We start from the raw sequence: 72,089 nt of genomic DNA on the forward strand, positions 1-72,089 counted from the left end.
TGCATGCTGGTACTTGCGGTTCTCTGCCCCTTGCTTTTTCAACCCTCCAGTGGGTGATGTCAAACAATTTTTAAAAGTTGCTGTTGCGGTTTCACTCGTTGTGCCTCAGTATTCCTTTTCTCGAGGGTACCGAGGACCATACCAAAGTTCGTCTTTGGTGGCTACCAATTGCCCTTAATCGCCTTCACGCACAACACAACTGGTTCCTTTCGGGCAATCACGGCGCTCTTGCTGGCAGTGCGTCGCATTGCGGCAGAACCAAGCCGCTATATATTCACCAACTCTCCCCCTCAGAAGAGACATAGCCGCACACCACAAGGTAGGTAATCTTTGATTTTAATCACGCACAGCATCGGCAGTCCTGACATGTTTCGGTCGCACTACGACCTTTCTCAAAGGGGCGCCTTGACATCATTTGTGCTGAGCAGAGAAATTAAACAAGTCGATTGCACATTATTTATAATTTTCGCCCCCTGGTGGGCGCCCGGTTGGGTCACTTAGATGCATGCTGGTACTTGCGGTTCTCTGCCCCTTGCTTTTTCAACCCTCCAGTGGGTGATGTCAAACAATTTTTAAAAGTTGCTGTTGCGGTTTCACTCGTTGTGCCTCAGTATTCCTTTTCTCGAGGGTACCGAGGACCATACCAAAGTTCGTCTTTGGTGGCTACCAATTGCCCTTAATCGCCTTCACGTACAACACAACTGGTTCCTTTCGGGCAATCACGGCGCTCTTGCTGGCGGTGCGTCGCATTGCTGCAGAACCAAGCCGCTATATATTCACCAACTCTCCCCCTCAGAAGAGACACACCACAAGGTAGGTAATCTTTGATTTTAATCACGCACAGCATCGGCAGTCCTGACATGTTTCGGTCGCACTACGACCTTTCTCAAAGGGGCGCCTTGACATCATTTGTGCTGAGCAGAGAAACTAAACAAGTCGATTGCACATTATTTATAATTTTCGCCCCCTGGTGGGCGCCCGGTTGGGTCACTTTAGATGCATGCTGGTAGGAGGGGGTGATGGATCGAATTTACAGCACGGATTCCAGTACCGTGCAAAGGGGCCCCCGTCTCACTAAGTTGGCTCTGACCTACTGGCTGCCGCTTCGGTGGCGTTTTTGGATTTACCTGGGGTACCGGGATGTGTCAGAACCCACCTCCTGATCTAGGAGAAATCGTAGCGGTGTAAGGAGACATTGTGGCTTCGCGCTGGGCAGGATAGCATTTCATCCTGTCCCCGCTTAGAAGGACACCAGACACGTGGAGGTTGAGACGGTTGGAGACAGGAGGGAACGGTTTGTTCTACGGCGGCAGAGTGTGGAGTCTGTACCTTACCATCACAGCATTTTCCCATCCCCACGCAACCATTACCAGAAATGAACATATGAACTGTATTCTGGGACTGGTAGTCGCGGTACATGATGCGACATACCAGGGACAATTGCGATTGGTATTTGGGCCAGAAGGGGCGGAACAAGGCTGGACTAATAAGGTGGGGCGTGATATTTGTATCAGTGAAAAGTGCCACCACCTGAGGCAGTTACACCCGTGGCGCTGACGAAGGCTAATCCTAAGCCGAAATGCATTCGCATTACAGCGGCTGATACAGGAATCTACTACCTGCTTGAATGGAATAAACGCTGTTTCCACTTGTTCTCCTGTGTTGGCCTCTTCACTCTCGCCGTTGGAGGGGGTGATGGATCGAATTTACAGCACGGATTCCAGTACCGTGCAAAGGGGCCCCCGTCTCACTAAGTTGGCTCTGACCTACTGGCTGCCGCTTCGGTGGCATTTTTGGATTTACCTGGGGTACCGGGATGTGTCAGAACCCACCTCCTGATCTGGGAGAAATCGTAGCGGTGTAAGGAGACATTGTGGCTTCGCGCTGGGCAGGATAGCATTTCATCCTGTCCCCGCTTAGAAGGACACCAGACACGTGGAGGTTGAGACGGTTGGAGACAGGAGGGAACGGTTTGTTCTACGGCGGCAGAGTGTGGAGTCTGTACCTTACCATCACAGCATTTTCCCATCCCCACGCAACCATTACCAGAAATTAACATATGAACTGCATTCTGGGACTGGTAGTCGCGGTACATGATGCGACATACCAGGGACAATTGCGATTGGTATTTGGGCCAGAAGTGGCGGAACAAGGCTGGACTAATAAGGTGGGGCGTGATATTTGTATCAGTGAAAAGTGCCACCACCTGAGGCAGTTACACCCGTGGTGCTGACGAAGGCTAATCCTAAGCCGAAATGCATTTGCATTACAGCGGGTGATACAGGAATCTACTACCTGCTTGAATGGAATAAACGCTGTTTCCACTTGTTCTCCTGTGTTGGCCCCTTCACTCTCGCCGTTGGAGGGGGTGAAGGATCGAATTTACAGCACGGATTCCAGTACCGTGCAAAGGGACCCCCGTCTCACCAAGTTGGCTCTGACCTACTGGCTGCCGCTTCGGTGGCGTTTTTGGATTTACCTGGGGTACCGGGATGTGTCAGAACCCACCTCCTGGTCTGGGAGAAATCGTAGCGGTGTAAGGAGACATTGTGGCTTCGCGCTGGGCAGGATAGCATTTCATCCTGTCCCCGCTTAGAAGGACACCAGACATGTGGAGGTTGAGACGGTTGGAGACAGGAGGGAACGGTTTGTTCTACGGCGGCAGAGTGTGGAGTCTGTACCTTACCATCACAGCATTTTCCCATCCCCACGCAACCATTACCAGAAATGAACATATGAACTGTATTCTGGGACTGGTAGTCGCGGTACATGATGCGACATACCAGGGACAATTGCGATTGGTATTTGGGCCAGAAGGGGCGGAACAAGGCTGGACTAATAAGGTGGGGCGTGATATTTGTATCAGTGAAAAGTGCCACCACCTGAGGCAGTTACACCCGTGGCGCTGACGAAGGCTAATCCTAAGCCGAAATGCATTCGCATTACAGCGGCAGATACAGGAATCTACTACCTGCTTGACTGGAATAAACGCTGTTTCCACTTGTTCTCCTGTGTTGGCCCCTTCACTCTCGCCGTTGGAGGGGGTGATGGATCGAATTTACAGCACGGATTCCAGTACCGTGCAAAGGGGCCCCCGTCTCACCAAGTTGGCTCTGGCCTACTGCCTGCCGCTTCGGTGGCGTTTTTGGATTTACCTGGGGTACCGGGATGTGTCAGAACCCACCTCCTGATCTGGGAGAAATCGTAGCGGTGTAAGGAGACATTGTGGCTTCGCGCTGGGCAGGATAGCATTTCATCCTGTCCCAGCTTAGAAGGACACCAGACACGTGGAGGTTGAGACGGTTGGAGACAGGAGGGAACGGTTTGTTCTACGGCGGCAGAGTGTAGAGTCTGTACCTTACCATCACAGCATTTTCCCATCCCCACGCAACCATTACCAGAAATGAACATATGAACTGCATTCTGGGACTGGTAGTCGCGGTACATGATGCGACATACCAGGGACAATTGCGATTGGTATTTGGGCCAGAAGGGGCGGAACAAGGCTGGACTAATAAGGTGGGGCGTGATATTTGTATCAGTGAAAAGTGCCACCACCTGAGGCAGTTACACCCGTGGCGCTGACGAAGGCTAATCCTAAGCCGAAATGCATTCGCATTACAGCGGCTGATACAGGAATCTACTACCTGCTTGAATGGAATAAACGCTGTTTCCACTTGTTCTCCTGTGTTGGCCTCTTCACTCTCGCCGTTGGAGGGGGTGATGGATCGAATTTACAGCACGGATTCCAGTACCGTGCAAAGGGGCCCCCGTCTCACTAAGTTGGCTCTGACCTACTGGCTGCCGCTTCGGTGGCATTTTTGGATTTACCTGGGGTACCGGGATGTGTCAGAACCCACCTCCTGATCTGGGAGAAATCGTAGCGGTGTAAGGAGACATTGTGGCTTCGCGCTGGGCAGGATAGCATTTCATCCTGTCCCCGCTTAGAAGGACACCAGACACGTGGAGGTTGAGACGGTTGGAGACAGGAGGGAACGGTTTGTTCTACGGCGGCAGAGTGTGGAGTCTGTACCTTACCATCACAGCATTTTCCCATCCCCACGCAACCATTACCAGAAATTAACATATGAACTGCATTCTGGGACTGGTAGTCGCGGTACATGATGCGACATACCAGGGACAATTGCGATTGGTATTTGGGCCAGAAGTGGCGGAACAAGGCTGGACTAATAAGGTGGGCCGTGATATTTGTATCAGTGAAAAGTGCCACCACCTGAGGCAGTTACACCCGTGGTGCTGACGAAGGCTAATCCTAAGCCGAAATGCATTTGCATTACAGCGGGTGATACAGGAATCTACTACCTGCTTGAATGGAATAAACGCTGTTTCCACTTGTTCTCCTGTGTTGGCCCCTTCACTCTCGCCGTTGGAGGGGGTGATGGATCGAATTTACAGCACGGATTCCAGTACCGTGCAAAGGGGCCCCCGTCTCACCAAGTTGGCTCTGACCTACTGGCTGCCGCTTCGGTGGCGTTTTTGGATTTACCTGGGGTACCGGGATGTGTCAGAACCCACCTCCTGGTCTGGGAGAAATCGTAGCGGTGTAAGGAGACATTGTGGCTTCGCGCTGGGCAGGATAGCATTTCATCCTATCCCCGCTTAGAAGGACACCAGACACGTGGAGGTTGAGACGGTTGGAGACAGGAGGGAACGGTTTGTTCTACGGCTGCAGAGTGTGGAGTCTGTACCTTACCATCACAGCATTTTCCCATCCCCACGCAACCATTACCAGAAATGAACATATGAACTGCATTCTGGGACTGGTAGTCGCGGTACATGATGCGACATACCAGGGACAATTGCGATTGGTATTTGGGCCAGAAGGGGCGGAACAAGGCTGGACTAATAAGGTGGGGCGTGATATTTGTATCAGTGAAAAGTGCCACCACCTGAGGCAGTTACACCCGTGGTGCTGACGAAGGCTAATCCTAAGCCGAAATGCATTCGCAATACAGCGGGTGATACAGGAATCTACTACCTGCTTGAATGGAATAAACGCTGTTTCCACTTGTTCTCCTGTGTTGGCCTCTTCACTCTCGCCGTTGGAGGGGGTGATGGATCGAATTTACAGCACGGATTCCAGTACCGTGCAAAGGGGCCCCCGTCTCACTAAGTTGGCTCTGACCTACTGGCTGCCGCTTCGGTGGCGTTTTTGGATTTACCTGGGGTACCGGGATGTGTCAGAACCCACCTCCTGATCTGGGAGAAATCGTAGCGGTGTAAGGAGACATTGTGGCTTCGCGCTGGGCAGGATAACATTTCATCCTGTCCCCGCTTAGAAGGACACCAGACACGTGGAGGTTGAGACGGTTGGAGACAGGAGGGAACGGTTTGTTCTACGGCGGCAGAGTGTGGAGTCTGTACCTTACCATCACAGCATTTTCCCATCCCCACGCAACCATTACCAGAAATGAACATATGAACTGCATTCTGGGACTGGTAGTCGCGGTACATGATGCGACATACCAGGGACAATTGCGATTGGTATTTGGGCCAGAAGGGGCGGAACAAGGCTGGACTAATAAGGTGGGGCGTGATATTTGTATCAGTGAAAAGTGCCACCACCTGAGGCAGTTACACCCGTGGTGCTGACGAAGGCTAATCCTAAGCCGAAATGCATTCGCATTACAGCGGGTGATACAGGAATCTACTACCTGCTTGAATGGAATAAACGCTGTTTCCACTTGTTATCCTGTGTTGGCCTCTTCACTCTCGCCGTTGGAGGGGGTGATGGATCGAATTTACAGCACGGATTCCAGTACCGTGCAAAGGGGCCCCCGTCTCACTAAGTTGGCTCTGACCTACTGGCTGCCGCTTCGGTGGCGTTTTTGGATTTACCTGGGGTACCGGGATGTGTCAGAACCCACCTCCTGATCTGGGAGAAATCGTAGCGGTGTAAGGAGACATTGTGGCTTCGCGCTGGGCAGGATAGCATTTCATCCTGTCCCCGCTTAGAAGGACACCAGACACGTGGAGGTTGAGACGGTTGGAGACAGGAGGGAACGGTTTGTTCTACGGCGGCAGAGTGTGGAGTCTGTACCTTACCATCACAGCATTTTCCCATCCCCACGCAACCATTACCAGAAATGAACATATGAACTGCATTCTGGGACTGGTAGTCGCGGTACATGATGCGACATACCAGGGACAATTGCGATTGGTATTTGGGCCAGAAGGGGCGGAGCAAGGCTGGACTAATAAGGTGGGGCGTGATATTTGTATCAGTGAAAAGTGCCACCACCTGAGGCAGTTACACCCGTGGCGCTGACGAAGGCTAATCCTAAGCCGAAATGCATTCGCATTACAGCGGGTGATACAGGAATCTACTACCTGCTTGAATGGAATAAACGCTGTTTCCACTTGTTCTCCTGTGTTGGCCTCTTCACTCTCGCCGTTGGAGGGGGTGATGGATCGAATATATATATATATATATATATATATATATATATATATATATATATATATATATATATATATATATATATATATAGTTATATTTATATATAGTACCTACTGGCGGTCGCCAGTAGGTAGTTATAGTTAGGATTGATATCCATAGGGAAATCGCAACATTCTATTGGGAATAACTTTGGCGCCGGTTGCGGAATCTGCCTGAAATTTTCCTCAACTTTGCCTCGCGGCGCTCCGCTCCTTCCCTAAAAGTTTGGGGGGGATCCGTCAAGCGGGGGCCGAGATAAAAGGGGGGTCCCAAAACGTGTTTCCCCCATGTTAATTTCCATAGGGCGGTCGAACTCACTTTTAACGGCTGAATGGATTTTCACCAAACTTGGCAAAATTGTAGGGACTGATAGCCCGATGTGCCTTTGCTATGTCTAAAGATATGTGCTCCAGAGGATTTTGAGGAATTTGAGTTTAAAAAAATGTATATATCTATAGCCGCGCCCCGGTACGCGCACCGGGGAGCGCTCCGGGCGCGCCACCCGACTTGCGCACGGAAAGCTGATTGGCTCTCGGTTGTCTGTAAACATTCGAAACAGTCCGGAGCGGCTGCCATCTTGTGTCTCGGTAGGATCGAGACACAAGAGGTGGCAAAAACAAAGGGGGAAATAACCAAAAGGGGGCAGGGTAGACCCGCCCTGACCCCCTAGGTTTGATGTGGGGGTCATAAAAGGGCCCCGCCGCATTAAAAAAAAATCGATTTTCACGGGGGGAACGCCCGGTACGCGCCCCGGTATGCGTACCGGGGAGCGTATCTTGGAGAAAAAACAATGACAGACTTCTTTACAAATGTAGCATTTTTTAATACATTGGAGGGAGGGTTTTTTTGAAGAACACAGCTCTTTGATGAGAATTGGAGGTAGCTCTGAAAAGAACTTTTGTTTTTCTTCTTTTTTTTTAACAAAAACAAAAACAGGGAACTGGAAACAGCTCAACAGGAGCCAAAAAAAAAAAAATTAGGCCTGGGGATGGCAGCGGTGGTTCTCGAGAGCTCGAACCATGAGTGTGACACTTTGCTCCCCATAGCAAAGAAGATGGTCACATTTTCGGCATTTTAATATAGCCTGATTAAAAGCAGGCTGAATATTTGGTATCATCTCCTGCTCACGCCAACGCACAGAAGGTGTTGCTCCACCGGTAGAAGTAGAGCCACCATCCCTGGGAGCCTCTCGTGCCAGAGCCCTGACACTCTCCCGTGCATAGTTCTGGGGATGTTTCCTTGACACGTGGCGTATCATCGTCCAGTTCCCGAAGCTGTATTTTTTTCTGGGATTTCCTCTCGATAAGATGGTGTGGCATATTTGACACTCCACCTTTGGAGCATTTACCTTCTTCTCCCCCTCTGGAATTTTGAAAAATTTCCAAATGAAATGTTCCTTCACAGTTCGTTTAGGAACCTCCTCATCAATGAAATCCTCAGTCTCATCACTGCTGCTGGATGCTCTTGCAGCCATGATAATAGAAGTAAATATGACACAGGTGCCAAAAGCAGGTCTTGCACTCACAAAAGTGAAACAAGAAGTGAAGGAAATGGGTGGGGATTTCAGTATTTGTAAAAAAAAAAAGTTAGGAACCAATGAAAAGTGTTATTTTCAAGTCACATGATCTGGGCTTTCATCATTTGGAAACCAAAACTGATCTGCACCAATGAAAAATGTTATTTTCAGATCACATGACCCGACGTGCTTACGCTACGCGCCCCAGGGCGTGCCGCGTAAGCGCGTCAGAACGTTGTGCGATCGTATGCGCTCGCGTGCTTCCGGGTGCGCTTACACAGTGCGTCATATGACGCATCACGCGGCTACGTGAAACGTCACGATGTTGTTTCCGTTCGCGGGAATAGTGCTAACGGGACGCTCCCCGGTACGCGCCCCGGGGCGCGCCGTAACATTGCGCTTACCCGTGCGTTCACCGGTACGCGCCCCGGGAGCGTCCCAAGGTTAAAAATAAAAAAAATTTGACATAATTATACAATATAAAAATCGTTTTAAAATTTATTATTTTTTATACCTGTAGAGATTTGCTGTTAAAAAATCATTGAAATTCACTGAAAAAACCAAAGGTTTAACACCAGTTATAGTTAGGAATTAGCATTAAAAAAACATATTAAATTCACTGAAAAAACCATAGGTTTTACACCAGTTATAGTTAGCTGGAAGTTTTACTCGCATAAAACCATTGAAATTCCCACGTAATAGTTAGTTGGACTCACTATAACTTGCGCGTGCAATGCACTGCTGATGATGTCACATATTACATCACTCATGACATGGTTAGTGACATCACTCATGACATCACTGATGACACCATCCTTGTGACAGAGTGACAGACCACTTTTCAGTGTAATGTTACCCTTGAAACACATATTCAAAAATAGAAACTAAAATTTACAAAAAAATGGAGACACCCATACCAGTTACACCAACAAATTCAGTAATTCTACCACCTATATACACATCCACTCATTCACCAACAGTTCTATATAGTCACTCATACATATACTCACTCATCATATGTAGTGATACACCTATACATCCTGTAAAACACCGACAGTTATCCAAAAGTTACTCACACACATACTCACACATGCAAATAAACTATTGAACATCCATTTATTTGTATATACAGCTATACACACACTACCACTTTACTTCTAAGGAAAGTTATACATACTTACTCTCTTAAACAATCACTTATAAAAACACATACTAATTTAAACAGGAACTCTTACAATCCCTCACTCTCACATATAATCACTTATATACATCAATATTCACATATACTACATTAAAACATATGTAGTTACTGATAAAGACACTAGTGAGACAGTCATTCACTCACTAACACACACATATACACACTCATCCACCCATACAGTCCTGCACATATGCTGTCTTAAAGACACATACAAAGAGAGAGTCAGTCATTCATGCATGTATGTGCTAAGTAATACCCCCACCAAACCATACAAACACTCATACTGATACTAAGAAAAACATCTAATAACCCATATACATACACATGTAGCTACTCACCAACCCATGCAGCCACTTATAAACAAAGTAAAACACTAATACATATATTTAAATATTTAAACATTACTCTCTAATATATGTATTCACTAAGATACACTTAATAAACCAGTTAAACAATCAATTTTTTTTTTAAAAACCATCCATGTAAACACTCATTTAAACATTTATTCTTCCATCAACTTTTACATATACATATATAACAAATATTTATTTTTCAGAAAGACACACATTCACTGGATGGTGTCATCAGTGATGTCATGAGTGATGTCACTGACCATGTCATGAGTGATGTAATATGTGACGTCATCAGCAGTGCATTGCACGCGCAAGTTATAGTGAGTCCAACTAACTATAACGTGGGAATTTCAATGGTTTTATGCGAGTAAAACTTCCAGCTAACTATAACTGGTGTAAAACCTATGGTTTTTTCAGTGAATTTAATAGGTTTTTTTAATGCTAATTCCTAACTATAACTGGTGTTAAACCTTTGGTTTTTTCAGTGAATATATATATATATGTATATAACCTACTGGCGGTCGCCAGTAGGTAGGTATAGTTAGGACCTAGTTTCCATAGGAAATCCACAACATTCTATTTGGAATAACTTTGGCGCCGGTGGACAAATCTTCGTGAATTCCTCCAAGAAAATGGCCTGCTCGGTTCCGCTCCTTCCCTGAAAGTTTGGGGGTGATTCGTCAAGGGGGGGCCGAGAAAAAAGGGGGTCCCAAAACATGTTTACCCCATGCAATTTTCCATAGGGACCTTTAGCCAGGGCTACAGCCCAAACGGCTGAACGGAATTACACGAAATTTGGCAGAGGGGTAGAGTTCTGTTCGCAGTTTGTGCTTTTTGTTAAATGGTGTAAATCCGTTCAGTAGTGTCTGAGAAAATTGGAAGTAAAATCATAGCAATATCTAGAGTCGGAGTTTAGTACGCGAACTGAAATATGTTCAATTACGAGCAGGAGCTGTATGCTGATTGGCTGTCAATACTCCAAACCAGGATGTGTTGCAGCCATGTTGTTTGTCGGGAGAGCAGAGTAACAAGAAAACAGTAACACAAATTTGAGAAATAAGGAAAGGGGGCAGGGTAGAAACATTCTGAGCCTATAGTCTTGGTCAGGGGGTGATACATGGATCTTTAGGCTCAATTTTTATTTTTTTTAAAATAAAAAATGGTGGGGTACTAGTGCAGTACTTGTACGCGGTGGAAAAGGTGAAAACAAACTAGAAGTTTGTTTTATTCATTAGGTCCCGGGGGGGCAAATTATGGGGGCAATTTTTCTGCATAATGGGGGCTTGTAAGGTGCCCCGAGCACTGGGGAACGGCACTCCTCTGTTTTTTTTTTAAGTATGGGGGGGGGTTACGGTGCTATTCCCCGCAGTCTCGGTGAGCAGCACCTCTGGAGTCTATTTTTAAAAAAATATATGTTTTGAGCTCTCTCTCCCTCCCTCCCCGTCCACGTCGCGGGGAACGCCACCTTTCTGGGCCAATGATATGTAAAATGACCTTCCAGCTCCGGGTACCTGCATTGTCTGGAGTTTTTTATTAATGTTGGGAGGGTGGGCTTGATAATATGTCCTTGTAAATTCCCATAGAAGCCTATGTTCTGGTGTTAACATGGGCTTCTATGGAAAATAACAAGGCCGTATTATCAAGCTCATTATCGCTGTTTTATCTGCAGTTTCTTGCCAATAAAACGGCGATAATTTTAACAGCAGTGGTTGATGATATGTAGCTAAGTCTACTGGTAAAAACAAAGAGGAATGGGCCGTATTATCAAGAAAAGGCGATACATTATCGCTGTTTTTATCGGCAGGAAACTGTCGATAAAGCGGCGATAATGGGCTTGATAATATATCCTTGTGAATTGCCATAGAAGCTCATGTTGACACTAGAACCTGGGCTGCTATGGGAATTTATAAGGGCCTATTATCAACCCCATTATCGGCGCTTTAGCTGCAGTTTTCTGCTGATAAAAGCGGCGATAATGTATCGCCCTTTAGTGATGATATGATACTGACGGGCGTATTATCAAGGATCGGTGTTAAAAGTATCGTTGTTTTATGGGCATGAAAGTGGCGATGAAACGACGAAAATGGTCTTTGTTAATTCTCATAGAAGCCCATGTTCTGGTGTTAACATGGGCTTCTATGGGAATTAACAAGGGCCTATTATGAAGCCCATTATCGCCGGTTTATCGGCAGTTACTGGCGATAAAAGGGGTGGTAATGTATCGCCTTTTGTTGATAATATTGCGCTTCATTTCTATGATAGTATGTAAAACTTTCCTTTTTTTGTGTAGCAGTTGTACTCTCTACGCATGCGCAGCCTCATTTCGAACCCCACGTTTTTTTCTTTTTCTTCAAGTTCAACAAACAAAGCTTTCTTTATTTCAGGTATTACATTTGGCGCTTTGTTTTCTTGGGTCGTGTGTGTCATCCGCTGCCGTACTTTTGTAATATATTAATAATCGTATTTTATCTACATTTATTTGGAACGTAGTGCCGAGGCGCCAAACGTTGATCACGTACTCCGTCCACCGCCATTGTAGTAGTTTTTCACCGTCGTTTTTATTATTACATCTGTTACTTTCATTTTATCATCCTTCTATTTTCTTTGTGATGGACGAGATTTCGAGTCACAGACACCATGGTGTTTGTCCTTAAACTCTGATGTTATCCGACTTGGTCACACGTATACCTAAATACTAATTTGAAGGACGTAAGTCACAGGCATTGCAACGCGTGTGCGTCAACAGAAAGATATTATTAAGATTATCACCGCTTTTATCGGCAGAAAAACTGCCGATAAAGCGGCGATAAAGGGCTTGATAATAGGCACTTGTGAATTCCCATAACAGCCCAAATTAACACCAGAACCTGGGCTGCTATGGGAATTTCCAAGGCCCTATTATCAAGCTCATTATCGCCGTTTTATCGGAATGTTTGCTGCCGATAAAAGCGGCGATAATGTATCGCCTTTTGTTGATAATATGCTACTTCGTTCCTTGTCCTGCATCGCATTTTGCGATGCAGGGCGCAGGATACGAAATTCATTTTATTAATTTAATTGTTTACTTACCTGCAGTCATCCAGATTCCGCTGTTTATAACCCCTCCCCCGCCCCATTTGCCAACCTCACCACAACTCCCTCCACGGGCCGCGGCTGAGTCAGTTACTTGTACTTACGTTAAGCATAATAAATAATTTAAAAAAAGTATATATTGTAAAATTGTCACCTGTGGAAGATACAAAAAACACAGTTACTAGATATATTTTACAACACAAAATAATTTGTAAAACAGTTCATTTGCCTTTTTTGCTGTTCTCAGAATATATTGAATTTCACTACAAACAGCGAGTTCAATAGTACTCATCACATAACAGCGGGCAAAAAAAAGACAATCCATAAGGATATCTTAAAAAAAACAGTCAACATTGTCAATAACAATATAAAAAATACAAATAAAACATAACTTAAATGTTTTTTTCTAAGAGCAATTTCTTACGTAAATATAAGATTTGTCAAGCAATCATAAAATAACAATATATTCTGATGAATTTTCTTACACTGTAAATAATGTTACTTGCATGTAGATGCTGAGAAAATACACAGCAAAAAGTTCTTAATGGTTTCGCACACTTTTCCTTACGGCCAAATAGTATGCATCAAGTCCTTTCTTTGGAAGTTGTTCAATAGTAATCCTGAACGTTTGCCTCCCAGCCTTCTGTTCCAAAACCACCAACATCATCTACGGGTCTCCCAGGACTCATCCATCAATCCGACGCTGTTCATCATCTACATGGCATCCCTAACACAAGTAGACCACCATCACAACTTCAACAACATCTATTATACAAAGAACACCCAGGTCATCCTCTTCGTCACCAAGAAGGCATATACCACCAAAAGGAACCTCCACGACACAATGAAGGACGTCACCAACTACATAAAGAGCAGCACAGTAAACACGAACTGGCAGAAGATGAAGGTACTCATCCTCAGACCCACTCAATCAGCCTCAGACAACTCCTGCTACCTGACTACAGTGTGAAGAGTACCAACACCTACTAACCATGTGCACAACATAGGATTCAACCTCAACTGCTCCCTCTCCATGTGTAAGCAAGTCTACACCGTGTCCTCGTACTGCTATAACACCCTCCACATGCTCTGCAACATTTACAAGTGGATCCTAACCAAAAGAAGAACAGTGACACAGGCCCTCATCAGCAGCAGACTACACTGTGGCAAAACACTCTACACATGAGTTCTAGCCAAACACCTACAACAACGACAACAAATCCAAAAGACCACCACCTGACTGATCATCAATGTCCCCCGCTGCACCCACATCACCCACCACCTGATACACCTACACTGTCTCAATATCAAGAAAAGGATCACATTTAAGCTCCTCACCCTCACTTACAAAATACTCTACAACACCAGACTAATCTACCTTAACAGCACAAACCCTAAAGGGCAAATTTTGATCTTAAAATGTTATCTTTAAAAATATTAGGTAAGAATTTGGTAACTCTTTGGGTAAACGTTGCTTAAAAACTAGTTGAGTGTCATTACACTGTATCAAACCTTTCAGACATTTTAAATAATCAATGTAATGTCAGGATGTGGTAGAAGGCCCATCATGAAAATTAATAGCAACAGCTATAAAAGTTCTTCCTGATATTGAACATTGACCAGCTACAAAATTTTTAATTAAAGTTTTCAATTTTGTTCCATCAGTTCTACAACGTTGCAGCATTAAAATAACATACTGTCCATATCTTTGTATAAATAATGTTTATGACATTTCTGATTTACATTGGCTACACTCCATGTTTTGACTTGCTCCTCTAATTAGATTGTTAAAAGATACTTATTCACAGTCAGGTAAAGTCAAATATATGAATCTCTCAGTGTCTATGTCAGTGCTACATGCAAACAAACAATTTGGACAGTCATGATGCCATGTATAAGAAAGGCCAAAAAGGTTTTCAACATCTATACCTTCATCTTACAGTACACCAAGCATAAACATTAGAAATTCCTGACAATCTTGCTGAATATTCTGCGTAAATTGAGTAGAACCAGAAAATATGTCCAAAACATTTCGAATATCAGAAACACTTTGTATTTTACTTTTATCACTAGTACATTTCTCATAAACAGAATTCTACAATGCACAGAATCTTTTGTCCCGATTTTCTACAATTTTCTGTTGGTAACTTTGAAGAAAAAAAACAACATTAACAACAACATTAGCATAGCAGTTGACACCAGAACTATTTTCAAATCGATAACCCACATTCTCTTCAACTCTGTCCTTTGTCTTTTTGCTTGGAGGCGCAACTTCATCTTGTTTTTTTTCTTTCTCTACAGTTTCAGAACCGATATTCTCAAATCTTCTTTTTCTACCTACCACACACTTTTCAATCACTGGATATTGACCTAAATTGGGTGCATATTCTCTTCTTAACCTATTATACTCAATCACACAGTTTGTATCTGCAGAAACCTTTGTCTCATCAAAATCAATCAAGTATAATCCAGATAAAGTTCTGACTCGAGACAAAGCCACATATGCCATACATTCTTTAAACACGGTACTTCCAATATTCACTAAAGCACAATCTACACTTAAACCTTGAGATTTATGAATGTTCACCGCATATGCCAAACAAACAGGAAACTGTTTTCTGCAGACATACAAATCTTCTACAAGCAAAAAAGAGCTGCACAATCACTAACTTGTTGTACTTCAGCAATATCATCAAATTTGATTTTCAAAAATTCATTGCCAGGTCTGTTTACATAATTAACAAAATCAACAATTTTACCCATTGCTCCATTTACTAAAACTTTTTGCATATCCAAATTACGTCGCAAAATTACTCTACAATTTACACATGCATACAATTTTTTTTCTAAACCAGCAGTTTTACTTATCGATTTCTCTAAACAATCCAATTTCCTCTTCAAGTTTTCACTCAAAATAATACTGATTCTCTCATGTTCTATTTTATCAATTGCTTCCAATGTTATAATTTCTTCATTTTCCAACTTTAACATTTCTTCATTGAATATAGAACATTTACGCAGTGTTGGCATTAAGCAGATTACAGATTTGTTTTCTGCAATTCTCATGTATATTTTTTCTGGGACAATATTTGCATTTGGAAACAAATTGGAAAGTAATAGTGTCTGTAAAGCTTGTTTTCCATGTTCGGTCAATTTTCCAAATCTTATATCTTGAAGAATAGTTCCATAATCAACATCATTTGCTTGTCGCATATTTGTAGTAAGTTCCTTATACTGAAAATATGACCAAATGTTTACATTGCCAATACTCCCCAAAGACTTTCTAGTATCTTCATGCACAAGTGTTTTAAACACTGGCTGTCCTTTTACAGGAGTAAGTTGTAGAAGATCTCCAAAAACTATGACGTGTTTTCCTCCAAATAATATGTCATACTCTGTTTTAAGAATTTGCTGCATTCTTTAAATGCACAAAGGTAAGCATTAAGTTTGAGACCATGCTTACCTCATCAATAATGAGAAGCTTCATTTTCTTCAACACTCTTGAAACTTCATAAGAAGCTTCTCCAGATAGCTTGTGGTATTGTAATTTGTTGTCATGCTCTACTGGTAGCATTAATAAACGATGTAAAGTAATTCCTTTAATATTGTGTGCCGCCAACCCAGTTGGAGCAGTGACAACACAAGACAAATGCGACTCAGTTCTTTTCTGTAGAAAACTTGTGATTACTTTAATTAAAAAACTTTTTCCTGTTCCAGCTTGTCCACTCACATACATACGGATAGGTTCAAATGATTAGCAAGAGCACTCTTTCTTCTAATGAAGAAATCCATGGTCAATCTGTTCTCTCACTTGCTTATATATTTCTTTCTGCTCATGATTTAGTTGTTCTTCTAAGATTCCTAAGTTTGTTAGATGTTCTTGACCTTGATACATTACTGTTTCCACCTCTTCCATAGCAGTTGCTGCTTAATTTAGAACAATTGGTTCTCCTAGTGGGTCCTGACTCAACGGAGGAGAAGTTTGACTGTCTTGAGAACTATCTCTAGCAATCTCAGCTGCAATTGTAGCTTCTTGCTCAATTTCGTCATTCAATATTTTGACATAATTAGCAAAAACAGGACATTCTATAGTATCTTTAGTTGCATTGAAGGAATCTTCATAGCTCTCAAAATCTCCAAGTAATTCCAATTCTGAACGCCATGGCTTGAAAAGTTGAAAAGAGCTAAATAGTAAAATTCCCTTGTGTCAGGTGTTTCACAACTCGGTTTACGGTGATTAATCAAATGTCCTTTTCTTTGTTTCACCAGACATCCTTCAGAACCAATAACGGCATATATACCATTATTAATGTTTTCAGTAATATTCCGTTTAAAAATATAGTTTTGCAGCACTTCATAGAGACAAATGTTCTCAAGATGATGACTTCTATTTGGATAATATGTATCCAACATATTTGTTTTCAGAATATCAGTACTTTCTGGCTCTTTTTCAGCTAAATATTCAATTTCTTGTACAGATTTAAGAACTCGGTTTCGTGTTGCAGCAAGACCTAGACTCACCCAAATGAGTCTTCTGGATTTAGAGTAGAGACTTGCAGATGATAAGCGATCCGAGCATTCATACGCTCCAATTTCTCGATGAGATAACATCTTTGAACTGTAACTGTATAATTTCTTACTTAGACTCTTCTCATGGGAAATCTCTTCCCACATTTCCTTCAATTCCGTCTTTTCTGACTTTGTTATGTACGATGTCACATATCGAGCAACAGCAATGGAATTGTCTGCAACATATTGAATATCCATATTAGCATTCCACATGGACAAAATGACTGGGTTATAGTCATTTATGTATTTTGACTCTTCATTTCTTCTTAAGTTGTAGGTATTTTTTGGAGACTTTCTGGTGATATTATGTCGCAAAGATGACATAAAACTGTTCACTCTTCCTTTCGATATTACAGGTCGAGGAAATGCAAAATGGCATTTGCTGTAGAATTTGTCCTTAGATTTGTACTTTCGACGACAGTATTTGCTCCAACGATGGCTTTGGAATCGTAAGACTTGTTGTCTTAAGTCCTTATCTTGTGTACTTTTGGGTACTTCACATGTAGCATATTCTTCAATAAAAGACAACACAGTATCATCTGAGTCTGTTCCAAATTTGGGAGCATCTTTGATCCATAATAGCATATGTATGTGAGGAGCACCTCTCGCTTGATACTCCTTTCTCCAAAAGAAATCCAGAACCTCTCCAAGAGGAGGATTTTTTTGTTGGTGATAAAAGACATCATAGCTTCGAATTTATTATTGAAATACCTGCATACATTAACAGGATCCAAAGAGCACAATTCTCCAGGTGTCTTGTGTTCGATATTTGGTATATTTGGATTTGCCTCTCGAAGAAATTGAAGTAAATCATCCCAAGCATATTCAGCACAGCTTAGAGTAAGGAACCATGTAGGAGTTCCTAAGTTCCTTAGAATACATTTGAGTTCTCCGTGACGACGGTACCAGTACTCATTAGTGCCACGCTGACATGCCATCAGATTAATCAGCAGAGTTTCCAACACATTATCTTTCTGCTGTACTTTATCCATAAATTCCTTTGCTGAAACATTTTGCAGATGTACACCTGTTTTCAATATGTGGTTTACTGCATAAGAAAGTCCAGACAAATCACTCTCAAACAAAAGATGAAACAAATATGGAATACATTGTCGAAATCTTGCATCTTCTGCATATAATCTTGATGTCCGGTATTCAGATGCACGAATCTGCACAGGTCGTTCATCATATCGTCCTCCTTTTCCTGTAGGAAACAACTGAGGGAAACAACGAGCTTCCAAGCTTTTTTCCCATACAATTATGGGACTTCCTTTTGCTTCTTTCATTTGAAATAACTCTATAGCATTCCCCATCATTTCTTTGGAATGCAATGGATGAACACTGTAATGTTCGTAGATTTCTTCAGTTCTGGACACATCCACTTTTTCAATTTGACCAGATGGCAAGTCAGTTTCTTCTTGTACAGATATTTCTTCTTCTCCCACATACACATTTTTGTAATATTGATTATTTTTTACCAGATACAACGTTGCCTTTTTCACTTTCCTAACATCCACTAATTCTTGCCAGATTTTCTTACTCTTAGTAGGAACGCCATTAACAAGAATAACTAAAGGTTCGTCCTCTACATTTTCTACACCAATAGTTTCAATATTTTTCTTTAAATCTAGAGGCAAATATACAACTCTTCCCTTTCATCCTCTCTGTAAATCAGAAGGAGGCAATTTTCCTGTCTTAGGCTCCATTCGAACAATAGCCTGAAATGGATGCACACATTGAATAAGAATAGACTCATAGGTATTTAAATCCATCAGTTCAGAAGGAATATTTACCAACTCAAGATTATTATGCACAGCTCTAGCAGGCATTTTGTTCTCTTCTAATTTGTTATAACAATATTTACAAATACGCTGATCAGAAGCCAAATCAAAACAATTATCTACCAACAAATAAGTTGAAAAATCCTTCCACGCATTATTATTTTCCTTTTCACTTTTTAAATACAGATCAACAGTCCTGGTCTGATTTTTATAATGAATTCGTCGACAACAGATACAAGAATAATTTGGCCTTTCACCTGAAATCACCTTAAACTGTATAATTTCTTGTTCAAAATTTTCTACACTGCACTGTCCTACATTCTCTTCCACATTTTGTTTTATTAATATCTCACTTTCTGCACTGTCTTCCGGAGGCCCAAAGTAACTAATCTCAATTTCATCACAAACATTTGTTATGTCTGATACAGATACATGCAAAAGAGCACTGTTCAACTTTTTTAACATTAGTGCTGGACTTTTCGCGTAATACAATGTTCTGCCTAATTTCCTCATCTGAGTATGATGAACTGCTAACATCCTGAAATGGTGGAAAACACTTCGACATACTTTTTTAGAAACACAAGGTAGAGAATGACCTTGTAAACCAGTATTTTCTCTCACTCTGCAAGGGTCTAGTCCTTGTAACATCATAATCTTTTGTTTAACACTTTCCCTGGTATAATTACGTAAGAAATTGCGTAAAAAAATCAATAGATTCTTGCTGGACACTGCAAATACTACTAAAATTCCAAGTGTACACTGGAGCTTTAGGACGTCTCCCTAAAACTTCAGCAGCTAACACCTCTTCTGCATTTGTAGGAACAATGTTCTCTTTCTCAATAGGACAACCATTTCTAACCTCATAAGCACGACCAGTAGTGTCAACTGCATGCAACAAATCATTACTCTGAAGATAACTTTCTTCATTAAAAAATGCTCAGAAGTTGAAGTATGTTTCCATTCACCCAAAAAAACTCACAAAAATTACTTCTGTTAATTAGTCTTCTCCACCTACTTTTGCTCTTCATTAAATGGATTGGTTTATCTAGTGATCTAATCCTATTGATTACTAACATAAACAGTTTTCTTTTCAATTCCAAAGCTTTCATAACTACATTTTCTATAGCTTTTTTCTTCTTATAAAATACTGTTTTTTTCTTATATACCTTAATTTCTTTTATTAAATTTGATACCAATCTATTATAAAACATTTTTTTCCTAATTTCTATGAATTGATTTTTTCTCCTTGTACTATACACAGTTTTGTCTGCACTTGATTTTCCATTATTCTTTTGTTTTTTAGTAGTTTTTTTCCGTTGCTGATATACTAAGGACATTTTTTTGTTTCAGAACACTATTCTTAGTCTTTAGTATTTTCCTCAAAAAAGTGCTTCTGCTCTTACCAGGAGTTTCTTTCTGTTTGTTCAGACATCTCCCTTCATGTAAATCTTCTTGGTGAGTTCTCTTTAAATACACACTTTTCTTTTGTTGCTTCGTTTGTTGGTACTTCGTTGGCATGATGCAGTACTTTTAGTATCGATAAACACAACCTATAATAAAAAAAATATATGTAACATTACAAAACAAAATTAATGAAATATTCTATTATATTACTACAAGAAGAGAGGGAGGAGTATGAGGACAAAGCTCGGAGTATAAAAAGAAGAGGACTTACAACAAAAGAACAAGGAGTATGAAGCAAGGAAAATTTAATAAAAAATTAGAGTATAAATAGACAGCACAATATAACGCAATATAGAAACAGCCGCGGCCCATGGAGGGAGTTGCAAGGGGGCAGGTAAGTGGGGCGGAGGAGGGACAGGGTGAGGAGTGATAAACAAAGGAATCTGGGGGCATATTACCAACAAGTAGCAATATTTATCTCTAAATAGGGTTAGCGACGATTTTTTTTATCGCTGCCTATCGCTGGATATGTTAGCGGAGAAAACATGCTATTAGTAACGTTTTTCTGCATTGTGGTAAAATGTCTAGCGATAGCGGCGAAATGCGTGAATATCCTTGAGAATACAGCGATATTCACGCATTAGAGACTAAGGGCCAGATGTAGGTAATTCTATTTTACCGATTCATAAATACCGACTTTTACCGATTCGGTATTTATGAATCGGTAAAATAGAAGGGGGGAGATGTAGGAAGAATCGGTAATTGAATTACCGATTCTGTAACAATCGGTATTTACCGAATCGGTAAATACCGATTCGGTAATGCCCATTGATTCCTATGGGCATTGAAGCCCATAGGAATCAATGGGCATTACCGAATCGGTATTTACCGATTCGGCAAATACCGATTCCAGCAAGGGTGCAGGGGGTGTCACTTTGACACCCTCTAGCACCCCAAATACTGGCATGTGTGCCATGTGGCAGACAGACATGCCCTAAGGGAATGTCTGTCTGTCACATGGCATAGGTGTGCATGCACACATGTGCATGCACACCTGGATTCGGTATTTTACCACCCAATTGAATTGGGTGGTAAAATACCGATTCTGTAAGCCCTTAGGGACTCTGAAGAGTCCCACCTACATCCCGAAATTACCGAATCGGTAAAATTACCGATTCGGTATTTTACAGATTCGGTAAATTTACCGATTCGGTAAATTTACCGAATCGGTAAATGTAGCCCCTTACATACCAAAAACCCATTTACCGGTCGGTAACGGCCGAAATCGGCCGTTACCGATCGGTAAATGGCCACCTACATCTGGCCCCTAATGGTCTTAGCTATGTTATCTACTTGCCATTGGATAACATGGCTAAGAACTGGTCTGGGCAGGTGTTAGTATTTGGAGATAATCGCGGTCAACGCGAATATTTCCAACGGTACGCCTGCCTTGCTAATAGGCGATAGGGACGTTAGCGACTGCTTTCAGTCGCTAACTGGTTGGATACGCCCACTTTGCACGTTATTAGCGATAAACATCGCTGATATGCAAAGCGGGCCCCAAACTGCTCGCTATCGCGTAAAAGCTGTCGCTAACATCAGTTAGCGACTGGTTGCTAATAGGACGATACAATTGTCGCCGCTTAGCGGCCAAAAACGGACGGTAAATCGATGTTAATTGCCTATCGCCCCCCTTGGTAATATGCCACCTCGATCATTGCAGGTAAGTAAACAATTAAATTAATAAAATGAATTTCGGGACATATTATCAACAAAAGGCGATAGATTATTGTCGTTTTTATCGGCAGGAAAATGCTGATGAAGCGATGATAATGAGCTTGATAATATGCCCTTGAGAATTCTCATACCAGGGCAGGTTAACACTAGAACTTGGGCTTCTATAGCAATTTACAAGAAGCTATTATCAAGCCCATTTTTGCTGTTTTATCGGCAGTTTACTGTGCATAAAACGTCGATAATTTTAACACTGGTTCTTAATAATTTGCCCGTCAGTGCCATATTATCAGTAAAGGGCGATACATTATGGCACTAAAGCGGCGATAATGGTGTCGATAGTATATCCTTGTGAATTTCCATAGAAGCCCAGGTTAACACCATAACCTGGGTTTCTATGGGAATTCACAAGGATACATTATCGAGACCATTATCACTGCTTTACCGGCAGTTTCCTGTCGATAAAAGCGGCGATAATGTATCGTCCTTTATTGATAATATGGCTAATAATCCCTTCATGTACAGAGGCACAAAATGATATTAAAGAAAAAAACATAACAGCATGCATTATAGCAAAACACGTTTACTACTATAAAACGTTCAACAACGGACGAATATAGGAGCATATTATCAATGCAAGCGATAATATTATGAACACTTCATCGGCAGTTTCCTGCCGATAAAGTGACGATAATTGTATCGCCGAGTCTTGATAATATACCTTATAATTCGTTAATGTACAAAGGTACACCGCACAGACGCACTCCCATACAACTTTTCAACTCACCTTTCAAATTGAATTTTAGATTAACAAGAATACCACTCACACAGTGGATATTCTTCTACAAAATCTCTGGAGTTCAGTGTTTGCAGCACAACCGTCAAATGGAAAATGTTCCCTCTTATTATACGTATACATACATATAAATAACCATTTAAAATCGTGTTCACATGAATTCAAAAGAAAACACACATTTCGATTGGTTTAACATTCGAAAGCTTTCGAACTAATAGAACTTTCAACCCTTCCCCCATTTCACAATCTGCCAGTTACCATAGAAACACTTCAGGAAACACCTAACTCAGCACACAGGTGAAAAGTTCATCATACATTGTTGCAAATTAAAACAGCAAGTGTGCTTGACTGGAGAATATACCAGCTTATCTTAGGTAACGTTCTTTTCTATCACTTTTTCTTAACCAATAAAAATATGGCTTTTAAATAAGAGGAACATGGAAGCTAGTTTTCTGTAAAGTGTTGTCAAACAACCAATCATGTCTTTTCTTTTTTCAAAACTACATGTTGTCCACCATTTTAGAAAAATCTTACTTTTGAAACTAGCATTTCATTTACAGACGCCATCAGAGTGCATCCAGACCTCTCTTCAAAATGCTTACAGTGTGGATTGTGGGACACAGCTATATTTTCTGGAGTCAAAGGTACGCAGAACGGAAAAGAATTCACAAGGACCTAGGTTTACCAAATGTAGACATTAAATGGATTGGACAGAGAGGATTAAAGTTGCATCAATTGATGCCATTGGTGAAATCCTTTATGCATCTCCAGCACCCTGACCTCATAATTGTGCACTGTGGTTGCAATGGCCTAGGCACTTTGACTGGGGTAGCTCTGGAAATGCTCATGAAGGACACCTTTGTGCAATTGATGACACTGTTCCCGAAAACTGTCTTTGCATATTCTAATATATGCCAAAGGCAGAGATGGAAGCGGTCCAACCACTATTGTCCACAGTTTGAAAAAGCTAGGAAACATGTTAATAAATCTGTTTCTGCCTTTCTCCGAGACTACCGAATGGGGTCCGTTTACCACAATAATCTGCATGGCATCTATAGGAGAGATGGTGTACATTTTACAGATGAGGGGAACAGAGTCTTCCTCATAAACTTAAGACTCTGCATTGGTACTTACTTGCAGGTACTAAAATCTCGCAATAAACACAACGGCTCTTTTTAGAGCCACACAACACATAAACAAATACACTTCATAAATATCTAAAATTATTTTTAGTTTTCTTGGTTATGTACGTGCATGTGATGACTTTCAACATTACAGTTGTACGCTGTCCATACGTGGTTGGTACACGTACAATAAATGTACCGCCCCTTGAGCAACACTATAGGTTGAGAATGTTTCTATCGTGCTCCCTTTCCTTATTTGTCAAGTTTGTTTTACTGTTTCCTGATGACTCGGCTGCTGTGACAAATAAGAGGGCTTGCAACACTTCCTGGTTTGGAGTATTGACAGCCAATCAGCATGCAGCTCCTGCTCGTAATTGTACATATTTCTGTATGCGTACGTTGTGATTTTTTTAAAGAAATAGAGCCTAAACATGCATGTACGACTCCCTAACCACGCGTGATCTTCACCACGAAGCCATTAGCATGCATTTTGGGTCATATTATCAACAAAACGAGAAGGATTATCGCCGCTTTATCGGCACTTTCCTGCTGTGAAAAGCGGGGATAATGTGTCGTCTTTTGTTGATATCGCGTTTTGTTGATAATATGGCCCGAAATTAGTTTTATTAATGTAATTGTTTATTTACCTGCAATCAGGCAGATTCCGTTGTTTATCACTCCCCACCCTGCCCTTCCTCTGCCCGCCCGCCCTGCGTGTCCCACCGCAACTCCCTCCACGGGTCGCGGGTAAAAGACGCGGTAGCAATCTAGTCATTTACCACAGAGTTGTGAGGAATCCTTGGTGAGGCGCGCGCTCACTAACGAGTGCACACTTCACCGAAGACCCGTTTTGAATTGCTCCTTAGATATTCCTGAAGAGAATGCGCAAATATTTCTGTGAGAGTTAAAGATCGTTGTTTGACAAGTTAGTGAGTAAGTAAAGTTACCTGACATTATAGACAATATTGAATGTAGTCAGTCGATGTATTTTCTCTAACTTAAAAGAAGAATCGATAAAATTCATGATAAGCAAGGTCTTAAGGGAAAAGAACACATTGAGTTAGGAATAGAAGAAAGAGTTTTGAATTAAGAAGGAACATTAATGAAAAACAGAAGATATTGAAGGATTGGCAGAATAGATAACAAGCAACTGCATACAGAAAAGTTAGTAGAAGAACACAAGGAAATTTATAATATAAAAATTAGACAATAAAGTGAGAGGCCTAGGTTAATGAATGTTACGTAATTATAGTTGTATAATTTTGCAAAGGAGTACAACTGTTCTAATGGAATGTTATTAGATAATTGTATTTATATAGTATTTTTTGTAGGCCAAAATAGGTGAAAACTGTAGTGTTGTATTATATATTATGAAAAGTAATAAAATTAACTGTTTATATTTTTAGATAAGGAGCAAGAACATAAAGGAAAAATTATGGAAAGAGAACAGCCTCATACTCAGGAGATTTTGGATATTATTTTGCAGTATAATTGAAGAACTAATCGTATCTGTCACAGGCAATGAGAGTGAAGAAGGGGAAATTAGTGCTGCAGACATCAATTGTGATTTTGAAGACGAAAGCTTTGATGCAGATTTCGTTAATGTTTTAAATTATGTTGAAATTTTAGAACACATTAAATCAGAACCTGCTGACGAGGAAATGGGTCTGAATTATATAGCTGAGGAAGTTGTATTGAAATGTCTGTTAAATTATGAGATGTTATAAGAATAAATTTATTGTTGAAAGATAATAAAGGTTTGAGCACTATCTACTAATGTATTTATTGTAGTAAAAGTGAAGCAGTTATAGATTCAATAATATATTATTTTAATGTTTGTATTGATTTAAAATATGCAAAGTGAGTTTGAGGGTATCGATTGCTTAAAATCCGTATGGAGTATACATGCAGTCTTGTATGCACCTGCAAACTTGTGTTTTATGCTTTCAATTCCCCAGTCTGTATCTTTAGACTTCTACCAAACACCCTGACACTGCTGTTTTATTATTGTAGTGAGCCATTCAGCAGTATGTTCTTTTTGATTGTACAGGGGTTAAACTGAAACTGTAATACATTTAGTGAGGGACTTTGTTTGCAGAAGTGTAATGATGCAGTCAGTATCTAGATACTCATTGATTAAAAGAGGCCTTAGTGCATAGGTTGTTTCAAAGCTCTATGGATTGTGGATGCACTGTTCTATGTACCAGCAAACTTATGTTTTGTACGTTCAATTCCACAATGTGTATCGTAATACTTCCAACAAACATTCTCACACTACTGTTTCAATATTGTCGTGAGCCATTCAGCAGTATGTGTTTATCTGTATACTGTGGTACAACTGAGGCTGTTATAAATTCAAACAGGTTCTTTCCTTGCAGTTTTGTAATCATTCACTCACTATCTAAGTAGTCATGCTTTAAAATAGGCTTTAGGGGATAGACTGCTTCAAAACCCTTATAGGCCATGTATGTAGTGTTCTATGTACTTGCAAATTTGTGTTTTATACGTTCAATTTACTAGTTTGTATCGTTACACTTCCAGCAAACACTGTTGTTTTAGTTTTGTAGTGACGCATTCATTGGTATGTAGTAACCCTATCACTACATTAAAACAGTAATGGGCACATACACAATAACTGGCATATCCCCATGAATATGTCAGTTATTGTGCTCCATGACACCACCACCATGGATCCGCCGTATTTACAATGTGGTGTACCATGGGACAAAAATGGGACATATATGTGATGTATCTGTGCTGTAAAGGTGGTGCATTGTTTGAGTTATGTTGGAAGTGCAACATATCTCCAGCAATGGTTAGGGGGCCCTATGCTCAGACTGCTGTGCTAATCTTTACACCTGCTTCAAGGTAGTGCAGGGTTTTGACACAGCATTAGCGCAAAAGTGACAAAGTGAAATTTTGTATATTGTAGTCAGCCACTTTTAGGAGGTGTTTCTGTGCAGGAACGCCCCCCTATGTAGGAAAGTGTTGTTCTGGTACAGGGATTTAGAATGTGACGTAGTTCCCAGATACGTCACATTGTAAATACCACATATCGTGGTGCATCTTTTGTACCAGTGCTTCATCAGAAAAGTGATGCAACTGTGGTGCGAAAGAGGCACAAGGGTGTTGTAAATCTGCCCCTAACAAACACTTACAAATTCACTGAGGCAGTTTCACTAGCAGTGCATTCTTTTTGAATTGACTTTAGTTATTATTTTACATTAAAAATATGAAATGTAAGTTTAAAAATCAAATAAATTTAAGTATTTCTAATAAAAATGTAGGTAATTACTATAAAAAGAAAAAATATAATAATTAGTATATTTCAAAATTATCATTTACAAAACCTTTGAAATTCACTGAAAAAAACATAGGTTTCACAAACGTTATAGTTAGGAATTAGCATTTAAAAAACCTTCGAAATTCACTGAAAACACCATAGGTTTCACACACGTTATAGTTAGGAATTAGCATTTAAAAAACCTTAGAAATTCACTGAAAAAACCATAGGTTTCACCCATGTTATAGTTAGCTGGACATTTCTCTCATACAAAACCATTGAAATTCCCTCGTTATAGTTAGTTCAGCTAACTATAACTTGCGCGCCCGCAATGCACTGCTGATGAAGTCACATACTACATCACTCATCTCAAATAACATCACTGATGACATCATCCTTGTGAAAGAGTGACACATCTTCTCTTACCCTAATATAACCTTTGATACACACATTCAAAAATAGAAACTAAAATTTTCAAAATAATGGAGATAACAATACTAGTTAGAACAACCTATTCAGTAATTCCAAAATCTACATACACATCCACTCATTCACCAACAGTTCTATATAGTCACTCATACATGTACTCACTTATCATATGTACTCATACACCTATACATCTTGTTACACACCTACACTCATACACAGAGTTAATGACACACATACTCCCACATGCAAATAAACTTTCAAACATCCATTTGCTCTCATATATAGTTATACACATACACTACACTTATTTGTACAGAAATATACATATACTTACTCTCTTAAACAATCACTTATAGAAACACATATTAAGTTATACATGAACTCTTTGAATCTCTCACCCTTATATATACTCACTTATAAACACCAATACTCACATATAGTAGTTTAAAGCATATGTACTTAGTCATAAAGACAGTATTGAGACAGTCATTCACTCACTAACACACCTATACACACAGTCATGCACCCATACAGTCCTGTACACATGCTGCTGTCTTCAAAACACATACAAACAGTGAGTCACTCATTCATGCATCTGTGCGCTAAGTAATATCCCCCACCGAACCATATAGACACTCAGACACTCATACTGATACTCAAAAAAACAACTAATAACCTATACAGACACTGATGTAGCTACTCACCAACCCATGCAGCCACTTATTCAAAAAATGTGTGAGACTGATACACATATTTACATATTTAAACATTACTCACTAACCAATGTATTCACTAAGATACACTTAATCAGTTAGTTATACAATCAATTTTACAAAACAAATCATTCATTTAGACACTTATGTACCAATCTATTGTTCCATCGACTTTGAGATATACATATATAAAACATAATTAATTTTCAGAAAAACACACATTCACTGGATGATGTCATCAGTGATGTCATCAGTGATGTCATTTGAGATGTCATCAGTGATGTCATGAGTGATGTCACTGACCATGTCATGAGTGATGTAGTATGTGACGTCATCAGCAGTGCATTTCGGGCGCGCAAGTTATAGTTAGCTGAACTAACTATAACGAGGGAATTTCAATGGTTTTGTATGAGAGAAATGTCCAGCTAACTATAACATGGGTGAAACCTATGTTTTTTTCAGTGAATTTATAAGGTTTTCTAAATGCTAATTCCTAACTATAACGTGTGTGAAACCTATGTTTTTTTCAGTGAATATATATATATACACACACACACCCATGTGCACTCTCTATATATATATATTTACACTGTAGTACCAGATTTCACCTGACAAAGCACCGGACTGGATTGTACAGCAGTTCCCACAGCACTAGATTGCACCCACTGCACCAGATTGCACACAAACCACTTGCCACAGCAGTAGCAACTACAAACCCACAGCACTTGCCTTGGCACTGGATGACGTCCACATCATTCACCAGATATATTCCCACATCACCAAGTATAACTTCACCACACCAGATAATCATATAGCCCCCCCCCCACCCAGGGTGGCACAAGATATAAACCAACTGCTTTCTCCTGCTTTTGCCTCACTTTTTACTACTTTCTCCTTTCTCTCTCCCATTTTTCTGATTGCTTTCTTATGCCTCACTTTTTTTCAGCTCTCTCTTTCTACTCCCCCCATTTTTCTGAGTACTTTCTCCTGCTTTTGTCTTGTTTTTACTGCCTTTTGCTTCCTCTTCCCCTGTTTTTTGGAGTGCTTTCTCCTGCTTTTGCCCCATTTTTTGCTGTTTTTTCCTTCCTGCCCCCCATTTTTCTGAGCACATTCTCCTACTTTTGCTCCATTTTGTTACTTGTTACTGCTTTCTCTTTCCTCTCATTTTTCTGAGTGCTTTCTCCTGCTTTTGCCCCATTTTCTGCTGCTTTTTCCTTCCTGCACCCCATTTTTCTGAGTGCTTTCTCGTCCTTTTGCCTTGTTTTTACTGCGTTTTCCTTCCTCTACCCCATTTTTATGAGCACTTTCTCCTACTTTTGCTCCATTTTGTTACTTGTTACTGCTTTCTCTTTCCTCTCTCATTTTTCTGAGTGCTTTCTCCGGCTTTTGCCTTTTTTTTACTGCCTTTTCCTCCCCGCCGTTTTTCTGAGGCTGTTTTCCTTGTTCTTTTTTTGATTGACAAGTTTTTATTATTTTTCTTCACAGGTACAACAACACTTCATGTAAATTGGCACAACCTCATCTAAGGAGGAGACCAGTAGGATTACAATAGCAACAGCAGGTATCATTGCAGACAAAGCCCAGCAATATATTCACAATACCTCCTCACAATAGGTCTATTCCCATTGCCAAAAGCCACTTGCCCCATATTTTAGCATGCTTAGCCAGGCAGCCCCATGCCTCGTAAATTGCTTTCTCCTGCTGATGCTTGTGGCGTCACTATGCGATGCAGTGGAAAGTTGTGACTCCAGCTGCCTTTTTACCATGCCGAAGGTTCCCCTCTGCATATCCATGTACAGTTGATTTGCACGCCACCCAGAGGAGGTCCGAGAAGGTCCCCATCACAACATCTTCTTGGAAGTAATGAGTGGCCTCTAATCCCAATGTATTGCGATATGAGTTGTCTAAGAGGTGCGAGGCATTAGGACGCCACACATAGAGCAGTGGGCACCGCCAGCTTCATCAATGTGGAGTAGAAGCAGGGCGTGGCCCGAGATCCCATGTAAAAGTATATGAATGTTAGACATCAACAGCGCATTAGGAGCGGGCATTAATAGGATGTTGATGCAAGCATGTTTATGGTGGGCGGCAGAAGTATGAGTGCATCGGCGCAGTCTTGGGTTCCACATGTCGCACAAATCCAGCGCCCCATCCATTTCTGCAACACCTTGGCCCTATTGCATCTAACGTCAGCGATCAGGCCAGGGAAGTCTATGTGGAGGTCCCGGACCCCATTAAAGTTGCCACGAAAAAGTGTCTGTCCCAGTGGGAATTCCGATACCAACACGAAAAGTGTCACCAGAAAAGTCTCCAAAGCTGTAGGGGGTGCGTAAATACATATCAGGTTTAGTGGACGGCCTTCCACCAAACCAGCTACAGTCAGGTATCGACCTGTCAGATCAGCCCACGATTGGGTCACCACCATAGGGAAGGTGCGGCACAGAAGGATTGCCACTCCTCGAGTGCCTCTGGCAGACCCAGCATGGTAAGCTGTTATAGCCCATCCTAGCACTTTGTACCCATAAGATGAGTTTCTTGCAGCAGCAGGAAGCGCTAGGCGGAGCGCTTGATTTGATCTAGGAGACCATTGACGTTCCAGGACAGGGCACTATAGGGATTCATGGCGGGCATTTGATGTCAGTAGAAGCTGGAGCAAGAGAAGATCACAAGGCCCCCTAAGAACCAATGGGACGTGAGTGGGATTACATGGAGGAAAAGGACCTGTTGTCAAGTATGCAGTGTAGAGTGACTGCAGCAACCAAAGGAATGAAAAGGCGTTAACATAAGACCAAATAATGAAACATGAGTTAGCATGGATCATAGCATAGAACAGCCCCTCAACTTTCTCCCACCCCATACTTCCTTCCGAGAAGCATCTGTCACCCCACAAAAAAAAAACGTAAACTCAAGTGTCTTGGGTAGTTGTGGAGTGGTTGACCTCTCCAGCATATAGTATCAATGCAATGCATTGCCTGCGACTACATAAACAGTCAGAGGCTAGGTAACAAGGTGTTAATGAGTAAATGTTTGTTAATTCAAGCCAAGTCCGTCATAATGCAGTTAGAGTGCAGCGGGTGTCTGACTCAACTGCTCCTCCGGATGGGCCAAGGTGTGAGTCATCCTGATCAATTGAGGGTGAATCCAAACCAAGTAGTAGCAGCGGCACCAAAGAGTCTGAACTTAAGGAGGGTGAAACATTTTGGCGGTGCGTCTGGTAGTTTGGGAGTAGGGACGGACCCTTCTACGATGCTGGATTGGTGGTGGATCATCGTCTCGGTCGGGGTAGATGAGGACAGAGAGTGAGGTGGTTGGGATCGCTGTTTCTTCTCTGTAAACCATTCCCAGGTGGACACTGGGGTCTTGAAAAAATAGACCTTGCTCTCATGGAGAACCTTGAGCCAAGCTGGAAACAGAAGCATGTAGGACAGCTGGAGAGCTCTGAGTTTCTGTTTCAAAGCTTCGTATGAACACCTCCTAGCCTGGACTTCATAAGTATAGTCCCCAAAAATTCATATTTGGGAGTTTTGGTACAAGAGATCGCATCATGCTTTGGCCTCTTTGAGGATACAGTCTCTGTCCTAAAACATTTAAATAACTTGCTATTATGGGTCAATGCTGTCCTCCAGGAGGAGGCTTGGGTATGAACATGCGATGTGCACACTTCAACACAAAGCAGAGTGAAAGCTTGGTTTGTGGCATCCAGGACTTGAACCATTACACCATGAACTCTGCAGGCTGGGTACCTTCTACTCCTTCTGAGAACCCAATAAATGCATGTTATTGCACTGGGAGCGGTTTTCGGCATCTTTGGCGTGATGATGTAGCTCACTTGTATGACTGAGGAGCTGGGCCACCTTAGCCTTGAGGTCGGCCTCCTCGTCTTCCACCGTCGAAATGCGCCCCTCAGCTTCAGTGAGACGCCCTGAAGCATTTGGTAGATCTTGATGGAGGAGCATCATACCCACCTGCAATACCCCTATCTTTGTTTTAACTACTTTTTGTGAAGTCTGTATGGCATGGAGTATCCTGTCTAGACCATCAGATGATGCAGGGCATTATCTGGTGCCTCCACCCCCCCACTGGACTAGCCAGAGTAGTAAATTGGTCAATGCACTGAAGGGAGGGGGGTGATCTTGAGGTTTTATCCATTCCCATCTCTCCATCGGCAGGTTCCGTGATTGTATTGATGAGCCTGGCACGCTTACTGCGGAATACTGTAGCCCAAGCAGCGAAGTGCGGGCCCCCCCGGGTGCCCTTGGAAGAAGGTGGCAGGAGTGGGTGAAACAATGCTTGCAGATAAAGTATCACCCCGGTCCAAAGGCCTGAGTGGGAGGACATGGCACAGCACACCCACTGCAAGAATAACACGGGTGTTGAAATTAGTCTGGAGTGCTTCTTCTCCCTCGTCGCCAAAATGTTGAAGTTAGTCCAATATTCAAGTACATTTTGATAGGAGTTTATTCTCAGCACAGCATTACAGGTCCCAGTCCTTGGTAGCTCCAGATGGAACTGGCATCCACAAGTTCAGTTCCCTAACATCACCTCCAGAACATAGAATCTCATTAGAAGGAAAACATTGTGCTTGCTCCTGCTGACAGGGAATACTGTGATGTAACACAAGGAAAAGGTAATAGACATAAAAGAGGTTTGTAGGAGAAGTAACATATCCCCCTTATTAATGATAAATAAGATACAACAATAATTATACTCAAATAAAATCATTTAATTTGTTTGGTCTTTTTCTTATACGATGAGAATGTTTGACTCTTGAAGCAACCGACTCATAATAATTGCTGTCAGATACATTGGTGTCAAAATGATTGCTTATTCTGGAACCTTTGTTAAAATTATGACACTTGGCAATTCTCCTTATGTTCCACAATTTTCCATCCTGAGTAATTACAGATTTACTAAACACTTTTTTTATTTGAATGGGGTTTACCAAATTTGCTTAAACCTTTATTCATCAGACCAGATCTTAGAATCCTGACCCAGTCTCCCAAAGCAAAATCATGAACTCTAACTTTCCATTTATTATTATACCATCTCACAGTCTTCCTTTGTTTGGTTTCAACTCTCTTAGCAGTTTCACGCACACATTATTTAAAATCTAGTTTTCCCTGGCATATATTTTTAAAACCACCATGGACAAACATTTGATGCGGGATCTATTCCTTTAAGTAACTTAAATGGACTCAGTTCTGTTATGGTATGAGGCGTAATACGATAAACCCATAATTTTTCTGCAGTTATGCAGGAAGCAGGTAAGGGAAGTCAAAGAACTGTACCCCACACAACCAGCTAGATGGGGTGTCTCAGCAATCCGATAAGCATGTCCTGTGTGATGTTAAAACTTTCAGAGTAGGGGGCTGGAAGGTCAGGGCTGTTGCTGCACCTCAGTATGGGTCAAAATCTATGCCCCAGTGTTTAGGGTTGTTAGTGCCAGGGCCATGTAGTAGAGAGTCAGGCCACTTTCTTGAACAACACAGTCCCTCTATGTAGGGACTAGGCCAGTTCTTGCCAGTGACACATGCAGCAGGGCCTTCGCCAGGCCAAGCAGACTAAGGAGGCCCCAACATCCAGCCAGAACCAGATAAAGCTGTGACTGCCCATGCAGCAAGTCCGCCTGTTATTTATTGCTGCATGCCATTGCACGGCCGTTTCCGCTCTTTAGCGCTGCCAAATCCCCCATAATGCAGGCCCAGCCCCCGAGACAGTCATGTCCTCTGCTGATGGCAGCTCTTCACCCTGGGGCGGATCTAGACAATCTAAGCCCCACTTGCAACTCCTATGGATCGCCACAGGTCCCACGGGCCACTGGCCACAAACTTTGTCAGAGAAGACCCGTACCAGGCAGTCAGGCCAAACCTCTGCCTGTCGGTATGTGGCCACACCGGGCTGCCACACACCTCCTCTCGTCTGTCCAGGTCACGCCTCGATCAGCCCATCAGGATATACCTTATCAGTCCGTCTGATGAGACCCCAGGGTCAATTCAAAAGATGCGCAACTGTGGGGCCAGTCAGGCAAGTTCGCGAGCGTCTAGGCTGCCATTTTGTGTCTGCTCTTTGCTCTGCTTGTGGGCTCTGCTATCAGTACCTCCGGCCCCAGTGGACGTCCCACAGCAGCTCTGGTGACTGCCATCTTGACGCCCCAACCCACTCCTCCCTTTTGCCTCATTTTTTACTGCTTTCTTTTTCCTTTTCCCCCAGTGCTTGCTTTCCCTCCTTTTTCACTGCCTCTTATTTTTTCCTTAACATTGCTGTGCAGGGTATATCATTTCTAAAATGTCCAACAAATGCCTGATTAACGGGTAACGTGATAGCTCCCATTCCGGAAGCACTGTTGCATCGCAAAGAATACTTGCCACAATTATAATCCGTTCGATCATAGATGAATAAAATGATCGAACGGATTATAATTGTGGCAAGTATTCTTTGCGATGCAACAGTGCTTCCGGAATGCGGACCCCGGGGGAAAGCAGGTCGGCAGACCAGTCTTTTCCCCGGGGTGTTCGCGCGATATTAGGGACATGGCAGGAAGTAGATAGGGGATTAGGTCAGGGGTGGGAGGGGTTAAGAGGTTATTTAAGGGGACAGGAGGGGGAAGGACTTCCTCTTCCTGTCCCCGGTGCCTCAGGGAAAGAAGTTAGTTTTTGATCGGAGCTGTAGGTGGTGTGCTTTAGGGGTTTTTTGGTCGCGCTCTGGTGCCCCAGAGCGACTTTCTTGGCAGGTTTGACTGGTTTAGTGAGGGGGATATCCATTTTAGCGGGTTGGCAGCTGTGTAGCCGATGGTGTCCCGGTACGGCGCGCGGCGGTGCGGAATCCCACGCATCTCGCGGACGGGTCGGGGTTGCCAAACCTAACGCATCTCGCGGACGGTCTGGATTTGAGGTTGCCAAACCTCACGCATCTCGCGGAAGGTAGGAAAACGCTTTTGGAGGCATGGCAGCACCTGATGCTGAGGCAGTGAGGGCTGCACTACTGGTTCTTGGCTGGGCGGGGAGGACTGACCTCCTGCAACCCGGGGTTTTGGACCAGGCATGGGTGGGGATGACCCGCACGCCCCGGTCGGCGTCAGCGGGGGTGGCCGCAGTTGTTGCAGCCTGTATGGATGAGCCCGATGGGGCTCGGGTGGGCGCGCCTAAGAAGGCTAGGGGCAAGAGACAGCAGGAGGCGCCCAAGAAAGGGGGGAGGTGGCTGAGCTTCCCGGCCAAGATCGAGTCCGAGGAGGCGGTTTCCGGTGAAGATGTCGGGGCGGCCGGGCGTCCGCTGGCACTGCGTGCCGGGGGGCCGGGGAGTGTGGGGCAACTGGTGGGGTACGACGAGAGCGGTGAGGGCAGTGGGGGGAGGAACTGGGTGAGTGGGAGGCGACGGCTGGTGAGGATTTTGCGCGCACCCTGTCAGGGGGAGTCTGGGGGGGAGGAGGAATTCACCGTCCTGGAGCAACCGGTCGACCTTTCGAGGGGCCGGAAAGGGGTGGTCAAGCAGCAGGGTTCCAAGGGCAAAGGCCCGCTGAAGGCGCAGCAGCAGACTGGGGCAGGGGGTGCTGCGGCACTCGTGCCCGGGGGGTGGGCCAGGGCGTGCCTGGGCGGTCGTCCATTTATGACAGGTGGGAGCACATGTCCGAAGAGGAGAGGGCCCGCGACCAGCGTCGCGTCATTTCCGAGTATGAGAGGGAGTGGCAGCGTTTGAAGGAGGCTAGGGAGTCGAAGGCGGGTGGGGAGCTCAAGGGCGATGGGGTCCTGCCGCCTGCGCGTGGCAGGGGGGCGACTGGAGGTAGAGGCAGGGGGCCCCTGAGTCACGCGGGCAGTGGGTCTGGGTGGAAAGTTCAGGGACTGCCTTGACGGATCAGAGACCTGTTGGCACCGGGGCCTCCCCGAGCGCATACGGCTCGGGGGGGATTGGACAAGCCAGCGGGGTCAGCTGGCAGAGGCCGGGGTGGGCCGGCGGGGCGCAAAACGGCCTCCAAACGCCGGGACGAAGAAGCAGGGGGGTCTGTGGCGGCCTGCCCTCCATCGAGGGAGCGGGCGCCAACGATGCTGGAATGCGAGTTTATGCCTGGAGTGAAAGGGAAGGGTGCCAAGAGAGTGGTTACGGAAGTGGTGCCGCTGGATGTTCAGGATGAGTGGTTGGACTATGAGGATGAGGAGGATGAGTTGGAAGAGGGTGAATTGCGCGAGTCGGAGTGTGTGGACAGGGCTAAGGTGGCATCCGCCACGGTCGGTGTTTCCCATGAGGCATGAGATAGCGCCAGTCGGGCCACCAAAGGGACCACAAAGCCGGCAGACGCACGGCGACGGGAGATGGATGCTCCTGCAACCTTGTCAGGTGAGGGCTCTTGGTGGGACGCATGGACTGACGGGGGGAAAGGAGGGAGGAAGAAGCCCTGCCGGTCGGTGGGGGTGGGGGATGGGTCTGTGCGGACGGGGGCCCATGTTGGGGCAGAGCCGGTGGCGGCTGCTGGGGGAAAGCAGGTCACGACGGCCAATGCGCAAACCGACAAGGTGGAGGATTTGGGGGGTAAAGAGGATGGAGTGGGGAAGCTCCCCAAGAAGTTGCCATATATGGGTTTGGCCGTGCCCCTGGGTTCGCATTTGTCGGAAAAAACGAGAGGGAAGATTTGGAGGCACGAATATGTGGATGTGTTTAAACTACTACATAGAGAGATTCAGGCGAAGGAAGGGTCTAAGGAGGAGGAATGGGAGTTGACCAGGCGGCCGAGGGTGCCGGTTACTATGGAGAATTGGACGTTGGCTTTCTTGATTTACGCGAGTATATATTGTGAAAAGCATGGTGATCGGGCGATTGCTCTGTTCAAGTATATGGACGTGATTAGGAAGGCGCAGCTGCATTTCGGGGGTTTTGCTTGGCTGAGCTACGATGAGGGGTTTAGGGCCAGGATCAGCGTCAATCCGGACAAGCCATGGGGGGAGGTGGACCAAGAGCTTTGGATTCAATGGATGTCTTCGACGCAGGCGGCGGCTTCCACACATACGGCTAGCGGTCTTCCGGTGACTTATCGGTCTTTTCAGTCACGCCCCGCCCAGTCTGGGGCGGGTAGCCAAGGAGGTGCGGGTGGTTTGGGACACCAGGCGGTGTGGTCCGGGGCTGCGGGACAACAGTACAAGCCAGTGTCTTCGGGAGCCTGTTGGGGTTTCAATAAGGGTTTCTGCAACCGCCCCTCTTGTAAGTTCAAGCATGAGTGTTCGAAGTGCGGGGGCGGCACGCAGTCACACAGTGCCTCACGTTGGCTTCGCCGTCAGAGCAGTGGAAACTTGCCACGGGTAGGGGTCAGCCTGGGCCGAAGGGCCCATACTCCGGTTAGGTTGGAGGCCATGTGTCCATGGCTCTCGCGGTATCCTGATAAAGAAGCGGCGTTGCGATTATACTGGGGGTTCATGGAAGGCTTTCGGATTGGTTATCAGGGGCCGAGGGAGAGACGTTGGGCTGAGAACTTGCGGTCTGCCAAGGAGTTGCCGGAGGTAGTGGCGCGTAAATTGGAGAAGGAGGTTTCGAAGGGCAGGATTGCGGGTCCTTTTGCTGACTGGCCGATGTCGGATCTCATTGTTTCACCTCTTGGGGTGGTGCCCAAGAAAGAACCGGGAGAATTTCGATTGATTCATCATTTGTCGTGGCCGGAAGGAGGTTCAGTGAATGATTTCATTGCTGAGGAGGACTCAAAAGTACTGTATGCGTCGGTGGATGATGCCATAGGCTTGGTGAGGTCCTGTGGGAGGGGGGCGGAGTTGGCCAAATGTGACATCAAGTCGGCCTTTCGCCTCCTCCCCATTCATCCCGCGGATTTTTCACTGTTGGGCATGCAGTTCGAAGGGTCCATCTTCGTGGACATGGTTCTACCGATGGGTTGTGCGATTTTCTGCGCGCTTTTCGAGACTTTCAGCTCCTTTTTGCAGTGGGCCTTTGTGGACCGCAGTGGACACCGGCTGGTGTCTCACTATTTGGATGACTTTCTGTTTGTGGGCGCGGGTCACTCTGGCGCTTGCGGCGAGGCTTTGCGGCAGTTTCAGTTGTTGGCACAGGAATTTGGGGTGCCGTTGGCACCGGAAAAGACCGAAGGGCCTAGCTGTTGCCTGACTTTTCTCGGGATTGAGTTGGATTCGGTGGTTTGGCAGGCGCGGCTACCAGTACGGAAGGTGGAGGAGATGCAGGAAGCTTTGAGAAGTGCGATTGAGGTTCGGAAGCTGGAATTGAGGTCCGTGCAGCGCCTGTTGGGGTTGTTGACCTTTGCGTGCAGGGTTGTGAGGGCCGGAAGAACGTTTTGCAGGCGGCTCGGCATGGCCATGTCGGGGGCAGCCCTCCCGCATCACAGGATCAGGATCACGCTGGGGGTCCGGTCGGACTTGCGAGTGTGGCTGGTTTTCCTGGAGGATTTCAATGGTGTGTCCTTGGATTTTGCGCGGGACCGGATGGTGTGGCAGATTCAGCTCTACTCTGACGCGGCGGGTGCTGCCGGTTTTGGAATTTTCTGGGACGGCCGCTGGTGTGCAGAGCAGTGGCCGGCTCATTGGCTGCGGCAGGGCAGGAGCATTGCGTTTTTGGAGTTTTTTCCCTTGTTGGTTGCTTTGCTGGTGTGGGGCCCGGAGTTCAGGAACAGGTCGGTGTTGTTTCATGTGGACAATATGACTGTAGTGGATTTGGTGAACAACCAGAAGGCGAGGGACCTGCGAGTGCTGCGCTTGCTGCGAAGTTTCATGCTGCTGTGTCTGCGTTACAATGTGCTGTTCCGCGCGCAACATGTGCCAGGCGTGAGTAACGAAATTGCGGATGCGTTATCTCGTTTGCAGTGGCAGCGCTTCAGGGAGCTGGCGCCGGGAGCGGAAGCTTGCAAAACCAAGGTGCCGGAGGGTATCTGGGCCTGGGGGGAGTGAGAGTGGTTGGGTTGGTTGAAAGGTCAATAGCGAGGTCCACTAGGCGGGCGTACAGGTTGGCGTGGGCTGAGTTTGGGTCCTTGGTGGGGGGAGAGATGGGAGTGGGGCGATTGTCCAAAGAAGAGTGTGAGCGTGGGGTGGTGCGCTTTGTGTTGGATTGCATGGATAAAGGGCTGTCGCAAACGACGATTGCAGGCAAGTTGGCGGGGGTATCTTTCTACAGCATGGTGTATTTGGGTTTTGATCCGGCTAGGGCGGATCTGCTGAGCCGAATGTTAAAAGGTTGGGGTCAAGTGAGGGCGGAAATGGGTGGGGGGGATCTGCCGCGGGAGGCGGTCACGTTTGATTTGTTGGTACAGGTTTTACGGGAGTTGCATTTCTATTGTTATGACGAGGAAGAGGTGGCGTTCTTTCGGTTATGCATGATTTGGATGTTTTTTGGTGCATTTTGGGTGTCGGAGTTGCTGGGGACGCGTGGGGCGCCGGGCCGAGTGTTTGGGGATGTGCGAGTGGATGGGGTTCGTTTGGGTATATGGTTGGGACGTTCCAAGACAGACCAGTTGGGTAGGGGCAAATGGGTGTGGTTGTCGGAGAGTGGGTGTGAGGGTGTGTGCCCGGTGCGTGAGTGGCTGGGATTTTGTGGTCGAGTGCGGTGCTTGGAAGGGGAGATTTTTGTGCATGCGTCGCGTAAGCGCTTGACGTCCTCTCAGTTGTTGGCGGTTCTGCGGATGGCTTTGCGGAAGTTGGGCAGGGACCCGGCGCGTTTTGGCACGCACTTGTTTTGGATTGGGGCGGCCACTGCTGCGGCGGGTTTGGGTTGGTCGTGGGAGGAGATCCGGAGAATTGGGAGATGGCGGTCGCGATGCTGCGAGCGCTATGTGCGTAAATGAAGGGGTGGGGCGTGCTGCTTGGCCGGCTGCACTGTTTTGTTGTTGCTTCCCTTGTTCTGCTGAGGTACTAATCTCTTTCTCTACGTAGGTTGTGTTCGTGGGCCGGGGGCCAACACGGTCACCTGGATCGTTGGGCACTCTTTTGTGCACTGGGGGGAAAAGTACGCTGCCAGGCGGGTGTACGGCCGTAACCTGGGCCTGAGGAGCAGCCATCACGAAGTGCAATGGTGGGGTAAGAGCGGAATGCGTTGGGGAGAATTGCTACCATGGCTCACAAGGAAAGTGTCGCAGCTGGGCTGCCCAGACATGCTCATCATCCACTTGGGAGAGAATGACTTAGTGAAGCAGTCGGGGTGTCACTTTTGCACTTGATGCAGAGGGATTTGGAAGCAATGAAACGCAATCTGGCTGGCGCCTGTATTGTGTGGACTGAGTTTGTTCCACGACGGATTTGGAGGGGTGCGCTTAAGCCTGCGGCAGTCGAAAGGGCACGCAGGAAACTGAACAGGGCTATGAGACTCTTTTGTGCAGATAAGGGGATCAATGTGCTGGCTCATGTCGGGCTTCAGCTGGAGCAGCCACTTCTTTTCCGGGACAACGGCGTGCACCTTTCTCACATGGGGAATGCCTTTTACCTAATGGAGTTGCGCGACCTGATTAGCCATCTGTGGAATGAATCTATCTGGTGTCCGAGAGTATGAGTTCGAAAGGTGCACGCTTGGTGGGGCAGGTAACCGCCCTCCGGGGGTTCCCTGGGTGGCGGGAACTGGGAGGGGTGGGGAGTCCATGACGGGCAGAATCACCCTTTCAGGGAGGGGGTTACAGGTGCAGGATGGGGGGAGTGGTAGACGGGAGTGCGAGGGATGGAGATGACAGAGGAGTTGGAAAGTGAAAGGGGGAAAGTGAATGAGATGCAAAGAGGTCATGGTGTGAAAGGGGAGTGGCTGGTGAAGCACGTGAGTTGATGATGGGGTGAATGGCAGGATGTTGGGGGGATTGTTAAAGTTAATGTGTTATGTTTATTGCTGATGTCATGCCTGTCCTAATAAATGGCCTTTTACGCTAACTGATGCGTGGAGTGGTTATTGCGCGACGGGAGCTACACGTTCCCCGTTAATTGGATTGTACTTCACGTGGCCGTGGGGCGGACCACGTTTCGGGGATGCGCGCAAACAAAAATTAGTTAACTTAAGACAAAACGACGATAAAAGGTGTGCACTTCTACTTTGTTTTTGCAACAAATGCCTGAGGCACCAAACTATGTCGTACAGCCAGGATTGGATGTAGCAGGTCGGTCGGGGTCAAAAAGCGCTATGAGCCAGTGATTGAATTAGGCCTGTTGTGCAGAGTGCTGCTGCGGCCCATGACGCACTCTGCTTCTTATTCCCTGCTCTGAACTCTTCCAACTGAGTGTGACACGTGAGCCTGTGCACTATGCTGAGGACTGGGTCAGGGCCATGGAAAAGCAGCTCAGGTGACGGAGCGGAGGTCGTACCATGATTGGTTCGACTCATGAGTCGGGACAAGTCAGGCGGCTCTGATTGGTAGAGCTCAGCTACCAGTGACAGTGCTGCCAGTGCCGGGCTGTGAATTTTGCGGGCTGAGGTCCGACTGTGATTAGTAGCCGAGTGCTACGCTACTACCAGTGAGAGTCTCATTGGTAGCAGAGCACCCAGCTACCAATGACAGTCAGTAGGCAGCATCGGATTGGTAACGGGGGCCTTCGGGCAATGCCCGAGGGGCCGGGGTCCAAGTTCCAGCTGAGGGCTGCTTTTGATCAGCCTGGGGGGCGATTTGGGCAGTGCCTCTTGTTCGACTATACAGCCAGCGGCCCAGTGGGTGTCTGAGTGGCCTTTCTGGAGGGAGATGGGCACTCATTACCTCCCGTATAGCAGCAACGAGTAGAGGTGTCACCCCTTTTCTCTCGCTGAGCAGTTTGCCAGGGCCAGTTTCTGTTCTCAGTCCAGCCCTGCCGTATGGTGGCTGCCTGCCACTGCCAAGCAGCCAGTAATTGGCCTGAGTTATCCAGCGGCGCAAGCGCTCTCCCTTGCCAACTCTTGTGGATGCTGATGGGTCGACAGTGTGGGGGAAAGAAAAGGGTGTACTTGTCTAACAGAGAGCAAACATAATGGGAGTAATCGAGACACTGACGAGGGCTCCCTCGCTCACAGATCACAGGAATGTTTATGTCACAGTCTCACAATTTCAGAATCAAAACTTTTTTAAAAATCAATTATTTACAAAAAACAATGTTAGTTTCCACTCCTTTAGTTTAAACAGATAACATCCATTGACAAAGCCAATAGTCCTGGCTGCTTTAGGTGTGTGTCAGTTGTTGTGCTATGTATCTGATGCAATAACAGAAAGCTCAGAGAGGAAATGAAATGCAGGATGGGTGGCACACCATGGGGGTCACAGAAATGTAGTTTTCATGTTTAACCTGCTGATATTCAGCACAGGCCCGATGCAGGTTTCACTGAGTCCAAAAAATAGGTATAGTAAAGATAGATATACTAAGGGACATATGTATCATATTTCCGTTTTGCGAATTCCAAATCGCGAATTTTAAGGAATCACTATTTGGAATTCGCAAAACGGTATGTATGTACAAAATCACTATTTAATAGCGATTCCTTACCATTCCTAATTTGCGATTAGCAAATTGCTAATCGCAAATTACCCATTCATTCTATGGGTCAGGAGGCCCATAGGAATGAAGGGGCAATTTGCGATTAGCAATTAGCTAATCGCAAATTAGGAATTTTTTCAAGGGTGCAGCGGTGTCTCAAGAACACCCTGCTGCACCCCTGAAAAAGACATTTGGGGGCATATGGCGCACATACATGCCCTAAGGGCATGTATGGGTGTCATATGGCACCTTTTGTTTTTTGGAAAAAAGATTTTTGAAAAGAATTCGCAAATTACCACCAACTAGAAGTTGGTGGTAATTTGCGAATCCTTAATGGCATTTTTTGAATATTTTTTGTTTAATACATTGCATTTAAGGAATCGCAAAATTTGCGATTCCTTAAGTGCAATCGCAAAATAAGGAATAGCAAATTTTGCTATTCCTTATTTTGCATCAAACATGTTTGATAATACCATTTGTCTAATTAGCATTCACAAAGGCCGAAATTCGCAGAATTTCGGCCTTTGCAAATGCTAATTAGCTTGATACATATGGCCCTAAGTCCCATTGTGGAGAGTGAACTTTCACAAACATATGTTGAGCAAAAAGTACTAATTTCTTCCAGGGGCATTGTAAAAAGAAGAAGAAATTTGCCAGAAGGCACAATTTTACAGAATTCAAAAGATAAAGATGCGTTGAGGCTGAATTGTGCTGCATGTCAATCAGCTCTATTTCTGCCTGTGCCCTTTTACTGCCAGTAAGTGTAACAACATCAAGATTTCGTGCACTCACCATCCAGGGGTTTTCAACCAGCCTGAACAGAGGGGTGAGGGCTCTGAATTTAGAAACTCGCAGATTGATCTGCCCACAGATGTCTTCGAGACATACACCAAGGTCTAGCTTTGACAGAATTTCCTGTGCATCTGAAAACCTCTGCATCACAGCCAGCTGTTGTGGGAAGTGGGTGAAGTCAACATCATCCAGTTGTTCTTTGAATAGCACAAGCTTACTTTCAAACGAGTAAATACTATTCATCAGAGAGCACACAAGCTGTTGTTTGCCTTGCTTTGTCAAATTGAGAGCACTGCTCTGTGTGAATAGATCTGAAAGAAAATGGAGATGAACCGCTCCCGGACTTTCCCTTTGCGTGGCCATCGCACGTCAGTGTGCATCAAGACGTCTGTGTATTCAGCTTCAGAATCCTGCATCATTGCTTCAAAAAAGGCTATGGTTGATAGCTTTGGCATGGATAAAAAAAGCAACTTTTAGGACGTTATTCCGTTCTCGGTGCACACAATATTGTTTGGTGAATAATGCAGTGGTAGTCTAAAACGGTCTGTTGTGATGAAGACAAGAGTGTTCAATGGTCAGTGATGTGTTTCAAAATAGTTCTCCTTGCAAAGCAAACATGTGGCTTTCCCTTTTGGGCATTCACCAAACAAATACTCTTCTTTCAGTGCAGCCTGGAATGTCCGGTGTTCACTCTGTGTAGATTTCCGGTCTTTTGCAAGGCTTGGTAACTGGACTGTAGGCCATTGCAGAGCTTTCCAACTTGGGGGCCGATTACGATGTCGTTCGGAAACTGTTATGAACGACTCGGTCTCTGAACTGTTTCCATCCTGCAATTCCATCCGACCGCTTACGAAGCTTCCCAACATCGTTCGGTCGGACTCGCATTGACTTCAATGGGAGCCAGTGTCCTGAATGAGAACCAACTCCTATTGAAAAAAGGGGTGGTTGGGGAAAATCTTGCACCCTGTGGTGGGCACCCCATGGTGCCTGCTACATTGTGCATGAGTGGGAAGAGGGATCCCTTAGGTACGCTCACAGGTCCCAATCATACACCTCCGGGTGAATAGGGGCCTGCAATGGACCCCCAAAGAGAGATTCCGAAAGCCATTTTGTGTCGGGCAGCCTGATTGGAACGGCTGTCCGAATCGGTCATGGTAATCGCTCGTTCGGAAACCATGTCCATAAAGCTTTATGATTCAGCTCCGAAAGACTCGGGCTGTCCGAATGCCTTTTAGAACTGATTCAGACTGCCTGAATGGATTCTGAGGAAATGTGTACGATTCGTTTGGAAACATGGGTTCCGAATCGAATTCTGGAATACCGAATCCCATTCTGAGTCTTTCCAAACAACATCGTAATCGGCCCCTAGGTACTTTCTGTGCGACTGATGAACCGACACTGTCTCACAACCGATGAACCGACACCACCTGCCGACAGATGGACCGACACCTCCACACGACCAGTGGACCACACCACCAAAGGACCGACACTGCCTAATGAACAATGGACCAACACCGCCTCACAACCGATGGACCGACACCAATAAACGACAGATGGACCAACACCACCTCACAACCGATGGGCTGACACTGCATCATGTAAAATGGACCGACACCGCCTCACGACCAATGGACTGACACTGCATCTCGCTACGGATCTCTGTGCACAGCACCAAAGTAATGTTTTGTTTAACATATAAAGTAATGTATAAAAGTGCAAATGGAAAACACAAGACTTTCCTAAAGCCAGTGCTTTATGCAGAAAATGTAACACTAAATAGGGTTCGAAATAAATGGCATGCACAAAATCAGAGTTGGCTTGAGTCGCAAATCTGTTTTTCTGTGTATTGTTGGTTTAATAGACCATCCAAAATATTACAATGAGAAAATTGAAACACCTCTTGACCTTAAAGGAATCTGTGCACAATAACCTTTGAAATTACCACCAGATATAAAAGGAGTGGTACTGTTTTTGAGTACAGTAGGGCCCAAAACTATGGTGTAACCTCACCACTAAGCGGCCAACCCAGTCCGACAGAATCGCTCCCACCCTTTCGGCCCCCTGCCCGCAAGGTCCTTCCTCTCTTAGGGACGATCGACCTAGCCCCCCACACTCTTACAGAACCGCTCACCTCAAACCGGCCCTTGTCCCGCCACGTCTCACCCTCAGGTCACCAGCACACCCTATCAGAATCACTCCCTTGCAACTGGCCCCCTGCATGCCTGAACCTACCTCTCTTAGAGATATAGATAATCTCCACCGCAGAGCCACTGAATTAACCCTAAGAATCCATAAGCCCATCCTGGACCTAAAGCACATCCTTCACATCACCCAACTTTCCTTCTCGAATCTCCGGCTCTTGCAGAACACAATCCTCATCCCCCGCCAAGCCACTCCTTCACCCACTTCCACTATCCCTGAGACACTTGCGCTCCCGCAAGCAACCCTTCCACCTCTCGGAGGAGGAAATCATTGCTCTCCTCCATACCTACAAACCCACCCCTGGCACGCTTAACCTACCAGACCTCACGGAAGAAGAAGTGGCTAACCTTCTCATTAGCTACGAGTCTGCCTTGACAACCCCATGCCCATCAATCCTGAAGGAAGAATACCCTATCCGCTCGGTGGCAACCAACAGCAACAGATCTGCCACCCTCCGTGTCAGAGGGGTGGTCAACAGCAACCTAGCTAGAGTTTCCATTCCTGCGTCTACCCCTGACACTCATTCCTACCCTTCCCCATCCGGCCTCCTAAAAAACTACAGATCAACAGTTAAGCATGCATTTGATGTCACCAACCTCATCCTGAGACATAAATCGGACTTAGCGATCCTGACGGAATCTTGGCTCAAGGAATCCTCTCCGCCCTACCCAGACCTCATAGTCCCGCCAAATTACAACATCGTAAGGATGGACAGGCACTCAAAGAAAAAAGGGGGTGGCATTGCCTGCATTTACCGCTCTAACCTCCTGGTTACGGAACTGCCGGTAGACCCTACAGACTCCTGCGAATATCTAACACTCTCCGTCTCCAACAATACCTCTCAACTGTGCAAACTTCACATATGTTACCACCCCCAGGCAAGAATGACACCTTCACTGACCTCCTCATGGAAATCATCACAGCCAAGGTTTCTCCAAACTCTAATGACATTTTCCTTGGCGACTTCAACTTACACTGGAACGATCCCAAGGACCCTCAGGTCAATGCCATCAGAGACTTCTTGGCCGACCAAGCCCTTACCCAAGCCTGCTCTCTCCCTTCTCACGCGAAAGGTGCCAGCCTAGACTGGATCATTGCGAAGGAATCAGCGGTCAAAGTTATCTCTATTGACCCGTGTGATTGGTCAAACCACCATGCCATCACCTTCCTCCTGCCCAGCTCTCACAAGGCACGGACACCTCAACCCATGATTCCAAAACAATGGGTTAGAGACACCAAGAACCTCAATCACAGGAAGCTAGCAGCGCGTTGTGAGACCGACCTCCACCCCTCAGTGCACCTCAGTCGACAACCTAGCGGTTCACTATTCCTCAACCATATCTGACATTCTCGATGACCTGGCACCACTGAAATTAAAAAGAACACAGATCAAGGACAGGAATCCCTGGTTCAACGGATCCCTCAACAAAGAGAGGAGATCCCTTCGACAGGCTGAACAAAACTGGAAACAACACCCATCAGCAGCACATCTAAAACTTCTCAGCCAGGCCAGAAATGCTTATAATAAGAAAATACTCGAGAATGCCAAAAACCGACCTCGCAAGCTGTTCGACTTGGTCAAACACCAATCCAACAAACTAGCGAAAACCTCCAAGGAAACACCCAAACCCCTATTATCAAGTGAGGAATTTTCTTCCTTCTCCTGCGACAAAATCTCTGCCCTAGGGAATGAACTTAAATCCGCAACTCACCGCCAAAATCAAAATCTGCCAGCTCCACCTCCTCTCCACGCGCTGTCTTCCTAAACCTCACCCAAAAATCGAGCGCACTAGTCCAACTTTAAATTCTATGACGAAAACTCTATCTCGAAAATTTTCACCTCCTTAAACCCGACAAGCACTTCAATGATCCTCTCCCGTCTAACTGCCTACCAGCCACCTCGCAGGCTATCATTCCCTCCTAGACCTCAATAATCAATGCCTCCCTCCAACAGTGCTCAATTCCTGATTCACTCAAGGCTGGCCAAGTTTCCCTATCCTAAAAAAACCTACCTTGGACCCTGCTTCTGCTGAGAATTACAAACCCATATCCAACATCCCACTCCTTGCCATAGTTCTAGAAAGATGTGTGCAACAACAGCTGAGCCTACACATTAATAACTTCCACCTGCTAGATGACTCCCAATCTGGTTTCAGACTTGGACACAGCACTGAAACCACGCTCCTCCACATCGTGGATGACGCCTTCCAAGCCCTCTACCAAGGCAAAACCTGTCTCCTAATCCTCCTAGACCTATCTTCTGCCTTTGATACGGTTAACCACGAAATCCTCCTTGAACGACTCAAACTCAGGATGGGTTTGGATGGCCCCATTCTTGAATGGTTTAGATCCTTCCTCCAAAATCGCTCTCAGAGAGTCCTCATCAAAGGTAATCTTTCTGCCCCCTCTCCGGTCACGGTTGGAGTCCCCCGAGGATCAACCCTCTCCAATCTTTACCATGAACCACTCACCAAGGTACTACGTGCCGCCAATATCTCCTACCTTATGTACGCAGACGATACACAGATCTATATCAAAATCACCTCCCCTGATGACATTCGCTGCTTGACGAGCTGATGAGCTCAGCTCGTCATGAGCACACGAGAACCGTGGCTCATGATGAGCCGAGCTCGTCAAGAGCACCGGGGAGCTGTGCGCACCCTCCTCCCCCCCCCACGGCAGGGGAATGACCCCAGCAGCCAAGGGGTTAATGGTGGCAGAAGAGTACTAAGAGCTCCAAGATACGCTGGGATGAGCACCAAGCAAGAAGCGTTCCAAATGGCTCCTTAAAAGTCATCTGTGAAAGCTCAACAGCTGACTTTTAAAAGGCGTTTGCTTCCAGCCATAGCCATGCCTGACGTCACAGAGGCGGACAGTAAACAATGAAGAGGACCGCTGGAGCATAAGTAGTGAATAGGTAGAGAATCTGAGCGCATGCGCCAGTGGCCCTCTTTAGTGCTTACGGACACTCGTTTTTTCAAAACCTAAGTAAATATTGGTAAATTACCAGCAAGGTCCGCGGGTCACCAAGGAAGGCCTGCCGGGCCACTAGCAGCCCACAGACCGTACTATGAGTGCCACTTGTGTAGAACATGCTGCTATGCTGAGGCCACAAAGGTGTAGAACATGCGTCTGCAGTGAGATCACAAATGTACAGAACATGCATCAACAGGGAAGCCACAAAGGTGCTGTTGGACTTGGCCCTCTCTGCAGGGTCACCCTCAAACTTTTTGCCTTCACCCTCCCTGTTTTCTGAACACTTTTTACTGGCTTTAGTACCCTGTGCACTTTACAATGGCTAACCAGTGGTAAAGTGTTTGTGCTCACATCTTCAAATGTTAGGTGTAAAATTGGCTTACACCCAATTAGCACTTTTAATGTACTCATAAGTCCCAAGGAAAGTTGTGCTACATGTACACATAGCCTCTAAATTAAATGCTATGAGTGGGCCTGCAGGACTTATTGTGTTTCCCACTTAAGTAGCACTTTAAACATGTCTCAGGCCTGCCATTGCCGCCTGCGTGCAGTTTTAAACTGCCATTTAGACCTCACAAAATTAACCTTTTGCCAGGCCTAAACCTTCCTTTTTAATACATACAAAGCATGCCTAGGGTAGGCCTCAAATAGCTATTGAGCAAGGAGCATTGTATTTAAAAAGTTGGACATGTATATTTAGGTTTTACGTGTCCTGATAGTGAAGAACTCACATTTTTGTTTTTCATTACTGTGAGGCCTACCCCTCCCACAAGATAACATTGGGTTCCTTTATTACATATAAGTGGTAACTTTTGCTTGGGAGAAGGTAGTAATGTCTTGTTTACTCTCAAATTAATTGTAATTTGAAATACCTTTTAATGATAATTTTAAAGCCCAATTCTGAAAATGCCCCTTTGAGAAAGTTGGCATTTTCTTGTCCTAGCCATTTAGTGCCTGCACCTTGTGTCATGTGTCACATGTAGTTAGCAGATAGCCTTTGTGTATTCCTCGCCAACAGTGTTGTGAAGGGGGACTGGGTGTTGGCAGGATAGGCAATCCTGACAGGAAGGGTGGGGCAGAGCTGAAACCTATCACACATAATTTCAAAGGAGCTGCCTCAGCACACTCACAAAGGATCTCATATTAGCCATTTGTCACCCCAAACATTATGGGACCAGGGCTGAGAGGTAGGGAATTCCAGAACCATCAGTTTGGGGAAACTATAGAAGTTTATCCTACTTCAAGGCAGGCACCAGGTATAAATATTGGAGACCCCGAGACCCTCTCTTCAGTACACTCCTGTGCCCAGCTTCAGCACTCAACCGACGCACGCCAGGACCGAACCACCGCCCCCCACCACCACCCTCCGCGCCTGGACTCCGATCTGCACCGAAGACACCGTGCGCATGATGAACTCCATCCACTCCGGATCCCCATCCGACCCCTGCCCTCACCACGTCTTCAACAAGGCCGACGCTGTCATCGCACCCCACCTGCGGGACATCATCAACACATCCTTCGACACCGCCACCTTCCCGGAGAGCTGGAAGCACGCCGAACTCAGCGCCCTTCTCAAGAAACCTACAGCGGACCCCACCGAACTCAAGAATTACCGCCCCATCTCGCTCCTCCCGTTTCCAGCCAAAGTCATCGAGAAGACCGTCAACAAACAGCTGGCCGCCTTCCTCGAGACGAATGGATCCCTCGACCCCTCACAGTCTGGCTTCCGTGCCAACCACAGCACCGAGACCGCCCTCATCGCCGCCACCGATGACATCCGAACCCTGATGGTCAACGGAGAAACAGCGGCCCTCATCCTCCTAGACCTCTCCGCGGCATTCGACACCGTCTGCCACCGCACCCTAGTGCAGCGCCTCAGCAACGTCGGAATCCAGGAGAAGGCACTGGAATGGATCATCTCCTTCCTCGACGGAAGAACACAGAGAGTCCGTCTACCACCGTACAAGTCAGAGGCCACCGAAGTCATCTGCGGCGTCCCTCAAGGATCCTCGCTGAGCCCCACCCTCTTCAACGTCTACATGAGCCCCCTCGCGGCCATCGCACGCCAACACAACCTCAACATCATCTCCTACGCCGACGACACCCAGCTGATCCTCTCCCTGACCAACGACCCCGCCGCCGCCAGAGCCAACCTGCACGAAGGGATGAAAGAAGTAGCCGAGTGGATGACGACCAGCCGCCTGAAACTGAACTCAGACAAGACGGAAGTCCTCATCCTGGGCTCCTCGCCCTCCGCCTGGGACGACTCCTGGTGGCCCCCCGCCCTGGGCACCGCACCCAAACCGACAGACCACGCACGGAACCTGGGCTTCATCCTGGACTCCTCCCTCTCCATGACCAGACAAGTCAACGCCGTCTCCGCATCCTGCTTTAACATCCTGCGCATGCTACGGAAGATCTTCCGGTGGATCCCCACCGAGACCAGGAAGACGGTCACCCAGGCCCTCGTCACCAGCCGACTGGACTACGGCAACGCCCTCTACGCCGGAACCACCGCCAAGCTCCAGAAGAGACTCCAGCGGATCCAGAACGCCTCAGCCAGACTGATCCTCGACATCCCCCGACGCAGCCACATCTCAGGACATCTAAGAGACCTGCACTGGCTCTCCGTCAACAAGAGAATCACCTTCCGTCTCCTCACCCACGCACACAAAGCCCTACACGACCAAGGCCCGAGCTACCTCAACAACCGCCTCAACTTCTACGCCCCCAAACGCCACCTCCGATCGACCAACCACGCCCTCGCCGCCGTCCCCCGCATCCGAAGAGCGACAACAGGAGGAAGGTCCTTCTCCTACCTGGCCGCCAAGACCTGGAACTCCCTCCCGACCGACCTGCGCCTGACCCAAGACCACCTCTCCTTCAGGAAGAAGCTCAAGACCTGGCTGTTCGAGCAGTAGCAGCGCCCCCCCCCCCCAAGCGCCTTGAGACCCTCCGGGTAAGTAGTGCGCTCTACAAATGTCTTTGATTGATTGATTGATTGCCTTGGATACTACAGAAGAATGAATGCTCTGCTGCCAGAGAACTACCCTGCTGCCTGAGAAGGACAACTGGACCTGCTGCCTTAATTTCAGGCTACCAGAAGTAACTCTCATGGTCTGCTGATGGACCTCATGTTCAGAGCCACAGGGACATAACGAGCTCCAGAGGCCTCCCTGCAATGCCAAGCAGACCTGGCATTACATTTGTATAAATTGAAAAAATGTATATATGGCTTCCTGTGGTTGATTGAGGTATGAATGAATTTTGATCATAAATGTATTGAATTTTTTGTGGCATATCATGTTTTTATTGATGTAAATGTTGTGTACATAAGGTCTTATAACTTGTAAAGTTGGTGAAATGACAAACCAAACTTATGAAAAAAACTAGTTGTTAAAAAATAAAAGATTAATTCTACTCACACATGTGAGATCAAGACATCGTGTTTAGTTCGGATGTGTTCAGAACATTGAGCTTTAAATCATTTACAGTATTGGCACTTCTTTTGTTATCTATTGCTAATGGCTTAGCCTTGCTGTTGGGAGCCTTGAACCAGTGGTGGTTTTTTTCACAGATCAGTACAGCAATGGAGTGGGGCTGGCTGCCATGAACCCTCTGACTGATAGACAATGGCTACCAAAACAGAGCAGCTGCTTTCAAGCTGTTTTAAAGCTGCACCGTGTTTTCACAGTGCAGGTGGCAACCCGCCTGCACTTTTAAAGCGGTTTAGAGATCCCCTTGCAGGCGGCTGCAGTGAGTGACTGCCCACGCCTACATGGGGATGTCTGGGGGTTCATAGGACCCCTTGCCCCACCAGAGGGCTCCAATCAGGGAGGTGCACTCTCAGTGCACCTCCTGAGAGCTTCTTTGTCTCTGCACCCGCGTCTGCAATACGGAGCAAGTGCAGAGGCAAGGGGATTACCTCATTTGCACGGGGCCACCACCAGGCAAATAAGGAAAAACCTTCTTGAGAAAGGACTGGCCCTGTATGCGCACCAGTGCTTTCAGTATTACAGAAGGAGATGCACAAGCGTCTTCTGCACCTTATGTAATACCAAAGTGCCCGGGAGGCACGCAAAGCGGGTGGCAAACACCCATTATGCCCCTGGGGGACCTCCCTAATACGGCCCCAGGTATTCTCTTGGAAAGCGATTTATTTCCACAATGTTTCTGAAGTCTTAAAGTTTTAACATAATGTTAACATGTATTCAAATTTTTCATCAGTCATATATGTGTAACATAATTCCATATTTCATTCATATTACTTCATAAATCAACTTACATTACATCATTTTCAATGTTTGTAAATGTGTTCTGATAGACACTATTTCATTTCATAGCATATCTCATTATTTTCTCAATGAACCTATTTACAGAAAAACAAGTCCAGAAGAATCTTTTCTTCATGCAGATCCTATTTGTGAGGACGATGCCCAATGCATTTCGGGAACTAGTCCCTTCATCAGGGGCGATGTCCTATAAAGATGAGTGCAAATGATTTAAGATATCTAATTGCATGTCACTTAAAATGCAGATTAGAGACACAATCGGAGGTGGCTTTTGGTGTTGAAGAGACGGAACCTTATCTACCCAATAATACATGCAAGTAAAGAGCCGTCTGTCTTACTGTGTTTATATGAGCAGTCTCAAGAAACAAACAATGTGGAGGGTCAAGGGGATAGTTTACCGACCTGTCTACTCATTCCCCAAAATACAAATCTATAACAACCATAGAGTAGACCAAGTCTAGAGATTGGTGTGTATGACTGAGTAAGTGAACATGCAAACAACGGAAATGCATGCAGGTGGTGCCCAATACTGCTGACTACCCGAGGTTTGAATAAAAACCCATCAGACCGCCCATTTGGCGGAGATTCATCACTTTAGGGCTTAGTACATATTCATTTTATATGAGCAGTGCCTGTGCGTATGTAATTAATCTAGAAAATGGTACACGATTATATATTCAAACAGTGTCATGGCTTATCTAAAGATAAATGAACATGCGCTCATGTGCAGCTAATCAATGGCTGTCTGTGTCAAGGTGTCACAGCTTATATAGATAAATAAATGAACATGCACTCGTGTGCTAATCAATAGATATACCTGGAAAGAACAATGCTGGCTTTCTAGTTCTTTCAAAATGTACACGAACTCCAAAATCCCAAATATATCGCACGTGGTGTTCCTAGAGATGAAAATTAGCGAGTAACTCAGCTTTGCGTACAATATATGTATTTTTGACTTAAGATTTCGAAGTTATCCAATTAATGAATCATAGGAGGAGCAACTTTCAGTGTTGACCAAAAAATATCTTAATATTAATATTTATTTTATTGTGCAACTGTCACTGGGGATACGTTATATGTAAACATTATCCTTTGTTGCATTACAAACGTGCGTACATAATATTTGTGAGACTATTGAACTGGAACGTAATAAATCAATGTCATCCGTGCTAGACACAGTCACACACCTGATAGGAGAATGGCCGAGAAAATGTAAATAGACTCGAATGAGATAATATTGAAGCTAAAAGACTTCTTGCTGTAAAAAAAATGAAGACAGGTATATCACAATTCGATCTATGTGCGTGTACAGGGATTTATATTAGTTGAGGACTAAATATAAGGATAAGTCCCTCTCCTTACCTAAGATTCTAGTGTTCACGTGTACGAGAAGTGCTCAACGCTGTGTGTTTCTCCGTCTAGAATTCGGGCAGCAATGAAACGCGGAAGGATACCATACGGCTCTAAATAAGTGCAGGCAATGTGCGAAATGGGCAACCGTCGGAATGCCTCATGTGGGAATTCTGGTACTTGTAGTTTACACACGCGAAAGGAATGTGTGTCTTGATGTGTAACCTAGACGCCATGCGAGTCCCAGCTTGTATTTTTAGTGTTATATTTAGAGGTAATCCTGTATATTGTCGTAAATTTGCAAGTAAAACATAAAAAATATATACATGATATTGTATCCTTAATTGTCATGATGCATACAGCCCCTGTCTGTACAAAAACGTAACAGGTGATATCGTCATAAGTTTGCAAGTGAAACATACACATGTACATAAGATATTATCCTTAATTATCATGATGCATACAACCCCTATCTGTATAATAACATAACAGATGGTAACAATATTGTAACATGGTGAATCCTTAGTTGCATGCTGTTCCTTGCTTCATATCATGTTCTGTTAATTGTCCAAATGTTTACTTTTTGAAAAAAGATCAGTATTGGCATTAAAGAAGCATACTTGTCAATTATTGTCTATACATAATCTGTGTAGCTTACAAATTTACAGAGTGAAGTACTGATACATTATCCAAGTATTCTCATCGAAAGCGTATATGTCAGGAACATTAAGTAAACATGCTTTTATAAGACATTTCAATAATGCATGAACATTAGGATATATGGGAGACAAAATCTCCCCTACGTCAAACTGCTTGTATGGAAATGAAATTCTCATCTAAATCTACGAGCCATATGTGATTCTGTATTGCTTGCCAACTTGCTTGTTCATGACATCATTGATAATCATATGTATTTCTTATATTCAAATAGATCTATCGCTGATGTTTTAGTCTTCTATCTCCCGTGATCTATGATTTGTTTAGCTCAATCCTGTTACTTGCGTGTGCATGGAATACCACTCGGAGTGTAAGGTGTATTGCTCCTCATAAGAAACAGCTCAGATCTAACCTGTCATTCAATCCCACCGGTGTAAGTGTTTGTAGAAAATGTATCCAGTATGTTTCCCTCTGGAGTAATCTCTTCATGTTGTATTGTTGTTAGACGGACCGGGAGGGTCGGCCGAGGATAAGGGGAGAGGTCTCCGGGGAGAGCCGTCTCCAGTGAATCGTACAGACAAGTAACTCCCCCCCACAGACGGACACCACAAAATGATAAAGTTCAACGATACTTTATAGGTAATTCTCAAGTACGGTAGAATGGTACAAGGAGGTCTGGACTCAGGGGTCCCCTCTATTCTGGTCTCTGTTTGGGAAAAGGGTAGCGGGACAGTCTTGTTACCAAAGAGAGGGAAATAGCTCTCAATCCTCGAGCTCGGTGGTGTAGATGAACGGGCCGCGGCGGAGCCAGCAGGTCCCGAGATGGATGAAGGAAGACGACGGTCCGCGGCAGAGCCAGCAGGTCCCGATGAAGGTGGTGGTTACAAACGGTCCGCGGCCACGCCAGCAGGTCCCGACGAAGATGAAGGATAGGGTGGTTCCCAAAGCCGCGGCAGCGCCAGCAGGCAAGACGAAGGTGCACAAGACAGAGCTACGGCAGCGCCAGTAGTCCGTCAAGGATGAGTTCTTCTTTGCGTCTCTCGACTCCAAGATACAACTACTGTCCTGCTCTGGAGCTGCCCCAGTTATAGGGCTGGTGTGCTTTGATGTCCGGACCCTCGCACTTGGAGGTCGGGAGGTCCGGGATGAGGGGGTTCAGACACCCAGCAGGGGGGTGGAGCCAGCGCCCGGGGAGGCGATGGGCGAGCGGTACTTGGCGGGGGAGAGCCATCGACACCTCTTGCTCCCATTGACTGACCAAGTAGCCCGCTCACCTCCTGGGTGGATGTTGGTGCCGGAATGTCTGAGGCCTGGCCGGGCCCAGGGTTGAGGTCGATCGGGGGCCAGGCGGCCTCGTGGTGGAGTGTCCAAGATGGCGCCCAGGATGGGCGCGCAGGCCGGTAGTGGGTCGGCCTACGCGGTCAACAGGTTCGAGTGTAGGGGTCCCTGCGGGGACGGTGGACGTGCATTGGTGGTGTGTGGTACTTGTGTGGCTGGTTCGGGCCTGGTTGGGCCGGGGGAGAGCGGCCCTTCATGTGGCCTGTCCAACATGCGTCCCCCCCAGCTGAAGGCGGGGAGAGTTACCCATTCTCTTGGGGACTCTTCTCGTCGAGGCGGAAGAACCGGGACAGGCCATCTGCGTTGGCGTGATCTGGCCCAGGCCGATGTTCAACTGTGAAGTCCATCCCTTGTAGGGAGATGGACCAGCGTAGTAACTTCGGGTTTTCCCCCCGCATCTGCATCAGCCACTGCAGGGGTCGGTGGTCGGTCTGTACCCGAAAGGGTGTGCCAAAAAGGTAGGGCCGGAGCTTCTTGAGGGCCCATACCACCGCAAAGGCCTCCCTCTCTATGGTGCTCCAGCGTTGTTCCCGTGGTAGGAGTCGCCGGCTGATGAAGGCCACCGGCTGATCACGGCCTTCGGTGTTCACTTGAGACAGGACTGCCCCAATGCCATGGTCGGAGGCATCCGTCTGGACGATGAACTCCCGGCTGTAGTCGGGGGCCTGGAGCACAGGGGCGGAGCACATGGCGGCTTTCAATTGTTCAAATGCAGCTTGACACTCTGGGGTCCAGTTGACTTTCTGGGGCTGATTTTTTGACGTGAGCTCTGTGAGGGGCCTAACGATAGTACTATAGTCTTTCACGAACCTTCGGTAATAGCCCGTGAGGCCCAGGAAGGCCCGTACCTCGGTCTGGGTAATGGGGGGCTGCCAGGACTGGATGGCGGCAATTTTTAGCTGCAGAGGGGCCACCAGGCCGCTTCCCACCTGGTGCCCGAGGTAGGTTACAGACCCTTGCCCAATTTGACATTTGCTGGCCTTGATCGTGAGGCCAGCTTGCTGAAGGGCGTGCAGCACTGCTCGGAGGTGGCAGAGGTGCTCGGACCACTGGTTGCTGTATACAGCGATGTCGTCTAGGTAGGCGGCGCTGAATCCTTCGAGCCCCGCCAGGACATGATTGACGAGTCGTTGGAATGTTGCTGGGGCATTCTTCATGCCGAAGGGCATGACTGTGAAATGGTAATGGCCATCGGGAGTGGAGAAGGCAGAACGTTCTTGTGCCCGGGGTGTGAGGCCGATTTGCCAGTAGCCCGCCGTCAGGTCGAAGATACTGAGGTAGCGGGCAGCTCCCATGCGGTCGATTAGTTCATCTGCCCGGGGGATGGGATGTGCGTCTGTCCTGGTGACCGCATTCAAGCCCCGGTAGTCGACGCAGAACCGGAGTTCTGGTGTGGTGCCGGGGGCAGCTGCTTTGGGGACCAGTACTACAGGGCTGGCCCAGGGGCTGTCTGAGGGCTCGATGACCCCGAGCGTGAGCATTTTGGCTACTTCCTCCTGGATGCAGGCCCGTACCCGATCTGGCACGCGGTAGGCCCGGTGGCGGATAGGGGGGCTGTCCCCCGTGTCCACATCGTGCGTACACCAGGAAGTGACACCTGGGGTGAGGGAGAACAGGCTGGCGAATTGTGACAGGAGAACTTGGCACTCCTGGCGTTGCTCTCGGGTGAGGGCCTCTGAGAGTCGGACCCCCTCTACGGAACCATCTTTCTCCCGCGTTCGTAGGAGGTCCGGGAGGGGCTCGGAGTCCTCTTCAGCCCCATTGTCTGTGGCCATCAGGAGGCTGAGTTCTGTCCGTACAAAGTGCGGTTTCAGTCTGTTAGCGTGGAGGACCCGGAGGGGGTTCCGGGAAGATTCCAAGTCGATGAGGTAGGTAGCCGGACCCTTGCGCTCGACCACTTTGAAGGGCCCTGTCCACTTGTCTTGTAGGGCGCAGGGTTCGGTGGGGGACATCACCCATACCTGTTGCCCAGGTTCAAATTCGATGGAGGAGGCATTCCGGTCATACCACCTTTTCATGTCCTCTTGACTGGCCTCTAGGTTGGCTTTTGCTAGTCCTCGGAATCGCCGGGTCTGGTTGCGGAGTGTTAGGAGGTAGCGAAAAACATCTGGTGGGTTCTTTAGAGGGGGCATCTCCCAGCCTTCCTTAACTAGGCTGAGCGGCCCGCGCACGGGGTGCCCATATAGCAGTTCAAATGGGCTGAAGCCCAGGGACTTCTGGGGGACCTCTCGATATGCGAAGAGGAGGCACGGCAGCAGCACATCCCACTGGCGACGGAGGGGCTCTTCCAACCCCCCGATCATCCCTTTGAGCGTGCGGTTGAACCGCTCAACGAGGCCGTTTCCTTGAGGGTGATAGGGGGTCGTGAACCGGTAGGTAACCCCGCACTGTTGCCAGAGAGATTTCATATATTTCGAAATAAAGTTCGTGCCTCTGTCACTGACGATCTCCCGGGGGAAGCCCACCCGGGAGAAGATCCCCATCAGAGCCCGGCCGACTACCGGGGCTGTCACAGTCCGCAGGGGAACAGCCTCCGGGTAGCGGGTGGCGTGGTCCACTAGCACCAGGATGAATCGATGGCCTTGTTTTGTGCGCGGGTCCAGGGGCCCTACGATATCGATTCCGACCCTCTCGAACGGGGTGGTGACCACGGGAAAAGGTTGCAGGGGGGCTTTCAGTTTGCGGCCGCTCTTCCCACTGGCTTGGCACGTGGGGCAAGATCGGCAATGCTGGTGTACATTGTCCCTCATTTTGGGCCAGAAGAAGTGGGTCACCAGGCGGCTATAGGTTTTGTCTTGACCCAAGTGTCCTGCCAGGGGGACATCGTGGGCCAGGTTTAGTAGAAAGTCTCTAAAACGGAGGGGTACCACTAGGACTCGGCTGGCCCCCAGCTCCGCGATTCTTTGCTCACTGTACAGCAGATCATTGTCCCAGTAGACCCAGTGAGTTCCGGAGGTATCCCCTGCGCTTTGGGCTAGCGCTTGCTGGCGGAGTCCCTCGTGGGAGGGACAGGTCTTTTGTTCTTGGCGGAATTGTTCTTGCGTGGGCCCCCCCTCTTGAGGCCACTGGTCGAGGTTAGCGAGGTCTGGAGGTTGAGCTGGTTCGGGGGGGACGTCATGGTCGGTGGTTTCGGCGGGGGCGACCGGAGGCGGTGGCGCCGGCCATTCGAGTTCCTCTGGGCGGTTGTTGGCACGGGCGGTCATGGACCGGGTGGTGACGCACGCCCAGTCCGGGACGCCCAGCATCCCCAGGTGCTCTTTTCGTTCGACTGCTGCCCATGGAGAGCTTTCCAGGTCATTACCCAGGAGGCAGTCTACGGGGGCATCATCTCGGACCGTCACCTTCAACATGCCGGAGACCCCTCCCCATTCGAAGGGGACGCAGGCCATCCGACACAGACTTTCTGAGTTATCGGCTGAACGTACAGGGCAGAGAATGTTTGGTAAGTATTGTTCGGGGGTCACCAGGTGACAGCGGACGGCTGTTACGCTGGCCCCAGTGTCACGAAGGGCTTCAGCCCGGCGTCCATTGATGCCCACCCATTGGCTGTACTTCTGGGTATTAGCGGGTAGGGGGACCCGCGGGACCATGTCTCTCCCCCCTAGGCAGGCGAGAGCCATGGCGGCTGGCTCCCATTCTTGGTGTTCCTGTTCATATTCTTCTTGTTCCTCTGAGATCTGTTCCTCCCCCAGAGCAGCAGCGGCTACTTGGCGGGGTCTTGGGCTCTGGTACTGGGGGCAGTTTGGGTCGTTTGCATAGTGTCCGACTCGTTGGCATCGATGGCAGGTAACATTGGCTCGATGTCCCGGTCGCGCTGGGGTGCTGCCCCGGTTGGCCGGGGGGGTGGGGCTGGTAGTGAGGGTGACCGGAGCGTTGCTTCTTCCGCGTCCTTGGCCTCCACCTCCTCGGGGACGGTGCTGACCATTGTTGTTCCGATTCTGTTCGGAGGGCCCATTTCGACTCACTCGGGTGATCTCCCACCGGTCTGCTTCAGCTGCGAGCTGCCGGGGATCCGTTAACTTGCTGTCGAGGAGGTGCTGACGAAGTTCAATGAAGCAATTGTTCGACAGATGCTCCCATACCATAAGATTGAACAGTTGTTCGTAGGTTGTGACCCTGCTTCCTTTGATCCAGCCCTCGAAGGCTCGGCTAAAGTAATTGACATAGTCCACCCAAGTCGTACCTGGGATGCGGGTGCAGTCTCGGAACCTCTGACGGTACATCTCGGGTGTGAGGCCATAGCGGGTGAGGAGTGCAGCTTTCATATGGTCATAGGAGGTCATCTGGTGGTCCGGGAGTTGCAGCAGGGCGTCGCGGCCCTCATTGAGGAATCTCCCCCACAGACCGGCCCCCCAATCGCTTTTATCGATCCGGTGTGCAGTCATAGCGATTTCATAGGCCTTAAACCATTGCTGGATGTCGTCCTCTCGGAAGTATTCTCGAACGACATCCTTGGGGATGTGTACCTTCTTCTCTGTTGCCCCTGGGGTGTGGGGTTGCTCGGGCACCCCTGCTTCTTTATTCTGTTTGCGTAGGTCGATTTCAGCTAATTTCCGCTCATGTTCATATGCCAGTTTCTTTTCCTCGAGCTCCCTTTGTCTCTGTTTCTCCTCTCTTTCTTCTCGGAGACGCAGGTGCTCTAAGTTGATTTTCTGTTCGGCCAACTTTAGTTCAACGTCCATTTTGAGCCGGGCCATTTCCAGCTCGTGTAGTCGGGTTCTTTCTCGTTCCTGGATCTCGTCTGGCGAGAGACCCGTTCTTCGTTCTTCAGGGGCCATGGGGGTTTGTGCTGCGATGTCTTGATCGGGGGTTCCGGCAGCCCCGGTTTCTGCCCAAGATTCCAGGGCCTGCTTAAAGTCATCTTTGGTATTTAGTCCGGTGGTAGCGATACCTAATTCGATACAGAACTGTTTAAGTTCACGATGGTTGTACTCGTCCAATTTCTCCATCTGGAATTTCTCCGTTGATCCGCTGTCTTTAGTTGACATCGTGATTCGCCGTGGGGTGAGCTACTCTCTGTACGGTTTATGCGGTGATTCGGATCCCGTCGCTGGCCACCAATGTTAGACGGACCGGGAGGGTCGGCCGAGGATAAGGGGAGAGGTCTCCGGGGAGAGCCGTCTCCAGTGAATCGTACAGACAAGTAACTTCCCCCCCACAGACGGACACCACAAAATGATAAAGTTCAACGATACTTTATAGGTAATTCTCAAGTACGGTAGAATGGTACAAGGAGGTCTGGACTCAGGGGTCCCCTCTATTCTGGTCTCTGTTTGGGAAAAGGGTAGCGGGACAGTCTTGTTACCAAAGAGAGGGAAATAGCTCTCAATCCTCGAGCTCGGTGGTGTAGATGAACGGGCCGCGGCGGAGCCAGCAGGTCCCGAGATGGATGAAGGAAGACGACGGTCCGCGGCAGAGCCAGCAGGTCCCGATGAAGGTGGTGGTTACAAACGGTCCGCGGCCACGCCAGCAGGTCCCGACGAAGATGAAGGATAGGGTGGTTCCCAAAGCCGCGGCAGCGCCAGCAGGCAAGACGAAGGTGCACAAGACAGAGCTACGGCAGCGCCAGTAGTCCGTCAAGGATGAGTTCTTCTTTGCGTCTCTCGACTCCAAGATACAACTACTGTCCTGCTCTGGAGCTGCCCCAGTTATAGGGCTGGTGTGCTTTGATGTCCGGACCCTCGCACTTGGAGGTCGGGAGGTCCGGGATGAGGGGGTTCAGACACCCAGCAGGGGGGTGGAGCCAGCGCCCGGGGAGGCGATGGGCGAGCGGTACTTGGCGGGGGAGAGCCATCGACACCTCTTGCTCCCATTGACTGACCAAGTAGCCCGCTCACCTCCTGGGTGGATGTTGGTGCCGGAATGTCTGAGGCCTGGCCGGGCCCAGGGTTGAGGTCGATCGGGGGCCAGGCGGCCTCGTGGTGGAGTGTCCAAGATGGCGCCCAGGATGGGCGCGCAGGCCGGTAGTGGGTCGGCCTACGCGGTCAACAGGTTCGAGTGTAGGGGTCCCTGCGGGGACGGTGGACGTGCATTGGTGGTGTGTGGTACTTGTGTGGCTGGTTCGGGCCTGGTTGGGCCGGGGGAGAGCGGCCCTTCATGTGGCCTGTCCAACAATTGTCCTTCTATTTTTGGAACCATCTCCACTATTTGTACCCGTAATTGGGCAATATTATGCTGTGCTTCCAACCAGTGATATGCAACTGGTGCTGATCTGTTTTGTGTCCTGATTGTGCTTTTGTGTTCTGTTAGTCTTGTCTTAAGTTTACGTTCAGTTTTGCCAACATATGCTCTGCCACATGGGCATTTAAGACAATATACTAAGTGCATGGAATCACAGTTTGCAGAATATCTAAGAGGAATTGTCTTGCCCGATATGGGATGAGTAAGAGTATTGCCTAATGTAATATTGTGGCAGTGTGTGCAGTTGTAGCATCTAGTCGTTCCTTTATAAGTTTCTTTCTGACATTGTTTGAGCGGAGTTCTAATGATATCCGTTAAATTGTTTCCTCGTGTGTATGCAAAGATAGGTTTCTCCTCATAGATTCCATTGAACTCCTTTTCATTCCTTAAAAGATCCCACCTTTTGTTTATAATGTTTTTGATTTGATTGGAAGATGTTGAAAATCTAGAGACAAAAGTGAAAGCTGTAGTTGATTTTTTTGTAGTTGGAGTCAAAAGTGTGCTGCGATCTTTAGTTGTCAATCTGTCCAAACTTTGTTGCAAAATATCTGTGGGATAACCTCTTGCCTCGAATTTGCTGGTATGCCGTTCCAATTGTCTTTCCAACGTGTCATTTTCCGAACAAATTCTTTTTATTCTTAGAAAATGCGAATATGGGAGATTTGTGAGCAAACTCCTGGGATGGAAACTTGAATAACTCAATGTACTATTTCTATCTGTCGGTTTGGTGTATATGTCTGTTGTTAATTTCTGTAGGGTTTCATTCTTTGAGATTAACACGTCTAGGAAATTGACTTCTGATCTACTAATCGTGCAGGTAAATTGTATTCTTGGATTTCTGGTGTTTAGTTCATCTATTAAGTTTTTCAAGAGATCTTGCTCTTTGGACCAAATTACAAAAATATCATTAATATACCGACAATATTGTAATATACCATCTGTCCAGTCATTGTTTGATAGTATATACTCTTGCTCAAATTTCGCCATGAAGATATTAGCCTATGTGGGCGCTCCAGAAAAGCCCATGTGGTCCCAGCTATTTGTGCATAAAAAGTTTCCTGCCATTTGAGGTAGCTGTTGTTCCGACAGAATTGCAGTAATTTCATTAGAAAAATGCACAAGTCTTGTGACAAATCCATTTGGAGTAATGTCCATTCTGCAGCTTCCATACCTTCTGTGTGGGAAATAGATGTATACAATGCCGTAACGTCAATCGTACAAAGTATCCAATCACTTTGAAAAAACTCCTGCATCATATCTAGCTTTTTGAGAAAATCTGACGTATTCTGAATGTATGTACACCAAGATTGTACAAATTGTTGGAAATGGTGATCCAGATATGCTCCTAAGGGTTCGAAAATAGATTCGCAACCCGAAACAATTGGACAGAATGGAGGGTCTGTGGGATGTTTGTGAATTTTGGGAGTCATATATAATTTTGGTCTTCTGGGATTTTGTGTTTTGAGGAATGATTTAATTTGAGATGTGATAACACCTGATTCTACTCCTTCAATTAAGAGATCTTCTAACATGTTCAACAGAATCACTGTAGAATCTGTGTCCAAGATCATGTATGTATTAGTGTCTCGCACATGATCATCCACTTTCTGATTGTAGTAGACAGTGTCCATTAAGACTAACGCTCCCCCCTTGTCCGCAGGCTTCAATGTCAATCTATCATTCTGGACTATGGATTGAAGAATGCGTCTATCATGTTTGGTAAAATTAACATGCTTGTTTTTATCATATTTGATTTTTGCGAGATCTCTTTTGATAGTATCCTCAAAGAAATCTAAAATTTTGTGAGAGGTAGGTGGTTAAAATATACTCTTCAGTTTAAATTTACTAGTATGTTCAACATCTTGGTCAACTGTGTCCTGAACTACATTAGTCAAGTAATGTCGCAACCGGAGTTACCGCATGAATGTGTAGAAAGCTACGTTTGTTTCAAGAACATTAGTATCATTGGTTGGAACAAAAGATGCGCCTTAGTTCAAAATTGATATCTGTTTTTGTGTCAATGATACAGAGGATATATTGATTAGCAAGTTAGATTTTTCCCACTGCTTAATGTTCTTCCTGCTTCCTCGCCTGGGTTTTCGACGGTTGTTGGTGCCGTTGTTTCTTGACTTTTTGGCGGTGGTTTTGCTGCAGTCTGTGCCTGTAACAAAAAAGACGATTGACTAGTTGAGGGAGTAGTTGTATGTGTAGATGTTGTTTTTGTTGAAACCGCAATCTGTGTGGAAGGCATCGTTTTAGTCTTATCTATTGGTTGTCGTGTGGAGGATGCATCCTGCTCTGTAGCGATACTTTCGTTGCTCGATATGTTCGTCCTAGGTGTGGTATATCTTTTCCGTGCATAAACCTCTGCCCATTTGTAGACTTCGTTTAAATTATAATCTATCGTATCTGGACGATATTTTCTAATTTTTCCTTCTTGCAGTTCACAATTGTATCGATCTAGTTTTTGATTAAGATCGTCTAATGTCGTTTTCCAAATCTGTGGTTCTATATTCTTCTCAAGTTCTACTTTCAAGCTGAAGATTTCCTCATCCAGCTCTTTAATAGTGCGTGATAATTCATCAATTATGAACAATATGAAATCTAGAGAACATGTATTGAGAATGGCGAACCATTTATCCATGAATTGTTGATTTAAGTGAAAGCTAAAGAGCATTGGTCTTAAAGTTATTTTTAAGCCAAGGGGTATCCGTTTGTTGCGGTGATATTAAACCAATGTACTTGAATGCAGTCGTTGGTTTAACTGTCGGCGTGTGAGATACTCTAACTGTTTAAATCTCTGGATTGTGGAGCCCCCATGTGTGTCTTCTAATCTGATCTCTTCAATTAGTGCATAGATATCTGTTGCCTCATCATTAGTATATGCCATAGTAGTGGCCCTATTTTCTGTAATGTGTGTAATACTATCAAAGGATGCCATAATGTATGTGTTGGTTGTGTCTGTTCTTTCTTGTGGGTGCTGCCTCTGGGAGCCAAATGTGATCACAGTACTAGAAGATAGAGGCGCACAGACGGTGTAGCTCTTCACTTGCATGTATTATTGGGTAGATAAGGTTCCGTATCTTCATCACCAAAAGCCACCTCGGATTGTGTCTCTAATCTGCATTTTAAGTGACATGCAATTAGATATCTTAAATCATTTGCACTCATCTTTATAGGACATCGCCCCTGATGAAGGGACTAGTTCCTGAAATGAATTGGGCATCGGCCACAAAAATAGGATCTGCATGAAGAAAAGATTCTTCTGGACTTGTTTTTCTGTAAATAGGTTAATTGAGAAAATAATGAGATATGCTATGAAATGAAATAGTGTCAATCAGAACACATTTACAAACATTGAAAATGATGTAATGTACGTTGATTTATGAAGTAATATAAATGAAATATGGAATTATGTTACACATATATGACTGATGAAAAATTTGAATAAATGTTAACAATATGTTAAAACTTTAAGACTACATAAACATTGTGGAAATACATTTCTTTCCAAGGGACCAGTGCGCATTACTTGTAGATTCCTTCTGCATCCTTTTGCCTTTTCAAATAACGGTGTTAGCCAACACTCGTGTGTAATGTAGCACCCCAATCAGATTAATCTATCGACTGAATTAATTTAATTCAATTTAGTAAACAACTTTAGGAGTGCGCCTCTATCTTCTAGTACTGTGATCACATTTGGCTTCCAGAGGCAGCACCCACAAGAAAGAAAAGACACAACCAACACATGCATTATGACATCCTTTGATAGTATTACACACATTACAGAAAATAGGGACACTACTATGGCATATACTAATGATGAGGCAACAGATATCTATGCACTAATTGAAGAGATCAGATTAGAAGACACACATGGGGGCTCCACAATCCAGAGATTTAAACAGTTAGAGTATCTCACACGCCGACAGCTAAACCAACGACTGCATGCAAGTACATTGGTTCAATATCACCGCAACAAACGGATACCCCTTGGCTTAAAAATAACTTTAATACCAATGCTCTTTAGATTTCACTTAAATCAACAATTCATGGATAAATGGTTCGCCATTCTCAATACATGTTCTCTAGATTTGATATTGTTCATCATTGAGTAATTATCACTCACTATTAAAGACCTGGATGAGGAAATCTTCAGCTTGAAAGTAGAACTTGAGAAGAATATAGAACCGCAGATTTGGAAAACGACATTAGACGATCTTAATCAAAAACTAGATCGATACGATTGTGAACTGCAAGAAGGAAAAATTAGAAAATATCGTTGTGATACGATAGACTATAAATTAAACGAAGTCTACACATGGGCAGAGGTATATGCAAAGAAAAGATATACCACACCTAGGACGAACACATCGAGCAACGAAAGTATCGCTACAGAGCAGGATGCATCCTCCACACGGCAACCAATATATAAGACTAAAACGATGCCTTCCACACAGATTGCGGTTTCAACAAAAACAACATCTACACATACAACTACTCCCTCAACTAGTCAATCGACCTTTTTTGTTACAGGCACAGACTGCAGCACAACCACCGCCAAAAAGTCAAGAAACAACGGCACCAACAACCGTCGAAAAACCAGGCGAGGAAGCAGGAAGAACATTATGCAGTGGGGAAAATCTAACTTTCTAATCAATATATCCTCTTTATCATTGACACAAAAACACATATCGTTTTTGAACTAAGGCACATCTTTTGTTCCAACCAATGATACTAATGTTCTTGAAACAAGCGTAGCTTTCTACAAATTCATGCGGAAACTCCGGTTGCGACATTACTTGACTAATGTAGTTCAGGACACAGTTGACCAAGATGTTGAACATACTAGTAAATTTAAACTGAAGAGTATATTTTAACCACCTACCTCTCACAAAATTTTAGATTTCTTTGAGGATACTATCAAAAGAGATCTCGCAAAAATCAAATATGATAAAAACAAGCATGTTAATTTTACCAAACATGATAGACACATTCTTCAATCCATAGTCCAGAATGATAGATTGACATTGAAGCCTGCGGACAAGGGGGGAGCGTTAGTCTTAATGGACACTGTCTACTACAATCAGAAAGTGGATGATCATGTGCGAGACACTAATACATACATGATCTTGGACACAGATCCTACAGTGATTCTGTGGAACATGTTAGAAGATCTCTTAACTGAAGGAGTAGAAACGGGTGTTATCACATCTCAAATTAAATCATTCCTCAAAACACAAAATCCCAGAAGACCAAAATTATATATGACTCCCAAAATTCACAAACATCCCACAGACCCTCCATTCCGTCCAATTGTTTCGGGTTGCGAATCTATTTTTGAACCCTTAGGAGCATATCTGGATCACCATTTCCAGCAATTTGTACAATCTTGGTGTACATACATTCAGGATACGTCAGATTTTCTCAAAAAGCTAGATATGATGCAGGAGTTTTTTCAAAGTGATTGGATACTTTGTATGATTGACGTTACGGCATTGTATACATCTATTTCCCACACAGAAGGTATGGAAGCTGCAGAATGGACATTACTCCAAATGGATTTGTCACAAGACTTGTGCATTTTTCTAATGAAATTACTGCAATTCTGTTTGAACAACAGCTACCTCAAATGGCAGGAAACTTTTTATGCACAAATAGCTGGGACCACATGGGCTTTTCAGGAGCGCCCACATAGGCTAATATCTTCATGGCGAAATTTGAGCAAGAGTATATACTATCAAACAATGACTGGACAGATGGTATATTACAATATTGTCGGTATATTAATTATATTTTTGTAATTTGGTCCAAAGAGCAAGATCTCTTGAAAAACTTGATAGATGAACTAAACACCAGAAATCCAAGAATACAATTTACCTGCACGATTAGTAGATCAGAAGTCAATTTTCTAGACGTGTTAATCTCAAAGAATGAAACCCTACAGAAATTAACAACAGACATATACACCAAACCGACAGATAGAAATAGTACATTGAGTTATTCAAGTTTCCATCCCAGGAGTTTGCTCACAAATCTCCCATATTCGCATTTTCTAAGAATAAAAAGAATTTGATCGGAAAATGACACGTTGGAAAGACAATAGGAACGGCATACCAGCAAATTCGAGGCAAGAGGTTATCCCACAGATATTTTGCAACAAAGTTTGGACAGATTGACAAGTAAAGATCGCAGCACACTTTTGACTCCAACTACAAAAAAATCAACTACAGCTTTCACTTTTGTCTCTAGGTTTTCAACATCTTCCAATCAAATCAAAAATATTATAAACAAAAGGTGGGATCTTTTAAAGAATGGAAAGGAGTTCAATGGAATCTATGAGGAGAAACCTATCTTTGCATACACACGAGGAAACAATTTAATGGATATCATTAGAACTCCGCCCAAACAATGTCAGAAAGAAACTTATAAAGGAACGACTAGATGCTACAACTGCACACACTGCCACAATATTGCATTAGGCAATACACTTACTCATCCCGTATCGGGCAAAACAATTCCTCTTAGACATTCTGCAAACTGTGAATCCATGCACTTAGTATATTGTCTTAAATGCCCATGTGGCAGAGCATATGTTGGCAAAACTGAACGTAAACTTAAGACAAGACTAACAGAACACAAACGCACAATCAGGACACAAAACAGATCAGCACCAGTTGCATATCACTGGTTGGAAGCACAGCATAATATTGCCCAATTACGGGTACAAATAGTGGAGATGGTTCCAAAAATAGAGGGACAATACAACACGAAGAGATTACTCCAGAGGGAAACATACTGGATACATTTTCTACAAACACTTACACCGGTGGGATTGAATGACAGGTTAGATCTGAGCTGTTTCTTATGAGGAGCAATACACCTTACACTCCGAGTGGTAACAGGATTGAGCTAAACAAATCATAGATCACGGGAGATAGAAGACTAAAACATCAGCGATAGATCTATTTGAATATAAGAAATACATATGATTATCAATGATGTCATCAACAAGCAAGTTGGCAAGCAATACATAATCACATATGGCTCGTAGATTTAGATGAGAATTTCATTTCCATACAAGCAGTTTGACGTAGGGGAGATTTTGTCTCCCATATATCCTAATGTTCATGCATTATTGAAATGTCTTATAAAAGCATGTTTACTTAATGTTCCTGACATATACGCTTTTGATGAGAATACTTGGATAATGTATCAGTACTTCACTCTGTAAATTTGTAAGCTACACAGATTATGTATAGACAATAATTGACAAGTATGCTTCTTTAATGCCAATACTGATCTTTTTTCAAAAAGTAAACATTTGGACAATTAACAGAACATGATATGAAGCAAGGAACAGCATGCAACTAAGGATTCACCATGTTACAATATTGTTACCATCTGTTATGTTATTATACAGATAGGGGTTGTATGCATCATGATAATTAAGGATAATATCTTATGTACATTTTTATGTTTCACTTGCAAACTTATGACGATATCACCTGTTACGTTATTGTACAGACAGGGGCTGTATGCATCATGACAATTAAGGATACAATATCATGTATATATTTTTTATGTTTTACTTGCAAATTTACGACAATATACAGGATTACCTCTAAATATAACACTAAAAATACAAGCTGGGACTCGCATGGCGTCTAGGTTACACATCAAGACACACATTCCTTTCACGTGTGTAAACTACAAGTACCAGAATTCCCACACGAGGCATTCCGACGGTTGCCCATTTCGCACATTGCCTGCACTTATTTAGAGCCGTATGGTATCCTTCCGCGTTTCATTGCTGCCCGAATTCTAGACGGAGAAACACACAGCGTTGAGCACTTCTCGTACACGTGAACACTAGAATCTTAGGTAAGGAGAGAGACTTATCCTTATATTTAGTCCTCAACTAATATAAATCCCTGGACACGCACATAGATCGAATTGTGATATACCTGTCTTAATTTTATTTACAGCAAGAAGTCTTTTAGCTTCAATATTATCTCATTCGAGTCTATTTTCATTTTCTCGGCCATTCTCCTATCAGGTGTGTGACTGTGTCTAGCACGGATGACATTGATTTATTACGTTCCAGTTCAATAGTCTCACAAATATTATGTACGCACGTTTGTAATGCAACAAAGGATAATGTTTACATATAACGTATCCCCAGTGACAGTTGCACAATAAAATAAATATTAATATTAAGATATTTTTTGGTCAACACTGAAAGTTGCTCCTCCTATGATTCATTAATTGGATAACTTCTAAATCTTAAGTCAAAAATACATATATTGTACGCAAAGCTGAGTTACTCGCTAATTTTCATCTCTAGGAACACCACGTGCGATATATTTGGGATTTTGGAGTTCGTGTACATTTTGAAAGAACTAGAAAGCCAGCATTGTTCTTTCCAGGTATATCTATTGATTAGCACACGAGTGCATGTTAATTTATTTATCTATATAAGCTGTGACACCTTGACATAGACAGCCATTTATTAGCTGCACATGAGCACATGTTCATTTATCTTTAGATAAGCCATGACACTGTTTGAATATATAATCGTGTACCATTTTCTAGATTAATTACATACGCACAGTTGGCACGCACAGGCACTGCTCATACAAACACAGTAAGACAGACGGCTCTTTACTTGCATGTATTACTGGGTAGATAAGGTTCCGTCTCTTCAACACCAAAAGCCACCTCCGATTGTGTCTCTAATCTGCATTTTAAGTGACATGCAATTAGATATCTTAAATCATTTGCACTCCTCTTTATGGGACATCGCCCCTGATGAAGGGACTAGTTCCCGAAATGCATTGGGCATCGGCCTCTAAAATAGGATCTGCATGAAGAAAAGATTCTTCTGGACTTGTTTTCTGTAAATAGGTTCATTGAGAAAATAATGAGATATGCTATGAAATGAAATAGTGTCTATCAGAACACATTTACAAACATTGAAAATGATGTAATGTACGTTGATTTATGAAGTAATATGAATGAAATATGGAATTATGTTACACATATATGACTGATGAAAAATTTGAATACATGTTAACATTATGTTAAAACTTTAAGACTACATAAACATTGTGGAAATACATTTCTTTCCAAGGAAACAGTGCGCATTACTTGTAGATTCCTTCTGCATCCTTTTGCCTTTTCAAATAACGGTGTTAGTCAACACTCGTGTGTAATGTAGCACCCCAATCAGATTAATCTATCCACTGAATTAATTTAATTCAATTTAGTAAACAACTTTAGGAGTGCGCCTCTATCTTCTAGTACCCAGGTATCCTCTGCCTGCACACAAAGCTTTCCTTTTTCAACTAAGTCCCTTGTCTGATGTCTCCGAAAAGGAAGAGATTCCTTTTCTTATGTGAGACCCTCACTCGCTGTGGTGGTGGCATGCTGTATCATCAGGTCTCATCCCGGTCCCTA

The sequence above is a fragment of the Lissotriton helveticus genome, chromosome 7 (assembly GCF_964261635.1).
Source record: "Lissotriton helveticus chromosome 7, aLisHel1.1, whole genome shotgun sequence".
Classification (NCBI taxonomy): Eukaryota; Metazoa; Chordata; class Amphibia; order Caudata; family Salamandridae; genus Lissotriton; species Lissotriton helveticus.